The following is a 72,089-nucleotide window of genomic DNA, read 5'->3' as shown; positions in this document are numbered from 1 at the left end:
GATCTCTTCCAATGTGCCCAGACCACCTGGTAAGGCAATGAAGGCATCAACATGGTTAAACATGGTATTCAGTCGGTCAGACATTGTTGGGACCTGTAGTTCCTCTCCAATTGTTTTTCCAATGATGTCCCCATTTGCTAAAGCTTTGGGGACAACCCCCAAAACTTGACTGCCTCCTAAAAATGCAGCCATTGAAACACCTCCCATTAACCCAAGGCTGCCTCCCCCATACACTAAATGAATCTTTCTCTCAGCTAGTACTTAACCAAGATGATTTGCTGATTCTAAAAACTCTTTTTCTTTCCTAGGGCTGGATCCACTGAAAACACAAATATTTCTTATGTGATGACTTGAGGAACCTGCCATTTCTACACACTTCTATATTTGATGAATGTATGGGATGAGTGGAAATGAAGGGAAGGAAGAGAAGAATTTATATATGAAAAAGTGAAAATGCAATCATACCACCTATATGTAGGCTAGTTGTAGTCTCACACTCTCTCTCTTTATTTATTTATTTTGACAAAGCATGTATGTACAGGTAGTTGTGATTGTGGCTCACATCTTTCCTTGGTTTTACGTCCAAGAACGGCTTAAACGCCCTCTATGGGTCGGGGATAGGCTTCCCATCCAGTTTTCTTAAAAACTGGCAAACATGGTCTTTTTTAGTCAGATTCCCAAGACTAAGTCGATCATGTTCTTTATGGAATTGTGGCCATAAATCATGAATTACACGATGCACATCTCCACTAGGATGTGTCTCAAGGGTCAACAAAAGATTATCTAAAGACCCCTTACTCAGGCCATCCTTAATGAATTGTATTTTATCTTCACGGTTTACAGATATCATTCCTAAAGAATGACATGTCGCATTACAAGTCCATCTGGCATATCTGTGACAGACTTTTAGTCGTTTTGCACGACGTTTCTTTGCAAAAGTGATTTTACCTGTTCCAGGCATGTGTGAAATGAAAGAATTGGAGGACTCACCTGATAATCGGACCTTTGCTTCAATCAGCCAACGAATATCTTCAGGAATTCCATGGTTCATTAACAACCTCAATCTTTCACACCTAGCACGGTAAATTTTTGTAATCGCATTCTGAGGCAGAGCGGGAAAATACTTTTTCAATTTTTCAAGAGTGGTGTCCATTTTCAAATGAGAATTTGATGGGAGATTCAAAGAAAGAAGAAAGAGCAGAGAATTGCACAATTATATACACAAATATCAGTTATCATGAGAAACTGAAAGAACCGACTTAAGAGTCACGGAGTACCGTTATCCGCCATTTGACGGGGGTGAGAGAAACTAGCAAAACAAAAGATACACCAAAACAAACACAAAACAATGTGAGAAAAAGAATCAATCTTTATATACAGGATCACTCAATTCAGTAGAGTCATTTTCAACTGAAAAATTATCAAAATAAACTTTCAACCGATGCCCATTTACCTTGAAAATATTGTCATTCTTTGGATTCTCGATATCACAGGCCCCATATGGATACACATGTTTCACAATAAAAGGACCGCTCCATCTTGATCTTAGTTTTCCAGGAAATAAATGGAGTCGAGAATTATAAAGCAAGACTTTTTGACCAACATTGAATGTTTTTCTCAGTATTTTCTTGTCATGAAACTCTTTGATTCTTGCTTTATGAATTCTTGAATTGTCATATGCATCATTTCTAATTTCCTCAAGCTCATTTATTTGTAATTTTCGCAGCTGACTAACATCATCAATGTTTGAATTGAAAGCTTTAATAGCCCAATAAGCTTTATGTTCAATTTCCACAGGCAAGTGACAAGGTTTTCCATAGACTAGTCTATAAGGTGACATACCTAATGATGTTTTATATGCAGTTCGATAAGCCCAAAGTGCATCATTAAGTCTTAAAGACCAGTCTTTCCGATTAGGGTTCACTGTTTTCTCCAAGATTTGTTTGATCTCCCTATTAGCAAGCTCTACTTGTCCACTTGTCTGAGGGTGATAAGGGGTGGCAACTTTGTGTGTGATTCCATATTTCTTCATTAAAGAAGCAAATGGCTTGTTGCAGAAATGTGTTCCACCATCACTTATTATGGCTCGAGGGATTCCAAATCGACTCAAAATATTGTCTTTCAAAAACTTTATCACTGTTTTGTGATCATTGTTTCGACTTGGAATTGCCTCTATCCATTTTGAAACATAATCTACTGCGACTAATATGTACACGAAACCAAATGATGGAGGAAATGGACCCATGAAATCTATACCCCAACAGTCAAAGATCTCAATGACAAGAATAGGATTTAAAGGCATCATGTGACGTTTTGAAATAGATCCCAACTTTTGACAATTTTCACAAGTCTTGCAGAATGCATGTGAGTCTTTGAACATGGTGGGCCAATAAAATCCACTTTGTAAGATTTTTGCAGTTGTCTTTCTTGATGAGAAATGACCCCCACATGCCTCAGAATGACAAAATTTAATGACACTACTTACCTCATTGTCAGGAATGCATCTTCGAAATATTTGATCAGGATAATATTTGAATAAATAAAGGTCATCCCAATAAAAGTTCTTCACTTCGTTTAAGAACTTTCTTTTGTCTTGGGTACTCCAATGAGCTGGCAATTGTCCTGAAACAAGAAAATTAACAATATTAGCAAACCAAGGCATCGTAGAAATGGAAAATAAAGATTCATCGGGAAAGTAGTCATCAATTGGTGTGATGTCAGATTTCGAATCTGTTGTCAATCTTGACAAATGATCTGCAACAACATTTTCGGTGCCTTTCTTGTCTTTGATTGTGATATCAAATTCTTGAAGTAACAAAATCCACCGCACCAATCTAGCCTTAGAATCTTTCTTAGAAAGAAGATATTTCAATGCTGCATGATCACTAAAAACAACAACAGGTGAGCCAACAAGATAAGATCTGAATTTATCACAAGCAAATACTACTGCAAGTAATTCTTTTTCAGTGGTGGTGTAATTCATTTGAGCACTATTTAAAGTTTTACTTGCATAGTAAATCACATAAGGTTTCTTATCTTTTCTTTGTCCCAAGACAGCACCCACGACATAATCACTAGCGTCACACATTATTTCAAAAGGTAATGACCAATCAGGAGGTTGAATGATAGGAGCAGAAGTAAGCAAGTTTTTAAGTTTAACAAAGGCTTCTTCACAATGTTCAGTCCATTCAAAAATATTATCCTTTGTTAGAAGGTTACTCAAGGGCTTAGATATTACACTAAAATCTTTGATGAACCTTCTGTAAAAACCAGCATGTCCTAAAAATGATCTAACATCTTTAACATATTTTGGTGTTGGTAAGTTGGCAATTAACTCGATTTTAGATTTGTCAACCTCAATTCCTTTTGATGAAACAATGTGACCAAGTACAATGCCGTTTGTTACCATAAAGTGACATTTTTCCCAATTTAGTACAAGATTCTTTTCTTCACATCTGCTCAAAACCTTTTCTAAGTTAGTCAAACAATCATCAAATGAATCACCAAAAACAGAAAAATCATCCATAAAAATTTCAAGAAAACGTTCAACCATATCACTGAATATGCTAAGCATGCATCTTTGAAACGTGGCTGGTGCATTACATAATCCAAAAGGCATCCTTCAATATGCAAAAGTACCAAATGGACATGTGAAAGTAATCTTCTCTTGATCTTCCAATGCAATTTCAATTTGATTGTAACCTGAATAGCCATCTAGGAAACAGTAAAATTCATGACCTGCAACTCTTTCTAGGATTTGGTCCATGAAAGGTAAAGGGAAATGATCTTTTCTAGTCATTGAATTAAGTTTCCTATAGTCAATGCACATGCGTCAACCAGTAACAGTCCTAGTTGGAATTAACTCATTTTTCTCATTTGTTATCACAGTGACTCCAGACTTTTTGGGTACAACTTGTGTAGGACTTAACCATTTGCTGTGTAATCACCAAAGAAAAAAAAACGGTTTTAGATAAACCAAAACAAGGATAAAGATACATCTAAACCAACCCCCAAACAACCCATTTCTTTTGATGGGGAGTATAAATACAAGGAGAGGAGAGTGAATGATCCATCTTCTTCCCAAACCAGCAGCTGCATGTCATTCCTTCCTTCTCCTTTCACAACAGAAACGTGAATCAAACTAGTAGAGATAACTTTGTGAACTTGTGAGGGAGAGATGAGACCTTGATAGAGGAGTGGGCAGCTGCATAGAGGAGAGGAAAAAGAGAGCTGGAAAACATGAGAGGAGGAAGAATGAGCAGAACCAGCAGCTGAAGAGAAAAGAATAGTGTCAAACCTTCCTCAAAATTAGTTAAATTCAGAAGGTATGGGTCATGAAACTCTCTTCCTCTCCCCATTAAGATCAAAAAACGAAAATGAAGAAGAAAAACCCTAAGAAAAGAATTGATCTAAGACCTAAGCCAGCTGTGAAGGAAGCTAAAATTAAATAAGAGAACAAGCAAACAAAAGTGAAATAAAGCCAATTTCAGAACATCTAACAAATAAATAAAATGGAAATAACAAATCATGATAGAGGGCTGGCTCTAACTATGGGGTGGGCCAGCATGCATGTATGTGTGGTCTGCTGGAATTTATTGAAAGTTTTTATGCAGAAATTAATGTGTTCTGCTGTGATGTTGTTGTGCTGAAATTAATGTGTTCTGCTGTGATGTTGTTATGTTGAAATAAATGCGTTCTATTGTGATGTTGTTGTGCTGGAATTAATGTGTTCTGCTGTGATGTTGTGTGCTGAAAGTAAGGAATTCTAAACCTGTTTTTATGAGTCTTTGCAAGTTGATTTTGAATTGATGACTGGATGTTAAATCATAGATTTTAGTTCTTAGACTTAAATTGAGGAAAAAGTATGAGTTACTAAATTAAAGAACTTCTTGTGTTGTGTGTAAATAGAAAGGCTGATGAATCTGGACAGTTTCGTCTCTTGATTTTCAAGAGATTTCGAGTAGGAGGATGAAAGAATTAGGATAATATTCATTATAGAAATTGTAGTTTTGAATGTTGGCTAATTAATGAAATTGGTCTTGCTCAATTTAGAGTTATAGAACTCCCGTCATGGGTCACCAAATGAGACAGTGACAGTTTAAAAATGTCTAGATAGTAACAATTAAAAAATGAGACAGTGACAGTTCAAAAATGTCTAGATAGTAACAGTTTAAAAATGAGACAGTAACAGTTCAAGACAGTAACAGTTCAAAACAGTAACAGTTCAAAAATAAGACAGTAACAGTTCAAGACAGTAACAGTTCAAAAATGAGACAGTAACAGTTCAAAAACGAGACAGTAACAGTTCGGATTTTACGTAGAAATAGTTCAAATATATGTATATAGAAATGATGACTGAAAGAAAGACTTATTGATTGTTGATATGTTTATAATAAAACATATTCGTAAGTGAGAGGAACTTATGGGATAAACCTGTGAATTTCAAGAGGGACCACAGGCGTGGGGCAACAACAACAGCAACAGCAGGGGAATACAAATAGAGCTTCTATTTCAGGTAGGTGACTTGCACCTTCCCTTTTTATATGTTGAATATTGAAATATTTAACTTGAGTATTACCATATTGTTAGAACCGATATTAGATTGTCGAATGCTTAAATGTTGATTAAAGGTTGATTAGCTTCGGCTAATGGCATCCGTATGGATGACCGGGATAATGGACTGATTAGCTTCGGCTAATGGCATCCGAGTGGATGGCCGGGACAAATGAATGATTAGCTTCGGCTAATGGCATCCGAACGGATGGCCGGAACAAAGAATGATTAGCTTCGGCTAATGGCATTCGTATGGATGGCCGGGATGATGGACTGATTAGCTTCGGCTAATGGCATCCGAGTGGATGGCCGGGACAAATGAATGATTAGCTTCGGCTAATGGCATCCGAACGGATGGCCGGAACAAAGAATGATTAGCTTCGGCTAATGGCGTCCGAGCGGATGGTTGGGAGAAAAGAATGATTAGCTTCGGCTAGTTACAATTCGAAAACTTGTGCATCTAATTGTATTACTAGTTGTTATATCAACTACATGAATAAATTATAAATGTTAATACTTTATTTAATGGCCAAACCGTTAGTACCATTATTATTATTATTAAGTATTTTCATCCTCTTAAATGTTTTATACTACTGTAGGGACGTCACACCAACGAGATGTTTAGGAAACCCGATACACGGGAACCTACTTTTGCAAGGAATCATGTAGATGCATTCTATATCATAATGTATTTTGTATGGATCAATGTACTGAATGTATAACTTTTACTAGATCCTTTTTGTTTAAAAATGTGATGTCTATTAGTGGGATAGGAATGCAAACTTATGACTATGTATATATTCTTTTAATATGATCTTCAAATCATGCAACTTTGATATTATGTGTTTGTGTAAGATTCACTCTTAAATGAAATGTGGATTCTATGGATTGTAGTTTGATGATGTGAAGCTTCAAGTTCCCTAATTACCGACACCATGTGTTTTAAATAAATAAAAAATAAAAAAATTTACTGTTGATTTGGGCTTGGAAAGCCGGGTTGTTACAGTTGGTATCAGAGCAACTGGTATAGATCCTGAGGATCATTAATAAATGTGTTGTTACGACAAATTTCAGGATGGTACGCACCCGACAAGGGACACGAACTGAGCCGCCCTCCTTCGAAAGGAGGGGCATGAACCAAGGTACCCAAGGTTGGCAAGACGAAGATCCCTTGGATGATACGGCATCTCATGCTCCAATAATACTACCCGAAACCTTGCAGGGGGAAGATACGGTGGCAGGGGAAGGCTCGAGTCCTAATCAGACAGAGGAAACACCCCCAGTCGCAACGGAGCAGCGAGAAAGATCGGAAGCACAACCATCTACTGTTCCAACTGGTGTGCCCCCACAATATGTAGATGCGGGACTCCTTGTGCAAATAGTTAAAGCCGTGATGGAAGGCATGGCTAGTTCAGCGGCACAAGCAACTCCCACCACGCAGATTCCACCAGCAGCCCCTACGACTAGCATGACCATGGATAATGTGTTGCCACTAGTGCGATTAGTCAAAAGTATGAGGGAAATGGGTTGTGAACCGTATATGGGGGAACAAGATGCAGAGATAGCTGGAAGATGGATCAGGAAGGTGGAAAAGACAATGATTCAAATAAGCATACCCGAGGGTTTGAGGGTAAATTATGCATCCCAATTACTGTCTGATAGGGCCATGACATGGTGGGAAACAGTTCAGCTGAGGCGTGCGACCGAGACACTAACTTGGAGTGATTTCAAGACAGAGTTTGAGAATCAGTTTTATTCCAAGTATCATCGCAAGGTGAAAGAACAAGAGTTCTTGGCATTAAGACAGGGTGATACGTCAGTATTGGAATATGAAAGGAGATTCCATGACCTCTCATTGTTCGCCCCACACTATGTGCCGACAGAGGAACATATGATTGAAAAGTTGAGAGATGGTTTACGACAGGATTTGAGACAAGGATTGATCACCTTGCGATTTAAATCGGTGACGGAGTTGATTGAGGCTGCATAAGCTCTGGAGGCATGTATTGGAGAAAGCCAAGGGGGGTATCAGGATATAAGCAAAAAGAGAGATGTGGACTATTTCAGTGGCAGACCACCACACCCGAAGAAAGGAAAAAGTGGAGTGTTTGAGCAGTACGGAAAAAAAGGGAGTTTGATATTACCGCCTCACCAGCAGTCAAGTGGGAGAGTGATGGTTGGACAGTCGCACTCGAGGGCAAACTCTTCTACTGGGACCAGTGACCGCAAGGGTGTTGACTATCCTTTTTGTGTAAAGTGTGCACAAAAACACCTTGGGGATTGCTCAGTTTCCCCCGGGCGGTGTTTTGTGTGCAGAGGAGAGGGCCATAGGTGGAGGAACTGCCAGTATCTTAGTCAAGGGTGTCATTACTATGGTGGAAGAGGTCATTACAAGAGGGACTGCCCCAAAAGGAACACCGGACAAGTTCAGAGCTACAGACAACCCAGTCAGAGCCACCAGCAGTCAGTCACCGTTAATAGGCCAGTGAGATCTTCTTAATCAGGGGCAAACTCCAGTCGAGGGAAGCCGAGGGCATAAAATGATCGGACCCCGGGGAGGGTTTTCCACCTGACACAGGAGGAGGCCAGGGCTGCATCAGATGTAGTAGCAGGTACACTACTATTGAATGGTTTTAATGTGCATGTGTTGTTTGATCCGGGTGCCACCCACTCATTCATTGCTAAGAGAATTGTCACTAAATTGAGAAAGGAAGTAAAAATGGTAGAGAAGGGGTTTATAATTGGAACTCCAATGGGAAACATGGTTGAAACAAATATTGTATATGTGGATGTGGGGGTTAGTTTATCCGGGTATGAAACAGAAGTAGACTTGATTCCCTTAGAGCTGCATGATTTTGACATAATACTGGGCATGAATTGGTTGAGTAAATATAAGGCACTAATCGATTGTTATGCTAAAACTATTACTTTCCAAACACCTAAGGGCGAGAAAAAGACTTTTGATGGAGAGAGAGTTCTCAAACTAAATGCTTTAATATCGGTGGTAACAGCCCAAAAACTTTTAAGAAAGGGATGTATGGGATACCTCGCATACATCTTAAACTCTGATGATGAAGGTCCACGATTGAAGAATATTCCTGTGGTGAAGGATTTCCCAGATGTGTTTCCATAAGAACTACCAGGACTACCCCCGGAGCGAGAGGTAGAAGTGTCTATAGACACTTTTCCTGGAGTTCCACCCATAGCCCAACAACCGTACCGGATGGCTCCAGCAGAACTGAACGAGTTAAAGACTCAATTACAGGAATTATTAGACAAAGGGTTCATACGACCCAGTAATTCTCATTGGGGAGCACCGGTCCTATTTGTAAGAAAGAAAGATGGAACCCATAGACTTTGTATTGACTATCGACAGTTGAACAAAATAACAATGAAAAACAAGTATTCGTTACCTCGAATAGATGATTTGTTCGACCAACTAAAGGGAGCAAGGGCATTTTCGAAGATAGATTTGAGATCAGGGTACTACCAGATGAAGATTAAAAAAGCGGATGTAGCAAAGACCGCATTTAGAACTCGTTACGGACACTATGAATTTTTGGTGCTGCCATTTGGGTTGACGAACGCTCCAGCTCTCTTCATGGATTTGATGAATCGGGTTTTTCAACCATACCTGGATAAGTTTGTAGTGGTATTCATTGATGATATACTAGTATACTCGAATTCTTTCAAGGAGCACGAGGAACACTTGAGACGAACCTTACAAACCTTGAGAGATCACCAACTATATGCAAAACTGAGTAAGTGTGAATTTTGGCTTAAAAGAGTGACGTTTCTAGGACATGTCATTTCAGCTGAAGGTGTTTTTGTTGACCCCCAAAAAGTTGAAGCAGTCTTGAAATGGGAAAGACCGACTTCGGTCACTGAAATACGTAGCTTCTTGGGACTTGCAGGATACTATCGGAGATTTATCGAAGGTTTTTCCCTGATTGCAACCCCTTTGACCCAGCTAACTAGGAAAGGTAAGAAATGGGTGTGGTCGGAAGAATGTGAGGCAAGCTTTCAAGAATTGAAGAGGAGGCTCACCACTGCTCCAGTGTTAACCCTCCCCTCAGGGACCGAGGGTTTTGTGGTATATAGTGATGCTTCGGGGAAGGGATTGGGGTGTGTTTTGATGCAACATGGGAAGGTGATCGCTTATGCATCAAGGCAATTAAAGACTCATGAGGTGAACTACCCGGTGCACGACCTGGAGTTGGCAGCTGTAGTATTTTCCTTGAGGATATGGAGACACTATTTGTATGGGTCTCAAACCCAAATTTTTACTGATCATAAGAGTCTGAAGTATTTGATGTCGCAAAAGGAGTTGAACATGTGACAAAGAAGGTGGATAGAGCTCATTAAGGATTATGATTGCACCATAGAATATCACTCGGGGAAAGCAAACGTGGTGGCAGATGCCCTCAATCGAAAAAATAAAGCCTCCTTGGGAAGCATAACAGTGGGAAGGGAGCAGCAATTGGCAGAACTAAAAAAGTTGGGTGCAGTTTTGGGTATTAATGCAGGAGGTGGTTTGGTAGCCCAATTAGTAGTGCGACCAACATATCGAGAACATATACTACATGCCCAATTCCATGACAAGGTGGGGTTCGAGATTAGGAAGAAGGTGGAAGCCGGGGTAGAAATGAAATTCCGAGTAGCAGATGATGGGACAACGGTTGTACGTGCCTGATGACGAAACAGTCAAACGAATGGTTCTACAAGAAGCACATGAGTCCAAATTCTCCATACATCCTGGTAGCACTAAGATGTATCGAGACCTGAAACACCTCTATTGGTGGCCTAATATGAAAAGGGAAATAGCTGAATATGTGTCAAAGTGTGGGATATGTCAACAAGTCAAGGTTGAACACCAAAGGCCTGCGGGACCATTACAACCATTACAAATTCCAGAATGGAAGTGGGAGATGATCACCATGGATTTCGTGTCAGGATTTCCCAAAGGGAGGAAAGGAAATGATGCGATATGGGTTATTGTAGATCGGTTGACGAAATCCGCACTATTCTTGCCTATAAAGATGACCGACTTGATGGACAAGCTTGCCAAGATCTACATAAATGAGGTGGTACGACTTCATGGGATTCCGGTGTCCATTGTATCGGATCGAGATCCCAGGTTCACCTCTCGACTTTGGCCCAGCATACAACATGCCTTGGGGACAAGATTGGACATGAGCACTGCATTTCACCCTCAAACGGATGGCCAATCAGAAAGAGTCATCCAAGTCTTGGAAGACCTATTACGGGCTTGTGTGCTAGAATTTGGAGGAAACTGGGAGGAACACATGGCATTGGTGGAGTTCACGTATAACAATAGTCACCAAGCCACAATAGGGATGGCCCCATATGAAGCCTTGTATGGTAGGAGGTGCAGAACTCCTTTGTGTTGGGAAGAAATTGGGGACAGGAAGTTATATGGCGCAGAGTTAGTCCAAGTCACCACGGAGAAAGTGAGAACTATCAAGGATCGCATCAAAGCCACACAGGATAGACAGAAGAAGTATGTTGATGTGAGGAGAAGACCTCTCGAGTTCAGTATGGGGGACCAGGTGTTCTTGAAGGTAGCCCCATGGAAGAACATGTTACGGTTTGGATTAAAAGGGAAGTTAACTCCCCGCTTCATCGGACCCTTCAAAATCTTACGAGTAGGACCAGTAGCCTACAAGGTGGATTTGCCCCCACAGTTAGCCAAGGTCCATGATGTGTTCCATGTCTCCTTGTTAAGGAAGGCTGACGTGGACCCCGCCCGAGTTCTACCCCAGGTCCCAGTAGAAGTCAAGGAAGACTTAACACTCGAATTGAGGCCCATAAGGATACAAGATCAAGAAGTGAAGCAGCTACGGAGCAAAAAGATCCCCATCGTCAGAATCTTATGGCGAAATGCTCAAGTAGAAGAGGAAACTTGGGAGAGGGAGGCTGAGATGAGGAAAAAGTACCCCAATTTATTTGAACTACCAGGTATGGAGTGTGAAACTGCTTAAATTTCGAGGACGAAATTCATATTTAGGTGGGGAGAATGTAATCACCAAAGAAAAAAAAAAACGGTTTTAGATAAACCAAAACAAGGATAAGGATACATCTAAACCAACCCCCAAACAACCCATTTCTTTTGATGGGGAGTATAAATACAAGGAGAGGAGAGTGAATGATCCATGTTTTTCCCAAACCAGCAGCTGCATGTCATTCCTTCCTTCCCCTTTCACAACAGAAACGTGAATCAAACTAGTAGAGATGACTTTGTGAACTTGTGAGGGAGAGATGAGACCTTGAGAGAGGAGTGGGCAGCTGCATAGAGGAGAGGAAAAAGAGAGCTGGAAAACATGAGAGGAGGAAGAATGAGGAGAACCAGCAGCTGAAGAGAAAAGAATAGTGTCAAACCTTCCTCAAAATTAGTTAAATTCAGAAGGTATGGGTCATGAAACTCTCTTCCTCTCCCCATTAAGATCAAAAAACGAAAATGAAGAAGAAAAACCCTAAGAAAAGAATTGATCTAAGACCTGAGCCAGCTGTGAAGGAAGCTGAAATTAAATAAGAGAACAAGCAAACAAAAGTGAAATAAAGCCAATTTCAGAACATCTAACAAATAAATAAAATGGAAATAACAAATCATGATAGAGGGCTGGCTCTAACTATGGGGTGGGCCAGCATGCATGTATGTGTGTTCTGCTGGAATTTATTGAAAGATTTTATGCAGAAATTAATGTGTTCTGCTGTGATGTTGTTGTGTTGAAATAAATGCGTTCTGCTGTGATGTTGTTGTGCTGGAATTAATGTGTTCTGCTGTGATGTTGTGTGCTGAAAGTAAGGAATTCTAAACCTGTTTTTATGAGTCTTTGCAAGTTGATTTTGAATTGATGACTGGATGTTAAATCATAGATTTTAGTTCTTAGACTTAAATTGAGGAAAAAGTATGAGTTACTAAATTAAAGAACTTCTTGTGTTGTGTGTAAATAGAAAGGCTGATGAATCTGGACAGTTTCGTCTCTTGATTTTCAAGAGATTTCGAGTAGGAGGATGAAAGAATTAGGATAATATTCATTATAGAAATTGTAGTTTTGAATGTTGGCTAATTAATGAAATTGGTCTTGCTCAATTTAGAGTTATAGAACTCCCGTCATGGGTCACCAAATGAGACAGTGACAGTTTAAAAATGTCTAGATAGTAACAATTAAAAAATGAGACAGTGACAGTTCAAAAATGTCTAGATAGTAACAGTTTAAAAATGAGACAGTAACAGTTCAAGACAGTAACAGTTCGAGACAGTAATAGTTCAAAAAAATAAGACAGTAACAGTTCAAAAATAAGACAGTAACAGTTCAAGACAGTAACAGTTCAAAAATGAGACAGTAACAGTTCAAAAACGAGACAGTAACAGTTCGGATTTTACGTAGAAATAGTTCAAATATATGTATATAGAAATGATGACTGAAAGAAAGACTTATTGATTGTTGATATATTTACAATAAAACATATTCGTAAGTGAGAGGAACTTATGGGATAAACTTGTGAATTTCAGGAGGGACCACAGGCGTGGGGCAACAACAACAGCAGCAGCAGCAGCAGGGGAATACAAATAGAGCTTCTATTTCAGGTAGGTGACTTGCACCTTCCCTTTTCATATGTTGAATATTGAAATATTTAACTTGAGTATTACCATATTGTTAGAACCGATATTAGATTGTCGAATGCTTAAATGTTGATTAAAGGTTGATTAGCTTCGGCTAATGGCATCCGTATGGATGGCCGGGATAATGGACTGATTAGCTTCGGCTAATGGCATCTGAGTGGATGGCCGGGACAAATGAATGATTAGCTTCGGCTAATGGCATCCAACTGGATGGCCGGAACAAAGAATGATTAGCTTCGGCTAATGGCATCCGTATGGATGGCCGGGATGATGGACTGATTAGCTTCGGCTAATGGCATCCGAGTGGATGGCCGGGACAAATGAATGATTAGCTTCGGCTAATGGCATCCGAACGGATGGCCGGAACAAAGAATGATTAGCTTCGGCTAATGGCGTCCGAGTGGATGGTTGGGAGAAAAGAATGATTAGCTTCGGCTAGTTACAATTCGAAAACTTGTGCATCTAATTGTATTACTAGTTGTTATATCAACTACATGAATAAATTATAAATGTTAATACTTTATTTAATGGCCAAACCGTTAGTACCATTATTATTATTATTAAGTATTTTCATCCTCTTAAATGTTTTATACTACTGTAGGGACGTCACACCAACGAGATGTTTAGGAAACCCGATACACGGGAACCTACTTTTGCAAGGAATCATATAGATGCATTCTATATCATAATGTATTTTGTATGGATCAATGTACTGAATGTATAACTTTTACTAGATCCTTTTTGTTTAAAAATGTGATGTCTATTAGTGGGATAGGAATGCAAACTTATGACTATGTATATATTCTTTTAATATGATCTTCAAATCATGCAACTTTGATATTATGTGTTTGTGTAAGATTCACTCTTAAATGAAATGTGGATTCTATAGTGATGCGGACCAGCCCAGAAACACCAGCAAGGACCCATTACATGTTCCAAATGGACCAATGACTCGGTCCAAGACAAAGACATTGAAAGACGCATTGAATGCATTGGTTTTGAAGGTTTCCACAAAGTCAGAATTGGAAGGTCCATTGAAGTATCAAGAGGAGATCCTAGTACATCTTATCCATGTGGAAGAGGGGTCCAATACAACCTTATTTGGGCCATGAGATAAGGGCTTTATTTTATTTTGTTAGCTACAGCCCAAGGCTTGTTTGGGCTTAATTCATACTTTGTTTTAAGCTAGGATCCAAGGCTTGTTTGGATTAAGTTATGGGCTTTTCATTTTTGGGTTATGGGCTTTTCATTTTAGGGTTTTGGGCCAGTTTTGAGTGGACCTCATATAAGTCCACATAAAGGGTCCATTAGGGTTAACTTTTCAAGAACTATTTAAACTCATGTAGGCCAAAATTTCGGCAGCTTGGATGATTATTATTCTGAATTTTTCAGTTTTAACGTGTGAGAGTGATTCTTGCATTCTTCAGTTCTTGAACGAACTGAATCTGACTTATCGAAGACTAACTGGCTTCGTGGCGTCATTCTACTCATTCCAATAGTGTTGGTGCCTTGGGGCAGGTTTCCATTGTGTCGCACTCATATCAGGCCTATTTCGGCTTTCCGGGATCAGATCTCAATCTTGATTGTGGGTTGCGTGACCACTTGATCACGAGGTTCACATCAGTTGGTATCAGAGCTAGGCTCCGAAACAAGGTCATATCATTCTGTTATTTTCGTTTTTTTTTAGTGTCCCTTAAGTTTTTTAGTGTTTGCATCCATCTTCTTGTTCTTCGTATCTGTGTCATCTAAGCAAAAAAAAAAAAAAAGTTTATATTTCATCTTGTTACTGCCTCTAATCATATCAGTTTGTTAAAAAGAAAAAAAAAATCAGAAAGAAATAGAGAAAAGAGTGATTAGTTGAAATTTGAAGGATCATTCAATTTTTGCCGCAGAAACACAAATCTTGGTGAACCATAAGCAAACCACCTCGGAATCAATTTAAACTTCATATTCAGTCTATTGGTGGTGGGATCGCATGATATATCAAATTTGGGCTTATTCTGATATTATTTGCTTGAGGTTTTAATTCGAGTTTCAATTCTGCCGCAAAACACTACTCTTAGTGAACCCTAGGTAAAACACCTTGGAATCTATTGAAACTTCATATTCTGAGTATTGGGTATGCGATTGCATCACATATTAAATTTGGGATTATTTTGATATCGGTTTCTGGAGGTTTTAATTGGAGGTTCAATTCTGCCGCAAACTGATCATACAAGGGGTTTGGGTACCTAGACATTATAGAACGACCTATAAATTGATTTTTGGTGTTTTCATAGTATTGCAATACTAAATATTGAATTTGAGGTCATTTCGAGATCGTTTGGTCTGGGTTTCAATTCTGTTATGTAAAATTACGTAATAGGTTAGATTTGCCTCGAGTTTCAAAACATGATCTTTGTTGTTTAGTTTTGTCCAAATATTTTTGCTTCTGCTATATTTGGATTATCTAGGAGTCAAGTAATTATTTTCTTAACATTCGCTTCTGTTTTATTTCGTGTCTTCGTTTCGTCCACAATTCGTACGAATTTGCATTGCTACTCGCAAAATCGTAATCCTATTTTTGTTTTGCTTTGTTTTCAGTATATTTATTGATTCTTGAGTCTGAAAATTATATTTAGAGTGCGCTGCGAAGGCTATTGACTTTGATTTGTTGATTTCAGTTCCTAAAGAACCAAAAGAAAGCAAGTTGTGAGGTAAAAGGCGTAGAGAGCTTAATAGAGTGAAAAGCCTTCATTTTTGTTTGTGTGATACACGAGAGGTGTGAGGATATATTTGTGCTACTGACCAAATTTTGCAGATTCAAAGAATGTCTGAAAACAACGAATCAGCGACACAAAACGTTGACGTAGCTTTCCAATTGCGATCCATAGGCCAGCAACTTGAGCTGTTGTCTAGGACGTACAAGGATCTGAAAGATGAGGTGAATTCGATAAAGCAACAGAATAGTGGGGCTGATCTACGTGGAAATACGGTCCGTATGGCTGCACGGAATGTTAGATCTGATTTTGAAGAGTTTGTTGATGAAAACGCAGATGCGGGAGAAGATGACTATGATTTTGCATCAGCTGGCCAAGGAATCAGGTCTGGACCGAACAGGGCTAGGAGGAATGTGAATTTCCGTGGCATGAGCACTTATGAAGATATGGATGGGGACTTGGACACCATTAAACTGAAAATTCCTACCTTTCAAGGTAAAAACGATCCCGAGGCTTATTTGGAGTGGGAGAAAAAGGTAGATTAGATTTTTGATTGCCATAGCTATTCTGAACAGAAAAAGGTGAAATTGGTGATAATTGAGTTTACGGAGTATGCGTTGATTTGGTGGGATCAGATTGTGATCAGTAGGAGGAGGAATGGCGAGCGACCCGTTCAGACTTGGGGGGAGATGAAAGTCTTAATGAGGAGACGATTTGTGCCAAACCACTATTATAGAGACTTATATCTGAAGCTCCAAGGTCTGAATCAAGGTTATAAGACAGTAGATGAATATCACAAAGAGATGGAGATAGCAATGATTCGGGCTAATGTTGTTGAGGATAGAGAAGCCACCATGGCTAGATTTCTTAATGGGTTGAATCGGGACATTGCTAATGTAGTTGAGCTACAGCACTATGTGGAGCTAGAGGACATGGTTCACATGGCGACGAAGGTTGAGAGACAACTTAGGAGGGGGCATGCTCGACCAGCGTTTAATTCGGGTTCGTCATTATCTTGGAAGCCAAATCTAAAGAGAGAGGGCACTGTCCGCCCAAGATCCTTTGGTCCTTCTAGAACTGAATCACCAAAGGCTAAAGTTGATGTCCCTACTGATGCCAAAGGTAAATCTGAAACTCAACCTAAACGTACTCGTGATGTTAAATGTTTCAGGTGTCAGGGACATGGACATTATGCTTCAGAGTGTCCAAACAAGAGAATCATGATGATTAGAGATAATGGTGATGTGGAATCTGAAAGTGACAGTTCTGATTGTGAAGGCATGCCACCGTTGGAGGATAGTGATGGGGATGAGTTAGCATTACCGGTTGAATAGTCCTTGGTTATAAGGCGAACACTTCAGGTTCAGGTCAAAGAAGATGATACTAATGAACAAAGGGAGAACATCTTCCATACGCGTTGTTACGTACAAAGAAAGGTGTGTGGTTTAATTATAGATAGTGGAAGCTGTGTTAATGTTTGCAGTGCCACCCTTGTTAGTAAATTGAATTTGTGTTCTGCTAAGCATGCTAAACCATATAGATTGCAATGGCTGAATGATAGTGGTGAAGTGAAAGTGACTAAACAGGTTGTGGTTCCATTTTCGATTGGGAAATATGTTGATGAAGTTCTGTGCGACGTGGTACCAATGCAAGCAAGTCACATCTTGTTGGGGAGACCATGGCAATATGATAGGAAGGCAATTCATGATGGGGTTAAAAATAGGTATACCATTGTAAAAGATGGTAAAACCATCACTCTTGTACCTCTTACACCCAAACAGGTGTATGATGATCAAATAAAGCTAAAAAGTGGGCATGAGGCGATGGGGAGAGAAAATCAAGGTGAGGAAAAAGGGGAGAGAAGACCATCAGATTCGGCTAGAACCCAAACCACTACAACCCATTCGGCCACCCATCCAAACACAAGCAAATATTCGGCCAACACTCCAAACAAATCAAACCATTCGACCACAACTCAAAAACACCCAAATCTGGCCGAGAGTGGAGGTAAGACAAGAGGAGTGAAGAAAGTCAGCAAGTGTGATGAGAATTGTGTGGAAAAACTAAAGAAACAACCCAATTTTTATGCTAGAAAGGGTGAGGTCAGATCTGCATTTTTCACTAACAAGCCAATGATCTTACTTGTGTACAAAGAGGCTTACTTTAATACTAATGATCTTGATCATATTGTGCCTAGTGTTGCTATTTCTTTGTTGCAGGGATTTGATGATGTGTTCCCCATCGATACTCCTAGCGGATTACCACCATTGAGGGGGATAGAGCATCAGATTGATTTTGTACCCGGAGCTTCAATTCCTAACCGACCAGCTTATAGAAGCAATCCCGAGGAGACGAAGGAGCTTCAAAGGCAAGTTGATGAGCTGATGGAAAAGGGCTACATTCATGAGAGTATGAGCCCGTGTGCTGTACCCGTGCTACTTGTGCCAAAGAAGGATGGAACATGGAGGATGTGTGTTGATTGTCGAGCCATCAACAACATAACGGTAAAGTATAGACATCCCATCCCTAGGCTTGATGACATGTTAGATGAGTTACATGGATCCTGTATTTTCTCTAAAATTGACTTGAAAAGTGGGTACCATCAAATTAGGATGAAAGAAGGTGATGAATGGAAAACAACATTTAAGACTAAGCATGGTTTGTATGAATGGTTAGTAATGCCGTTTGGACTTACAAATGCACCTAGTACGTTTATGCTTTTAATGAATCATGTGTTGCGTGCATTCATAGGTAAGTTTGTGGTTGTGTATTTTGATGACATTTTGATATATAGCAAGAACTTAACTGAGCATCTTGATCATTTGCGTAATGTACTTAGTGTGTTGCATAGTGAGAAATTGTATGCTAATCTTAAAAAGTGTGCCTTTTGCATGGAGAAAATTGTGTTTCTTGGCTATGTTGTAACTGCACAGGGTATCGAGATGGATGAGGAGAAAGTTAAGGCCATTCGGGAATGGCCTACACCCAAATCGGTAAGTGAGGTAAGGAGTTTTCATGGGTTAGCTAGTTTTTACAGGCGTTTTGTGAAAGATTTCAGCACAATAGCTGCGCCCTTGAATGAAGTTGTTAAAAAGTCAGTTGGGTTTAGATGGGGGGGAGGAACAAGAGTTGGCTTTTGTTTTTTTGAAAGACAAATTATGTTCTGCACCTGTTTTGGCTTTACCTGACTTTACAAAAGCATTTGAAATAGAATATGATGCGTCTGAAATAGGAATAGGTGCTGTTTTGATGCAAGATCGGAGACCTATTGCGTATTTCAGTGAGAAGTTAAGTGGAGCGACCTTGAACTATCCCACTTACGACAAAGAACTCTATGCTTTGGTAAGAGCACTTGAGACATGGCAGCATTACTTGTGGCCAAAAGAGTTCGTAATCCATTCGGATCATGAGTCCTTGAAACATTTGAAAGGACAAGGTAAGTTGAATAGGAGGCATGCAAAATGGGTTGAATTCATTGAAACTTTTCCTTACGTAATCAAGTATAAGCAAGGGAAAGAGAACATCGTAGCTGATGCACTCTCGCGCAGGTATGTTCTTTTACACACCATGAATACTAGATTGTTAGGTTTTGAATATGTGAAGGAATTGTATGATAATGATTCTGACTTTGCTGAGATTTATAATGCATGTGGACATTCGGCTTTCAATAAGTTTTATTTGATGGATGGTTATTTGTTCAAAGAGAATAGATTGTGTGTTCCTGCTAGTTCTTTGCGTGAATTGCTTGTTCGTGAAGCACATGGGGGTGGTTTAATGGGTCACTTTGGGGTTGCGAAAACCTTGGATGTATTGCATGAGCATTTCTATTGGCCAAAGGTGAAAAGAGATGTGCAACGAATTTGTGAACAGTGCATTGCTTGTAGAAAGGCAAAATCTAGAGTACAACCGCATGAACTATATACACCACTACCTGTGCCTATTGAACCTTGGGTAGATATCTCTATGGACTTTGTTTTAGGTTTACCTAGGTCAAAGAAAGGTAGAGACTCTATCTTTGTTGTGGTAGATAGGTTTTCTAAAATGGCGCATTTCATTGCATGCCATAAAACAGATGATGCATCTCATATCGCAGACTTGTTCTTTAGAGAGATTGTACGTTTGCATGGCATTCCTAAGAGTATAGTGTCAGATCGTGATGTTAAGTTCCTTAGTTACTTTTGGAAGACCTTATGGGGAAAGTTGGGAACTAAACTCTTATTTTCAACAACATGCCATCCTCAAACAGATGGACAAACTGAGGTAGTGAATAGAACATTATCCCAACTTTTACGTGCTGTAATTCAAAAGAATTTGAAAAGTTGGGAAGAATGTTTGCCTTTTGTTGAGTTTGCTTATAATAGAACTGTGCATTCAACTACTACTTTTTCTCCTTTTGAAATTGTTTATGGTTTTAATCCACTAACTCCTATGGACTTAATTCCTTTACCTTTTGAAGAAAGGGTAAGTTTAGATGGTGAAAAGAAGGCAAAGATGGTGAGAGAACTCCATGAGGGAGTTTGACTACAAATAGAGAAAAAGAACAGACTTTACGCTTCTAAAGCAAATAAGGGACGTAAACTGGTTGTTTTCCAACCCGGTGATTGGGTATGGGTGCACATGCGTAAGGAACGATTTCCTAACCAAAGGAAATCAAAATTACAGCCTCGTGGTGATGGTCCTTTTCAGGTTTTAGAGAGAATCAATGACAACGCATACAAAATCGACCTTCCAGGTGAGTATAGTGTTAGTGTTACCTTTAATGTTGCTGATCTTACTTTGTTTGACACAGATTTTGATTCGAGGTCGAATCCTTTCGAGGAGAGAGGGGATGATGCGGACCAGCCCAGAAACACCAGCAAGGACCCATTACATGTTCCAAATGGACCAATGACTCGGTCCAAGACAAAGACATTGAAAGACGCATTGAATGCATTAGTTTTGAAGGTTTCCACAAAGTCAGAATTGGAAGGTCCATTGGAGTATCAAGAGGAGATCCTAGTACATCTTATCCATGTGGAAGAGGGGTCCAATACAACCTTATTTGGGCCATGAGATAAGGGCTTTATTTTATTTTGTTAGCTACAGCCCAAGGCTTGTTTGGGCTTAATTCATACTTTGTTTTAAGCTAGGATCCAAGGCTTGTTTGGATTAAGTTATGGGCTTTTCATTTTTGGGTTATGGGCTTTTCATTTTAGGGTTTTGGGCCAGTTTTGAGTGGACCTCATATAAGTCCACATAAAGGGTCCATTAGGGTTAACTTTTCAAGAACTATTTAAACTCATGTAGGCCAAAATTTCGGCAGCTTGGATGATTATTATTCTGAATTTTTCAGTTTTAACGTGTGAGAGTGATTCTTGCATTCTTCAGTTCTTGAACGAACTGAATCTGACTTATCGAAGATTAACTGGCTTCGTGGCGTCATTCTACTCATTCCAATAGTGTTGGTGCCTTGGGGCAGGTTTCCATTGTGTCGCACTCATATCAGACCTATTTCGGCTTTCCGGGATCAGATCTCAATCTTGATTGTGGGTTGCGTGACCACTTGATCACGAGGTTCGCATCATATGGATTGTAGTTTGATGATGTGAAGCTTCAAGTTCCCTAATTACCGACACCATGTGTTTTAAATAAATAAATAAAAAAATTTACTGTTGATTTGGGCTTGGAAAGCCGGGTTGTTACATGCTGTCAGAAATAGGATAAATGATTCCATTATCTAGAAGCTTAATGACTTCATTTTTCACTACTTTCATATTAGGATTAAGCCTTCGTTGCATTTCTCTAGATGGTTTAGCATTTTCCTCCAAATAAATCCTGTGTGTGCAAATCAAAGGGCTAATTCCTTTTATGTCAGCTATGGTCCATCCTAATGCATTTTTGCGCATTTTCAGAGTCTGTAATAACTTACCTTCTTGATGTGCATTAAGTTTGGAAGAGATTATTACCGGAAAAGTTTCATTTTCTCCAAAAAATGAGTATTTGAGATTAAATGGTAACGACTTCAATTCAGGTTTTGGTGGTTGAACACTTGAAGGTATGGGCTCAATTGATCGTGGTGGCAATTCTTCAATTTGTGGTCTCCAATTGCATGCCTTTGATTCCTGAAAGTAGACCATTTGCAAATCATCAGATTCATCAATCTCAGTTTCACTAAAAGTGGTTTGAAATTGATCATGAACTAATTTTTCAATAAAGTCCACTTCCTGTAAATCATTATCATCTCCAGGTTGCTTGTAAATGTTGAAAATATTTATCTCCAATGTCATGTTTCCAAATGATAGCTTCATCAGTCTATTCCTACAATTAATCAATGCATTAGAAGTGGCAAGAAATGGACGTCCTAAAATGACAGGAATTGAATTACATGCTTCAACAGGTTGTGTATCCAAGACAACAAAATCCACAGGATAAATGAATTTATCAACTTGTACTAACACATCTTCAACTATTCCTCTAGGCACTTTTACAGATCTATCAGTAAGTAAAAGAGTTACAGAGGTTGGTTTTAACTCACCTAGATTGAGACTTTGAAAGACTGAATATGGAAGTAAATTCACACTAGCTCCAAGATCAAGTAAGGCTCTTTCAATTTTATGTTCTCCAATAAAGCAAGAAATTGTAGGACAACCAGGGTCTTTATATTTCAAAGCATTATTGTTTTGAAGAATGACACTTACTTATTCGGCTAAAAAGGCTTTCTTTTTCACATTCAGTTTTCTCTTCACGGTGCATAGATCTTTCAAAAATTTAGCATAGGAAGGAACCTGTTTAATAGCATCCAACAAAGGTATATTGATCCTTACCTGTTTGAAAGTTTCAAAGATTTCAGAGTTGTGATTGACTTTCTTTTGTTTGGTCATGACATGAGGAAATGGAAGTGCTGGCGGGGAATCAGCCTTCTCTTTGCAATGTTCAGGTTCAACCCATTCCTTACCCTCAGAGATAGACTTATCATCTTTCTCATAAGGTTCAAGAATGGGTTTTTCAATAACCTTACCACTACGAAGAGTGATGACTGATTTGACTTGATCCATGTGTTGGCTTCCAGAACTACTCGCATTTGCATTGTATTGCCCTTTTGGATTTTGCTGTGGTTGAGATGGAAACTTACCTTTCTCTTGGAAACTGAGAGCAGATGTTAATTTTGCAAGAGCATCTTTAAAATCTATCATGCTTTGAGCAAGTTGAGTGTTGATTGTCTCCTGCTTTTCAATGAATGCATGCAATGTTTCCTCAAAATTTCTTCTAGGAGGTGGAGCATAAGGAGGTGCATATCCATGAGAATTTTGAAAATTATGGTGTGCTTGAAACGGTGGCTGTGAAGTTTGTGCATTGTTGCTATCACTCTTCCAACTGAAATTTGGGTGATTTCTCCAACCAGGGTTATACGTTTGGGAGTATGGGTTATGGTTGGGTCTTTGGAAACTGTTTAAAGCATGGGCTTGTTCATGGAGGCATTCCTTAAAAGAAGGCAAAGTTGGACAATCATTTGTTGAGTGTTCCTTGGTTTCACATATTTGACACACAATGTCTTGAATAGATTTTAATTGACCACTCTTTTTCAATTCAAGTGTTTCGACTTTTCTAGCTAAAGATGCAAACTTGGCTTGGAGGTCATGATCTTCCCTAAGGTTGTGCATACCTCCACTAGATGTATGAGGTTGAGTTTTACTTGGTGCCTCATAAGTACCTGTGGTATCCCAATTTTGAGCATTTTCAGCTAGCAAGTCTAGGTACTCCATTGCTTCATTAGGGTCTTTATCTTCGAAAGTTCCATTGCACATCAATTCAACCATTTGCCTATCTCTAGGTGTTAAACCTTCATAAAAATGTGAAACCAATCTCCATGTTTCAAAACCATGATGAGGGCAAGTATTAAGCAAATCTCGATACCTATCCCAACATTGGTAAAATGTTTCTCCTGGTTTTTGAGTGAAAGTGATGATTTGTCTTTTGAAAGAGTTTGTTCTGTGAGACGGAAAAAACTTCTTTAAAAATTGTTGTTGCATTTCATCCCAAGCACGAATGGATCCTGGTCTCAAATTTTGTAGCCATGTTTTAGCTTTATCTTTTAATGAAAAAGGAAAAAGCTTTAATCGAATGGTGTTCATGCTACAATTTGAGTCATTATAGGTATTACAGACCTCTTCAAATTCTCTTAAATGCAAGTATGGATTTTCTAAGTCTAAGCCATGAAAAGATGGTAAAAGTTGAATAATGCTTGGCTTAAAATTAAAATGAGATGCATCAGGAGGGAAAACTATGCATGAGGGTGCACTTGTTCTTGTGGGATTCATGTGGTCTCTAAGTGTTCTCATACGGTTATTCTCATTATTCTCATTATGAAGCGATTGATTATCTTCTTCGGCCATATTTTCTGAAAATGATGAGGATACCCTACAAAGTCGACCACTTAATGTACGTGACAAAACTCGCATGCATGTGTAAAAAGAGAATAAAAGGAAGAAAAGCAAATAGAAGAAAAAAGAAACAAAACAAAACAAAGAAAACAAAAGTTAGATAAAATGAAAAGTGAAAAGAGAAAATAAATTAAATATTATAATTTATACAAGAATTTACCTCCCCGGCAACGGTGCCAAAAACTTGACACGACCAAAAGCTTGATGTCTTCTCCCAAGTGCAGGAGTGTCGAAGTAATAAATAACTCGGCAAGACCGGGGTCGAACCACAAAGAGGTTAATTGTATAAATTATAAATAACACGACAACAACAATAATAACAATAATAATAATTATAATACTCAGTACGTGATGTTGTTATACCTGAGAATGATCTAAAAGATCGGGTCACAGGTTTCCAGCCTATATACTGAGTTTATGAAAAGATCAAAGATATATATATTATTTAATATAAACAGAATGTAAATAATAATAATAATAATAATAATAATAATAATAATAATAATAAAAGCAGAAGATGAAGAAATTAATGAGAACTTTGAGATGAAAGATTAACGTAAGGATTAAACAACAATAAAAACAAATGTCAAGGTTAGAGGATCCACTAATGGTACTTCAAACAAGTATAATATAAACTCTTATTACTCAATTGGAAACCACACATAAAGGAGGTTCCAATCAGATTATAAATTGTTAACATGATTACATTAGTTATCTTATTCGAATAAAACTAATACTTGTAAATGTTGGCAGACATTCATGATTATAACTTATGTTAACAACAAATCAAGTTCCTTTCATAGCTCAGGTGTCGGTTATACCATACAGTATGGGCTATGAAAGTGCCAAGTATTTGTTGTACCAAGTGTTATACAACATAAATCTAGATTAACCATTTAACAAGCAAAGTATTAAAAGTGAACAAGATAACAAATATAAAACATGTTAGTATCCAACGTTAAGGTCCATGTTAAGTTTATATTATACTTATTCTTACACCATTAGTGTACCCTTTTCACCTTGACATAATTAACTTAGCTAAACATAATGAAAGAAAGAAACATAAATGAACAAGATAAGAACATAAATGAGAAAAAAGTTAACTAAGTAAAGGAAAGGAAATGAAGTGCATAAACTTAATATTATTGAAAGCAAAACATAAGCAATACAAAGAGAGAAAGCAAGAGCATGATCTTGATCTGGAAACCAAGATGCCTCAATACATGGTAAGTGCCTCCTTTTATAGGCCAAAATTTGGAACTATTGATTTGTTAATTAATTGATGAGTGGGTGGCCACATCTTGACTTGGTGACAATCCTTATCTTCTTGTCTGAACAAGACGTCATTGCTAAAATCATAATTTACCTATAATCCTCAGGAATGTTCTAGGAAATTGTCTCAGCTTTCCAACAAAAAAAAGATGAGGTCATTTGGACTTCTAGAATTCAAGATATGGGCTGAACACTAAATAGTGTCTGGGCTGCAGGACAGCTTCGGACTTCTTCGTTGTTCCTTCAGTTTGGACTTCAAAACGGCCTTTGTAAATCTTGAGCTCCTCATGAAAGTTGTAAGCCTTTGTCTTACATTTCCATCCATATAAAATGGACCTAAATCCGAGATCTAGAGCTCCAGATATGATCCAATTACCGAGCAATGTTCCGGTTTGGACTGCACCGACATCTCTTTTCTAAGTTTGGCCATCTCTTTGTCCTTTCACTTTCAATACTTAAACTCATCAATCAATCCTTTTATTTATGTGATAGGACAAATGACCAGGCTTATCACTTAAATCAAAGGATTGATTGATGACTTCAAGTATGGAAATTGAAAGGACAGAGAGGGCCAAACTTAGAAATGAGATGTTGGTGCAGTCCAAACTGGAACACTGTTCGGTAATTGGGTCATATCTCGAGTTCTAAATGTCCAAATGACCTCAAATTTTTACATAGATTTATTAAGACATAGGCCTACAACTTTCATGTTTTCATCAAGATCTAATAAGGCCATTTTCAAGTCCAAATTATAGCAACAACGAAGAAGTCCGAATCTGTCCTGCAGCCTGAACACTGTTCAGTGTTTGGCCCATATATGGAGTTCTAGAAGTCCAAATGACCTCAAAGTTTTACACAGAGTTGTTAAGACAATTTCCTGCAACTTTCATGTTTTCAAGTGGACCCAGTTCTGATGCTAGCATTTGCGTTTTATTCAGACAAGAAGATAAGGATTTTCACAAAGTCAAGAGTTGGCCAACGACTCAACAATTAATCATCAAATCAATAATTCTGAATTTTGGCCTATAAACAAAGGCATTTGCCATGTATTTGGGAGCTTGGTTGTTCAGATCAAGTTCATGCTCTTTATTTCTCTCTTTATATTTTTTTTGTAATTTTTAAGTTTTGCTTTCATTAATATCTTGTTTATGTTTTTCATTTCCTTTCCTTTCCTTAGTTAACTTGTATCTTATTTATGTTCTTGTTTTGTTTATTTATGTTTCTCTTCTTCATTAGGTTTAGCTAAGTTTATTATGTCAAGGTGAAAAGGTTACACTAATGGTGTAAGAATAAGTATACTGTAAACTCAACATGGACCTTAATGTTTAATATTAACTTGTCTTATCTTTTTATCTTACTAATTCTTAATACCTTGCTTGTTAAATGATTAATCTAGATTTGTGTTGTATAACACTTGGTACAACAAATGCTTGGCATTCTCATAGCCCAACCGTATGGTATTACCTACACCTAGGCTATGAAAGGAACTTGATTTGTTGTTAACATCAGTTAACATCATGAATTCCTGACAATATTTAAAAGTTTGGTGTTATATAAATAAGATAATTAATATGATCATGTTAATAATTTATAATGAGCTATTAATGAGAAATAATTCGATTGGAACCTCCTTTGTGTGTGGTTTCCAATTGAATAATAAGAGTTTATACTATACTTGTTTGAAATACCATTAGTGGATCCTCTAACCTTGACATTTGTTTTTATCATTGTTTAATCCTTACATTAATCTTTCATCTCAAAGTTCTCATTAATTTCTTCATCTTCTTCTTTTCTTATTCTTATTATTTTATTATTATTATTATTATTATTATTATTATTTACATTCTGTTTATATTATATAATATATCTCTTTGATCTTTTCATAAACTCAATATATAGGCTGGAAACCTGTGACCCGATCTTTTAGATCATTCTCAGGTATAACAACGCCACGTACTGAGTATTAGTACTACTACTACTACTACTACTATTATTGTTATTGTTGTTGTTGTCTTGTTATTTATAATTTATACAATTAACCTCTCTGTGGTTCGACCCCGGTCTTGCCGGGTTATTTATTACTTCGACACTCCTGCACTTGGGAGAAGACATCAATCTTTTGGCCGTGTCAAGTTTTTGGCGCCGTTGCCGGGGAGGTAAATTCTTGTACAAATTATAGTATTTATTTTGTTTTCTCTTTTCACTTTTCTTGTATCTAAATTTGTTTCTTTTTTTTCCTTTTTTTTCTACACGTGCATGATTGTTTGGTCACGTACATTAAGTGGTAGACTTTGTACGGTATCCTCATCATTTTAAGAAAATATGGCCGAAGAAGATAACCAATCACTTTATAATGAGAATAACCATGTTAGGACACTTAGAGATCACATGAATCCTACAAGAACAAGTGCACCCTCATGCATAGTTTTTCCTCTTGATGCATCCCATTTTAATTTTAAGCCAGACATTATTCAACTTTTACCTTCTTTTCATGGCTTAGATCTAGATAATCCATACTTGCATCTGAGAGAATTTGAAGTTTGTAACACCTATAATGACTTAAATTGTAGCATGAATACTATTAGATTAAAGCTTTTTCCTTTTTCATTAAAAGATAAAGCTAAAACATGGCTACAAAATCTTAGGTCAGGATCCATTCGTGCTTGGGATGAAATGCAACAACAATTTTTAAAGAAGTTTTTTCCATCTCATAGAACCAACTCTTTCAAAAGACAAATCACCACTTTCACTCAAAAACCAGGTGAAACATTTTACCAATGTTGGGATAGGTATCGAGACTTGATTAATAATTGCCCTCATCATGGTTTTGAAACATGGAGATTGGTTTCACATTTTTATAAAGGATTAACACCTAAAGATAGGCAAATGGTGGAATTGATGTGCAATGAAACTTTTGAAGATAAATACCCTAATAAAGCAATGGAGTACCTAGACTTGCTAGCTGAAAATGCGCAAAATTGGGACACTACAGGCACTTATAAGGCACCAATTAAAACCTAACCTTATACATCTAGTGGAGGTATGTATAACCTTAGGGAAGATCATGACCTCCAAGCCAAGTTTGCATCTTTAGATAGAAAAGTCGAGGCACTAGAATTGAAAAAGAGTGGTCAATTAAAATCTGTTCAAGACATTGTATGTCAAATTTGTGAAACAAATGAACATGTAACCAATGAGTGTCCAACTTTGCCTTCTTTCAAGGAATGCTTCCATGAACAAGCTCATGCTTTAAACAGTTTCCAAAGGCCCAATCATAACCCATACTCGCAAACATACAACCCTGGTTGGAGAAATCACCCGAATTTTAGTTGGAAGAGTGATAACAACAATCCACAAACTTCACAGCCACCATTTCAAGCACACCATAATTTCCAAAATTCTCATGGATATGCACCTCCTTATGCTCCACCTCCTAGAAGAAATCTTGAGGAAACATTGCATGCATTCATTGAAAAGCAAGAGACAATCAACACTCAACTTGCTTAAGGCATGATAGATTTTAAAGATTCTCTTGCAAAGTTAACATATGCTCTCAGTTTTCAAGAGAAAGGTAAGTTTGCATCTCAATCACAACAAAATCCAAAGGGGCAATACAATCAAATGCAAGTAGTTCCGGAATCCAACATATGGATCAAGTCAAATTAGTCATCACTCTTCGCAGTGGTAAGGTTATTGAAAAACCCACTCTTGAACCTTGTGAGAAAGATGATGAGTCAATCTCTGAGGGTAAGGAAGGGGTTGAATCTGAACATTGCAAAGAAAAGACTGATTCCCCACCAGTACTTCCATTTCCTCATGCCATGACCAAACATGAAGCAATCGATGATGAAAAAGGCACCGAAAATGTTGTCGCGGATCATTTGTCAAAGTTGACAATAGATTCGACATCTGACATCACACCAATCAATTATTACTTTCTTGATGAATCTTTACTTTCTCTTAGTTCAATGCCTTGGTTTGCTAAAAATAACAATTTTCTTGCTTCAGGATTTTTGCCAGCTCATTTGGATAACCAAGATAAAAGAAAGTTTTTGAGCGACATGCAAAACCTTTATTGGGATGACCCTTACTTATTCAAATATTGTCCTGATCAAATATTTCAAAGATGCATTCATGACAATGAGGTAAGTAGTGTCATTAAATTTTGTCACTCTAAAGCATGTGGGGATCATTTCTCGTAAAAAAAAAATGACTGCAAAAATCTTACAAAGTGGATTTTACTGGCCCACCATGTTCAAAGACTCATATGCATTCTGCAAAACTTATGAAAATTATCAAAAGGTAGGATTTATTTCAAAACATAGAGAGTCTTTAGATAATCTTCTATTGACTCTTAAGTCTCATCATAGTGGAGATGTGCATCGGGCAATTCATGATTTATGACCCCATTTTCATAAAGAACAAGCTCATCATAGTCTTGGGAATCTGACTATATAAAAAAAAAGACCTTGTTTGCCAGTTTTTAAGAAAACTGGATGGGAAGCCTATCCCCGACCCATAGAGGGCGTTTAAGCCGTTCTTGGACGTAAAACCAAGGAAAGATGTGAGCCAAAATCACAACTACTTGTACATACACATGCTTTTTCAAAATAAATAAATAAAGAGAGAGAGAGAGAGAGAGAGAGAGTGAGACTACAGCTGGCCTACATATAAGTGGTATGATTGCATTTTCAATTTCTCATCTATAAATTCTTCTCTTCCTTCCCTTCATTTCTACTCAACCCATACATTCATCAAATACAGACGTGTGTAGAAATGGCAGGTTCCTCAAGTAATCACATAAACAATATTTGTGTTTTCGGTGGATCCAGTCCTGGGAAAGAAAAAGAGTTTTTAGAATCAGCAAATCATCTTGGTCAGTTAATAGCTGAGCGAAAGATTCATTTAGTGCATGGAGGAGGCAACCTTAGGTTAATGGGGGGAGTGTCAAAAGCTGCATTTTTAGGAGGTAGTCAAGTTTTGGGGGTTGTCCCCAAAGCTTTAGCACAAGGGGACATCATTGGAAAAACAATTGGAGAGGAATTACAGGTCCCCACAATGTCTGATCGACTGAATACAATGTTTAACCATGTTGATTCCTTCATTGCCTTACCAGGTGGTCTGGGCACATTGGAAGAGATATTTCATATTTCCTCTTGGGCCCAACTGCACATTCACCATAAACCCATAGGTTTGTTAAATGTTAATGGTTTTTATGATAAGTTGTTGTCTTTTCTTGATCATGTTGTGGAACAAGAATTTCTAACATCTTCAGCACGACAAATCATAATCTCTGCTGCTACTGCTGAACAATTGATTGACCAATTACAATCTTTCATCCCTGTAATTAATCCCTCCATGAGTCGCATAAATTGGTCAACTAAGGAAAGCTGTAAAAAGCTTAGATTGGATTTAAGCCTTCATTTGTAAAAACTTTGTGTCTTTTGGTTTTATTATTGTGTTTTGTTGTTTCTTATATTTGTTTAAGTGTGTTTCAGGTTTGTCAGTGTTCGTTATTTCAGGTGATATCTTCTATACTCTATCTTTCTACCTTAAGACATTGAGGACAATGTCTCATTTTGGTTGGAGGGAAAGGGTAGTAGTTGATATTTAAAAAAAAAAACTTGTGTTTTCTAGTTCATAAATTATTTGCAAAACTGTTGTTACTAGGATGGCAGAGTAAAAGGAGTTCTTTTGTTAAAGTGACTCTTGAGACGCATCTTAGTAAACATTCTTAACAAGGTCTATCAGAATACTTCTTGAAATATTCAGGTTTACAAACTCGTATTATTAGCACTTGATTCTGCTCATATGCTCATTTAACAAGTATTCTTAAATCTTCATTTTCACACACACACTTTAACATATGATTGTGGGATGCACATTGGATTATTACATTATTTATATTCTTTTGTTAAAGGTAACAACTAAGGGAAATGGATAGTACATAATTTGTAAAAAAACAAAAACAAAAAAAACAAATAAAAATAATGATAATAAAAAGGTAGATAAGTTTGGTTTCGTAGCCTTCCTAACCTAAACAATTAAGCCCTAAGGGGTGTTTTAACACTTAATACCCTAAAGTCAACTGACTTGGGAGCTATTGGCCCAACGCTTGTTACATGGGTTGAGGAGAAAAGCTTAAGGGAATCAAACATTGCACTATCTACATATCAGTATCTACAACTCGAGTTGCTAAGCTCATAGGGGTGTCTCAACACCTAATGCCCTAAGACCAACTGGTCTGGGAGTCATTAGCCTAAAACTCGTTACATGGGTTAAAGATACATTGTGTTTCAAGTTGTATGTGTATATAAATAAATAAATAAATAAATAAATAAATAAAGAGAAAAAATAATAATCCTAACCCAAGGAAGTTAACCTTAAACATTAGAGCAAAATTTTGTTTTTCTTCCAAGTAAAGCCCCATAACTATATGTTGATATTGAGCACAAAATAAAGGTTTAATAATATCTTGTTTAAGAGGTATTGAGCAGATATATGAATTTAATGAGAGTTTGTTTATTTGGATAGATTAAAGTAAGTTGAATGATGAATGCCTTGCTTTGTGGAACTTGCAAATTGTTTTTCTATTTTAACGCTTTGATTACTAGGGACTAGTAATAAGCTGGTTGGGGGGGTGTGATTAGTACTTAAAAGTGCATGATTATCAAGGGTTTATATCATCATTTTGCACTTAAAGTATCAATAACTCCTTAACTAAAGCATGCTTTATAATAACAAGTCTAATATTATAAAATACCTTAATATATGGTAAATGTTCATCTTAAATATAGGCTTATCACATAAATCAAAGGATTGATTGATGAGTTCAAGTATGGAAATTGAAAGGACAAAGAGAGGGCCAAACTTAGAAAAGAGATGTTGGTGCAGTCCAAACTGGAACACTATTCGGTAATTGGGTTATATCTCGAGTTCTAAATGTCCAAATGACCTCAAATTTTTATATAGATTCAGTAAGACATAGGCCTACAACTTTCATGTTTTCATCAAGATCTAATAAGGCCATTTTCAAGTCCAAATTATAGCAACAACAGAGAAGTCCGAATCTGTCCTGCAGCTTGAACACTGTTCAGTGTTTGGCCCATATCTGGAGTTCTAGAAGTCCAAATGACCTCAAATTTTTACACAAGTCGTGTCGGTGGTACGGCCCACCAAACATCGTTGGCGTGCAGTACCGATTCGACGCTACTCCCTGTAAAACAGCCTACAAAAACTCCTGAAAAACATTTTATTGCGATCCAACGGTCGGATCTATATTTATGGACCTTTTGAGCCAATAGTCTAGTCGTGTCGTTGGTAAGGCCCTACCGAAGATCGTCGGTGTGCAATACTAATTCCATGCTACTCTATGTAAAACAGCTCTAGAAACTCCTGAAAAAAAATTTTAGAGCGATCCAATGGTCGGATCTATAGTTATGGACCTTTTGTGCCGGCACTCTGGTTGTGTCGGTGGTATGGCCCGAACGGACGTCATCGGCGTGGCATACCGATTCCACGCTGCTCCATGTAAAACAGCCTCCGGAAACTCATGAAAAAAAAATTAGAGCGATCCAATAGTCGGATCTATAGTTATGAACCTTCTAAGCCGGTAGTCTAGTCGTGTCGGTGGTAAGGCCCTATCGGAGATCGTCGGCGTGCAGTACTAATTCCACGCTACTCCATGTAAAATAGCTCTGGAAACTCTTGAAAAAAGTTTTAGAGCGATCCAACGGTCGGAACTATAATTATGGACCTTTTAAGCCAGTACTCTAGTCGGGTCGGTGGTAGGGCTCGACTGGACGTCATTGGTGTGCAGTACCGATTCCTCGCTACCCCATTTAAAACAGCCTCCTGAAACTCGTGAAAAAAAAATTAGAGGGATCCAACGGTCGGATCTATTGTTGTGGACCCTTTGAGCCGGTACTCTGTTCGATTCGGTGGTAGGGCACGACCGGACATCGTCGGTGTGACATACCAATTCCACGCTGCTCCATGTAAAACAACCTAAGGAAACTTGTGAAAAAAATTTTAGGGCTATCCAACGGTCGGATTTGTAGTTATGGACCTTTTTAGCTGGTAATCTGGTCGTGTCGGAGGTAGGGCCCGACCGGACATTGTCGGTGTGCAATACCGATTCCTCGCTACCCCATGTAAAACAGCGTAAGGAAACTTGTGAAAAAAATTTTAGAGTGATCCAACGGTCGGATCTATATTTATGGACCTTTTCAGCTAGTAATCTGCTTGTGTCGATGGTAGGGCCCGACCGGACGTCGTCGGCGTGCAGTACCGATTCTTCGCTATCCCATGTAACACACCCTTCGCAAACTCGTGAAAAACATTTTAGAGCGATCCAACAGTCGGATCTATAGCTGTGGACCTTATGAGCCGGTAATCTGGTCGTGTCGGTGGTAGGGCCCGCTGGATGTCGTCGTCGTGGAGTACCGATTCCACACTTCTCCAATTAAAACAGCCTCTGGTAACTCGCAAAAAAAAATTTAGAGCAATCCAACGGTCGGATCTATGGTTATGGACCTTTTGAGCCGGTACTCTGGTTGTGTCGGTGGTAAGGCCCGACCGGATGTCATCGGCCTCGCGTACCTATTCCACATGCTACATGTAAAACATCCTCCGGAAACTCATGAAATACATTTTAGGGCAATCCAGCAGTCGGATCTATAGTTGTAGACCTTTTGAGCCGCCACTGTGGTCGTGTCAGTGGGGACGCCCGATCGGACGTCGTCGGTGGGGTGTACTGATTCCACGCTACCCAATGTAAAAAAGCCTCCGAAAACTCGTGAAAAACATTTTAGAGCGATCAAACGGTCGGATCTATAGTTATGGACCTTCTGAGCCGGTACTCTGGTCGTGTCGGTGGTACGACCTACCGGACATCGTTGGCGTGCAGTACCGATTCGACGCTACTCCATGTAAAACAGGCTACGGAAACTCTTGAAAAACATTTTATTGCGATCCAACGGTCGGATCTATAGTTATGAACCTTCTGAGCTGGTAGTCTAGTCGTGTCGATGGTAAGGCCCTACCGGTGATCGTCGTCGTGCAGTACTAATTCCACGCTACTCCATGTAAAATAGCTCTGGAAACTCCTGAAAAAAAATTTAGAGCAATCCAACGGTCGGAACTATAGTTATGAACCTTTTAAGCCAGTACTCTGGTCGGGTCGGTGGTAGGGCCCGACTGGACGTCGTTGGCGTGCAGTACCGATTCCTCGCTACCCCATTTAAAACAGCCTCCTGAAACTCGTGAAAAAAAAAATTAGAGGGATCCAACGGTCGGATCTATTGTTGTGGACCCTTTGAGCCGGTACTCTGTTCGTGTCGGTGGTAGGGCGCGACTGGACGTCGTCGGCGTGGCATACCGATTCGTAACAAGTAATAAAGTGATAAGTAGAGTATCGTCCCACGAGGATTTGTAAAAATTACTACTAATTACCAAAGTCTTTTAAATTATGATCTATTTGAGGAATCGAATAAGATAGTTTATGAAACAAAAATTAATGATTAAAAACAAACAACCAATTGATTAAATATTAAGGAATCCAATTGTACTGGTTCTAGGATTTCTGACTTACCGTAACTATGCCTACATGAACTTTCTCGATTAAATTAATTACTCCTAATGTTGATAATCAGGTTTTCCTTATGTAAATATTAATCTCTCTCGAGCATTAATAAATTATTTTGACAAACAAATTCCATATACTCTACAAAATTTCTGAACTTGTTGAAATTTATTAAGTACTGTAAAACCTGTAACGATTACAAAAGTTCTTAGGATATCTCTATCCTATATATTTCTTACGGTATTTCAAACAATAGCTAAAACAATTATCACTTCTCAGTTTCAAATTGAATTCTAAATCATGCAGATGTTGGCCAAACACACGCAAGCATTACACATAGAATGAAATACTCAACATCTTAATGTAATAATTCAATCGAAGAAATTGTTCACATAATCATAGTAAGGTTACATCAAAAATCCCAGAATAAAAGTCTACTCCATAGTTAAATTAAAGAGAAACAAACTTGATACAATGAACATCACTCAAAAGCAGAGAATTTTCGTCGAAAAGATAGGTGTCCTCCCGGTTTTCAATAGTTTTGCCTCTGCCCCTCTTTTGTTCCCTTTGGTGCCGCCTCCTCTCTTTTTCTTTTCTATGTTGTAGGGTTTCTCTCTGTCCTCTCTCCTCTTTTTTCTTCTTTTATATTGTGGTTTTTCTACCCCTGCAGTAATGAGGAAAGTTTCCTTTTATGCATTAAATTTCTTCCTACTCAGACATTGCGGGCCCGATTTGAGGTAGAAGACGTGCGAATTCAAAGATCTCTATTTCTGGAGCAATTGTAGAGAATCAAATTTTATTTCCAAAGAAACTGATCTTACAATTTTTGGACATTTGAGCGTTGAGATAAGGGCCATAAAACGAAACAGTTTTTGCAGTGCAGGAATTTCGGGCTGGTTCAATCCTTGTTTTTCAACTCGCTTTTTGGGCTTCGAAACAACAAAATTGAGTTATATGCCCTTCATATGTTTTGTAGACCTTCATCTCAGCTATTTGAAAATGGTTACAACATCCGAAACTAAATTGTATAGTTTCTTTGCAGCACATGATGAATCACTATTCAGTTTCACTGCCCGGCTCTGCCTATTCAGTAACCTAAGATTTGAAAACACATTAATTTTCCACGAGGTCAATAGTTCAAAAAGAGATTCAAAATTCTAATTTTCTTGTGCAACATATCCAAAATATTTAAAAATCAAGCATGAATAGCAGAAAATATACATGCTAAAAATTCCCTTATCAAATACCCCCAAACTTGAATGTTTGCTTGTCCTCAAGCAAAAAGGAAACCATGAAAGCAAAGTGCTAAAAGCTCATGATAAGTTCAACTTTCACATTTAAAAGGCTCTATCGTGCAGCATTCACTTCTTGACTTAGCTCATAGACAATATTAGATAATGAAAAACTAAGCATTCCTACTCTCTGTGCAGGTCGTTGTACAAAATTTGTTGCGATGTCGCGGTCGCACAAATTAATTACCCTAGCTTCAAACACAACACACAAGATAGTATAGAGCAAGCAAGGGGTCGATCCCACGAGGAAGATTTAGTTCAGATTTTTATGCTATACGTTATGCAACTTGGGGGGGTTGGATGTTATATAGGCTAAAGAAAAATAAAACAGAAAACTATCAAACAAAATTTAATAAAATCAGAAAATTATCAAGAGAACAAACCTTGGTCGCAATCACACATCCACCTATAGAAATCAGAACTGATCCTTGAAACGAAATTCCAGTTTATATTCTGAATTTTTATCTTTTCTTAACGTTGGTTAATTAACGGATCCGCCGTATAACTAACCCTAACCAATAAATAATCACAGTGTCCGCACTAATGATTTAATCCAATGGCAGCCTTAAGATCTAGATAAATTCATTATCTTAACAACTAAGTTGTCTGCTTATGTTGCTTTGATCGAATGTTCTCCCTAAGATTAATAACGTAGATCCGCTACAATTATTAAACTCAGTTGCTTCACAAGTTCATATACCACAACTCCGGTCTTGATATCAAACTTAGCAATAAATTGTCTATAATAATAACTTAGAGTCCGCTCTAGCAATTAAAATAAACAATCATAGGAAAAATAAGCATAGGAGAACAAACATATTCATAATATAAACTGAAAAGAAAAGGTAAAATAGATCTCACAGTTCTTGAAATCCGAAGGTTTCCGTGTCCTTGCAACCAAGAAAATGAGTTTAGCCTTGCATGTTTGTTGAACAACTAATCAAAAAGATGGAAGAATGCATGATTTAGGGTTTCTTAAAGGAGGGGGGCATTTTTCTCCTCTTGGGTGGTTACCCCCCTTCTCTTCTCTTATTCTTTTTATATGCTAGGAAACCCTAATCTCTATTTTACAAAATAGTCCTCCCTTAAGTAGACAATTTACATTTAAGTAGTTCAATAACTATTTTCCTAAAAAAGGAGAAATAGCTTTGCATGAAATCTTCAAGCTTTGACTTAGAGGAGCTACATTGCTGAAATAAAAACTTGGATGTCGGTTTAGATGCTTCGGAACGTAATCTAGACTCGTTTCTTCACGAAACCTGTTCGCTGGCAGAATTCAGTTGTCATCTTTGAAAAATCATATCTCCCTCATATAACATCTTTTTTGGCTGAAATTGGGAGCGTTTATAGGCCTTTGAGTCAGGAATCCAAAACAATTGAGTTGGCATCAATTGGACTTTTGTAGCTTTAGATATTCAAGTCGGAATGACCAAAGGTCAACATTGGCAGATTGCGAGATTTTACTTTGAAAGCTGCGATTTCCATGCTCTTCCTTATTTTATTGTCTTGCCTTAGATGTACAGAAAGGTATGGATGTTAGCTTTTTAATTCCACTGGAATCACTTCATTTCGACCTTTAGATCTCACGTTCTGCACAAAACATCGACTGAACGTCAAATCTGCCAATTACCTTCAATTTACTCCTTTTTGCATCTTTCATCCAAAAGTGCCTTCAAAACATAAAACAAAGAATATCAAGGCATTTTATATATAAAACATAGGCAAAACACTAGTTAAATGTGGGTGAAACTATCGAATAATATGGTTGCATCAAATACCCCCACACTTAGCTCTTGCTCGTCCTCGAGAAAGGATAGGTAAAATCAAATTGAAGTTAAATTAAATCAAATCAGTATGACTAATCTCCTAATCTCCCATCAATATCCAAGAATATATGCATTATAAACAAGAATAAAATCAAGAATGATAAATAGTATAAATTTTCATGAGTTTATTTACATGGAAACTTCAAAACTTAATTAATTATTGAGATTTAAATGAAATCTATGCCATGCCAAAGTGATAGGTCCTCTCATTGATGTACACTCCAACACTCACGTGTTTAGGGCTTATGTGTTTAAATCTCTCAAATTCAATCAATGAATATGTTCTACCATAAGCTTGCTCTTCAATCTGATCTCCATTACTAACATATTACAAGCAATGCATGAATCAAAAGGTCTTATTTCCGGTTGTAATGGGGCTAAGGTTAAGGTGAGGTAAAAGAGAGTAAAAGAGAAGGTTCAAACCAAAGAAAGTAGAGCATTCTAAAAAATGATATTTCAAACAAGATATTCCATCAAAGCACATAAATTTTCTATCTTTAATCACCAATGCTTAACTTCTTTTGATTTCAAGCTCTTTCAACATAAAATCTTAAGAACATAAAGGAACACTTCTTTCTTTCTTTCTTTCTTTCTTTTTTTGTTTTGTTTTGTTTTTTTTTTTTCACCTTTGGCAACTTGCCCATATTTTCATCAAGCATCACTTCTTCTTTCTTTTCACATAATTTCCAACCATAATTCCATAAGATATCACAACTATATGCTCTACTAATCCTTGGCCAGAGGAAAAGAAAAACATATAAAAAGTTAAGGCTTATACATGGATAAAGCAAAGAAAAGATAAACAAGCTCAAAAGGGGCTCACTAAGGATAATATGCTTTAGGTTGGCTTTTTGGCTCAAATGGTTAAAATTCCTAATGCCTTTATCATCTTCATGTATATATGTAATGCGAATGTAATCTCAACAAGATATGAAGCAAGTTCTAAAGATGCATATCATTGAAAGAATGCACACTCAAAGAATATAATGTTGAAGGCTCAAAAGCTTACATTGGTATAACACTATAAAGTCAACATGACATATTCTCAAAGTCAATCCCTAAACCAATTAAACCTTAAAATTTTCATGCATACTCCTTCATTTGATTTATATCTTCATTTATCTCAATTAATTCTCATATATAATACTGATATTCTCAAAACCCAATGGAAGTTAAAAAGATCAAACACAATATTTTTTTAATTTTTTTTAAGAATAACAAAGAAAATTAAAATAAGAAAACCAAAATTCTCCCAATACCCCCACACTTAAAACACAACATTGTCCTCAATGTTGAAATAAAAGCAAAGGAACATAAGAGAATGACAAAATAAATTAAAATGCGAAAAAAAAAATAAAAGATAAGGAAAAAGAAAGCAAATCTGATTTTATTTTTTTTTGTGCTGGGTTGCCTCCTAGTAAGCGCTTTTGTTTTATGTCATTGGCTTGACATGTGGCATGCTCACTCTTCATAGATTGGTTCAGCTAACTCTTCAAAAGCGGTGAGTTCTGCCGTCCAACCTTCATAGAAAGGTTTCAAACGATGCTCATTGACCTTGAGTACTTTGTTGGTTTCTAAACTTGTAATTTCAACTGCACCATAAGGAAAAATATTAGAAACAACAAAGGGTCCAATCCAACGGGAGCGCAACTTTTCAGGAAAAACTTTCAAACGTGAATGATAAAGAAGGACTTTTTCTCCAACATTAAACTCTTTTCTTGTAATCATTCGATCATGGAGACTTTTAGTCTTTTCTTTGTAAATCCTTGCATTCTCATAAGCATCATTTCGAATCTCTTTCAATGTAATTCCAATATTTTTGGGCACCAAAAGGATAGGCGCCACCCATTCACTATCCGTGATGGGGTAAATGACTCTTGCATCATTGGGAACAATTTGCAAAGCTAGCAAATCCAATGCTGATTCATGTATGTTTTGGGGTACACATATATGCCTCTCCATCTCTTCTATCTTGGTAAAATCATAGTCAAAGCTCAAAGCTACTCTTAATCCATCCTCACTATTAAAATCACAAACTAGCTGCACACATTTATCAACTTGGTCATAACATGTGATAGAATAAACATTGCTATAAGGATATGCCATTGCATCATGAAAATTAAATTCAATTTTTTTATCTACTGCCTCCATAGACAAAGTATCCTTACCACAATCAATCTTTGTATTGGCAGTTTTCAAGAATGGTCTCCCAAATAATATAGGAGTGTTGTTTGATGAATCACAAGAATTATGTTCCATATCAAGAATATAAAAGTCGCATGGAATGACCAAACTATCAATCTTGACTAGGACATCTTCTATCACACCAAGTGGGTAAACAAAACTACGATCCGCAAGTTGTATTACAATGCTAGTTTTATTCAAAGGCTCAAGACTAAGAGAATCATAAACATGTTTAGGCATAACACTAATGGATGCACCTAAATCACACAAGGCTCTTTTGAAACTAGCATTACCAATAACACATGGGATAGTAAACGCACCTGGGTCTTTTTGCTTCAAAGGCATATTCTTTTGAACAACAGCAAATACAACTTCACCCATACTTACCATTTCATGACCTTTCAGTTTGAAAGCTCTCTTGGTAGTACACAACTCCTTCAAGAATTTGGCATACTTGGGAATTTGCTTGATAGCATCAAGTAAAGGAATGTTGAGTTCCACTTTCTTGAAAACCTCTAAAATCTCTTTTTCTTTGTCCTCTTTCTTTGACCTAGAAGAACTCACAGGAAAGGGTGGAATTGTTTTAAAACTGGAATTCATTGAGTGAGGAGTTACCTTTGGAGTGTTGGTCGATGTTTCAGTGTTTAGAGGAGGAGGATGTTCCTTCTTTGTACTCAATTCAGTTTCTATCTCTTTTTCTTCTTCCATCTCAATTTGTTTCAACCTTTTCTCTTCAAGTTCTTTCCCACTTCGCAACATGATCGCACTAACATTCTCTATTGGATTTCATGCTTGGGATGGCAATTTTCCATTCATTTATGCTTCCAATTTCCCCATACTTGAAGCTACTTGCCCCATTTGCTTCTCCAAGTTGTGAATACTTGACCTTGTTTCCTGTTGAAAAGACATGACATTTTGTTGCAAAGTCACAGTGTTAGAAGCCAAAGTTTTCATCATCTCACGAAGATCATCATTGGATGAAGACCCCATAACATCGGAGTTTGTGAATGGAGGGGGCTGTCTCGCTTGATAATTCTGTTGGGGCTGAAATCCATTGGGATGGAATTGCCGGCCTTGATTGCCTTGTTGAGGTTGGTTCCCATACCATAAGTTAGGATGATCTCTCCATCCAGGATTGTACGTGTGGGAAAAAGGATCATACTTACGCTGAGGTTGTCCATTAAATGCTCCATCAACTGCATTAGCTTGTTCAATGTAATCTTCTTGCATTGTTGGGCACATATCTGAAGTATGTCCTTGTAAGGAGCATATGCTACAAGCTTTCACCTGTTGTACATTGCCACAAACCAAAGAACGCACAAGAGAAGTAAGATCATTAACTTTATTCTCAAGGTTAGAAATACTTACCTCATTTACTCGTTTGTTTGCGAAGTCTCCTCGCGTGCCAAATTGTTTCGAGCTGGCTGCCATATTTGAGATTAATTGGCGTGCAGCCTCGGGTGTCTTATCTACCAATGCCCCTCCACTTGCAGCATCAATGATACTACGGTCAGTAGGTATCAATCCTTCATAGAAATATTGAATGAGCAGCTGATCGGGTATTTGATGATCAGGGCATTGAATACACAGTTGCTCAAATCTTTCCCAATACTCGGAAAGTGTCTCTCCATGAGATTGTCGAATCCCACATATTTCTTTTCTTATGTTGGCAACTCGAGATGCTGGGAAATACTTCTCAAGGAAGATCTTTTTCATGCCATTCCAAGTTCCAATTGAACCTTGGAGAATGGAGAAAAGCCATGCTTTTGCTGCCCCTTTTAAAGAGAAAGGGAAAGCTTTCAACTTAACCTATTCTTCGTCAACTCCATTCGGTTTCATGCCAACACAAACCATATGGAACTCCTTGAGATGAGTATGAGGATCTTCTCCTGCAAGACCATTAAATGTTGGTAGCAAATGTATAAAACCAGATTTGAGCTCAAAGTTTACACTATTATCAATGTTTATGCACAATGGCTGATTTTCCAAGTTAGGAGCAGCAAGTTCCTTGAGTGTTTGTTGTCGTGCATTAGCCATGGTGTTGAGGCGAGCTTCTTTTTGTAACTTGCGTAAAGTTTTTTCTATTTCGAGATCTAACTGCACTTGACTTTGATTAGTAGAATGGGTTACTGGCATAAAGCATCAAGAAAACTCAAAAGAAACCAACCACGCAAGAGATCGAAAACAATGCAAATTGTACGAAAATCTTACGTTAGAAAACTAAAATGGCCTCAAAACCCTAGAAAACAGCGGACTTTGGCCTTGATGGAGTGGGGATAGTGGTATACCACTAGTCCTGTTTAGAACGTCGTTTACCTTCAAGAAACAAATGGCCGAAACCTAATTCCACCAAAAAATCTGTTTTGAACAGTACCGTTGCCACAAGCAAAAATTCTATTTCTCTTTTTTTTTTTCAGAAATATAAATAACAATCACAGCAACTAAAAATAACAGTAAAAGCACAAGAATCAACTAAAATTACTTCCCCGGCAACGGCGCCAAAATTTGTTGTGATGTCGCGGTCGCACAAATTAATTACCCTAGCTTCAAACACAACACACAAGATAGTATAGAGCAAGCAAGGGGTCGATCCCACGAGGAAGATTTAGTTCAGATTTTTATGCTATACGTTATGCAACTTGGGGGGGTTGGATGTTATATAGGCTAAAGAAAAATAAAACAGAAAACTATCAAACAAAATTTAATAAAATCAGAAAATTATCAAGAGAACAAACAAACCTTGGTCGCAATCACACATCCACCTATAGAAATCAGAACTGATCCTTGAAACGAAATTCCAGTTTATATTCTGAATTTTTATCTTTTCTTAACGTTGGTTAATTAACAGATCCGCCGTATAACTAACCCTAACCAACAAATAATCACAGTGTCCGCATTAATGATTTAATCCAATTGCAGCCTTAAGATCTAGATAAATTCATTATCTTAACAACTAAGTTGTCTGCTTATGTTGTTTTGATCGAATGTTCTCCTAAGATTAATAACGTAGATCCGCTACAATTATTAAACTCAGTTGCTTCACAAGTTCATATACCACAACTCCGGTCTTGATATCAAACTTGGCAATAAATTGTCTATAATAATAACTTAGAGTCTGCTCTAGCAATTAAAATAAACAATCATAGGAAAAATAAGCATAGGAGAACAAACATATTCATCATATAAAATGAAAAGAAAAGGTAAAATAGATCTCACAGTTCTTGAAATCCGAAGGTTTCCGTGTCCTTGCAACCAAGAAAATGAGTTTAGCCTTGCATGTTTGTTGAACAACTAATCAAAAAGATGGAAGAATGCATGATTTAGGGTTTCTTAGAGGAGGGGGCATTTTTGTCCTCTTGGGTGGCTGCCCCCCTTCTCTTCTCTTATTCTTTTTATATGCTAGGAAACCCTAATCTCTATTTTACAAAATAGTCCTCCCTTAAGTAGACAATTTACATTTAAGTAGTTCAATAACTATTTTCCTGAAAAAGGAGAAATAGCTTTGCATGAAATCTTCAAAATTTGACTTAGAGGAGCTACATTGCTGAAATAAAACTTGGATGTCGGTTTAGATGCTTCGGAACATAATCTGGACTCGTTTCTTCACGAAACCTGTTCGCTGGCAGAATTCAGTTGTCATCTTTGAAAAATCATATCTCCCTCATATAACATCTTTTTTGGCTGAAATTTGGAGCGTTTATAGGCCTTTGAGTCAGGAATCCAAAACAATTGAGTTTGCATCAATTGGAATTTTGTAGCTTTAGATATTCAAGTCGGAATGACCAAAGGTCAGAATTGGCAGATTGCGAGATTTGACTTTGAAAGCTGCGATTTCCATGCTCTTCCTTATTTTATTTTCTTGCCTTAGATGTACAGAAAAGTATGGATGTTAGCTTTTTAATGCCACTGGAATCACTTCATTTCGACCTTTAGATCTCACGTTCTGCACAAAACATCGATTGAACGTCAAATCTGCCAATTACCTTCAATTTACTCCTTTTTGCATCTTTCATCCAAAAGTGCCTTCAAAACATAAAACAAAGAATATCAAGGCATTTTATATATAAAACATAGGCAAAACACTAGTTAAATGTGGGTGAAACTGTCGAATAATATGGTTGCATCACTGCTCCATGTAAAACAGCCTCCGGAAACTCATGAAAAAAAATTTAGAGCTATCCAACGATCGAATCTATAGTTATGGACCTTTTGTGCCGGTACTCTGGTCGTGTCGGTGGTAGGGCCTGAACGGACGTTGTCGGCGTGGCATATCGATTCCACGCTGCTCCATGTAAAACAGGCTCCGAAAACTCGTGAAAAAAGATTTAGAGCGATCCAACAGTCGGATCTATAGTTATGGACCTTTTGAGCCGGTACTCTGGTCGTGTCGGTGGTAGGGACCGACCGGACGTCGTCGGCGTGGCATACCGATTCCACGCTGCTCCATGTAAAACAGCCTCCAGAAACTCGTGAAAAAAAAATTTAGAGCGATCCAACGGTCGGATCTATGGTTATGGACCTTTTGAGCCGGTACTCTGGTTGTGTCGGTGGTAAGGCCCGACCGGATGTCATCGGCCTCGCGTATCGATTCCACATGCTACATGTAAAACATCCTCCAGAAACTCATGAAATACATTTTAGGGCAATCCAGCAGTCGGATCTATAGTTGTAGACCTTTTGAGCCGCCACTGTGGTCGTGTCAGTGGGGACGCCCGATTGGACGTCGTTGGCGTGCAGTATCGATTCCTCACTACCCCATTTAAAACAGCCTCCTGAAACTCGTGAAAAAAAATAAATTAGAGGGATCCAACGGTCGGATCTATTGTTGTGGACCCTTTGAGCCAGTACTCTGTTTGTGTCGGTGGTAGGGCGCGACCGGACGTCGTCGGCGTGGCATACTGACTCCACGCTTCTCCATGTAAAACAACATCCGGAAACTCATGAAAAAAAATTTAGAGCTATCCAACGATCGAATCTATAGTTATGGACCTTTTGTGCCGGTACTCTAGTCGTGTCGGTGGTAGGGCCTGAATGGACGTCGTCGGCGTGGCATATCGATTCCACGCTGCTCCATGTAAAACAGCCTCCGAAAACTCGTGAAAAAAGATTTTGAGCGATCCAACGGTGGGATCTATAGTTATGGACCTTTTGAGCCGGTGCTCTAGTCGTATCAGTGGTAGGGCCCGACCGGACATCGTCGGCATGGCATACCGATTCCACGCTGCTCCATGTAAAACAGACTCCGGAAACTCGTGAAAAAAAAATTAGAGCGATCCAATAGTCGGATCTATAGTTATGGACCTTTTAAGCCGATACTCTAGTCGTGTCGGTGGTAGGGCCCGACCGGATGTCGTCGGCTTGGCATACCGATTCCGCGCTACTCTATGTAAAACAGCCTCCGGAAACTCTTGAAAAAAAATTTAGAGCGATCCAATGGTCGGATCTATAGTTATGCACCTTTTGAGCCGGTACTCTAATCGTGTTGGTGGTAGGGCCCAACTGGATGTCATCGGCATGGCGAACCGATTCAACGCTACTGCAATTAAAACAGCCTCCGGAAACTCGTGAAAAATAGGGCTATCCAACGGTTGGATCTGTAGTTATGGACCTTTTTAGCTGGTATTCTGGTCGTGTCGGAGGGAGGGCCCGACCGGACATTGTCGGTGTGCAGTACCGATTCCTCGCTACCCCATGTAAAACAGCCTAAGAAAACTCGTGAAAAATATTTTAGAGTGATCCAACGGTCGAATCTATAGTTATGGACCTTTTCAGCCAGTAATCTACTTGTGTCGATGGTAGGGCCCGACCGGACATCGTCGGCGTGCAGTACCGATTCGTCGCTATCCCATGTAACACACCCTTCGCAAACTCGTGAAAAACATTTTAGAGCGATCCAACAGTCGGATCTATAGTTGTGGACCTTTTGAGCCGGTAATCTGGTCGTGTCGGTGGTAGAGCCCGCTGGACGTTGTCGTCGTGGCGTACCGATTCGACACTTCTCCAATTAAAACAACCTCCGGTAACTCGCAAAAAAAAATTTAGAGCAATCCAACAGTCGGATCTATGGTTATAGACCTTTTGAGCCAGTACTCTGGTTGTGTCGGTGGAAGGCCCGACCGAATGTCATCGGCCTTGCGTACCGATTCCACATGCTACATGTAAAACATCCTCCAGAAACTCATGAAATACATTTTAGGGCAGTCCAGCAGTCGGATCTATAGTTGTAGACCTTTTGAGCCGCCACTGTGGACGTGTCAGTGGGGACGCTCGATCGGACGTCGTCGGTGGGGTGTACCGATTCCACGCTACCCAATGTAAAAAAGCCTCTGAAAACTCATGAAAAACATTTTAGAGCGATCAAACGGTCGAATCTATAGTTATGGACCTTGTAAGCCGGTACTCTGGTCGTGTCGGTGGTACAACCTACTGGACATCGTTGGCGTGCAGTACCGATTCGACGCTACTCTATGTAAAACAGGCTACGGAAACTCTTGAAAAACATTTTATTGCGATCCAACGGTCGGATCTATAGTTATGAACCTTCTGAGCCGGTAGTCTAGTCGTGTCGGTGGTAAGGCCCTACCGAAGATCGTCGGCGTGCAGTACTAATTCCACGCTACTCCATGTAAAACAGCTCTGGAAACTCCTGAAAAAAATTTTAGAGCGTTCCAACGGCTAGAACTATAGTTATGGACCTTTTAAGCCATTACTCTGGTCAGGTCGGTGGTAGGACCCGACTGGATGTCGTTGGCGTGCAGTATCGATTCCTCACTACCCCATTTAAAACAGCCTCCTGAAACTTGTGAAAAAAAAATTAGAGGGATCCAACGGTCGGATCTATTGTTATTGACCTTTTGAGCCAGTACTATGTTCGTGTCAGTGGTAGGGCGCGATCGGACGTCGTCGGCCTGGCATACCGATTCCACGCTGCTCCATGTAAAACAGCCTCCGGAAACTCATGAAAAAAAATTTAGAGCTATCCAATGGTTTGGAACTCTGGTCATGTCGGTGGTACGGCTCGACCGGACGTCTTCGGCGTGGCGTACCGATTCCACGCTTCTCCATGTAAAGCAGCTTATGCAAAGTCGTGAAATAAAATTTAGAGCGATCAACGGTCGGATCTACAATTATGGACCTTTTCAGCTGGTAATATGGTCGTGTCAGTGGTAGGGCCCTACCGGACGTCGTCGGTGTGGCTTACCAATTCCGCGCTACTCCGTGTAACACAGCCTCCGAAAACTCGTGAAAAAATGTTTAGAGTGATCCAACGGTCGGATCTATAATTATTGACCTTTTGAGCCGATACTCTGGTCGTGTCGGTGGTACGACCCGATCGGACGTCCTCGGCGTGGCGTACCGCTTCCACGTAGTCCATGTAAAACAGCCTCCGGAAACTCGTGAAAAAAAGTTTAAAGCCATCCAAAGGTCGGATCTATAGTTATGGATCTTTTGAGCCGGTACTCTGGTCGTGGCGGTGGTACAGCCCTACCGGACAGCACCGGCATTGCGTACTGATTCCAAACTACTCCATGTAAAACAACCTCCGGAAACTTATGGAAAAAATTTTACAGCGATCCAACGGTCAGATCTATAGTTATGGACCTTTTGAGCCGGTAATCTGGTCGTGTCGGTGGTACGATCCGACCGGACATCGTCGGAGGGGCATACCGTTTCCACACTCCTCCATGTAAAACGGCCTCCAAAAACTCATGAAAAAGGTTTTAGAGCAATCCAACATTCGGATCTATAGTTATGGACCTTTTCAGCCGGTACACTAGTCGTGTCGGTGGTACGGCCCTACCAGACGTCACCGGCCTAGGGTACCTATTCCACATTACTCCATGTAAAACAGCCTCTGAAATCTCATGAAAATGTTTTTAGAGAGATCCAACGGTCGGATCTATAGTTAAGGACCTTTTCATCCGGTAATCTGGTCATGTCGGTGGTAGGGCCCTCGAGGAACGTCGTCAGCGTGGCGTACCGATTCCACGCTTCTCCATGTAAAACAGCCTCTGAAAACTCGTGAAAAACATTTTAGAGCGATCCAACGGTCGGATCTATAGTTACGGACCTTTTGAGCCGGTAATCTGGTCGTGTCGGTGGTAGGGCCCACCCGGACATTGTCAGCGTGGCGTACCAATTTCATGCTTCTGCATGTAAAACAGCCTCCTGAAACTTGTGAAAATTTTTTTAGAGCGATCCAACGGTCGAATCTATAGTTATATACATTTTGAGCCGGTACTCTAGTCGTGTCGGTGGTAGGGCCCTCCCGGACGTCGTCGGCGTGGCGTACCTATTTCACGCTTGTCTATGTAAAACAGCCTCCGGAAACACGGGAAAAAAATTTTAGAGCGATACAACAGTCAAATCTATAGTTATGGAACTTTTCAGTCGGTAATCTGGTCGTGTCGATGGTAGGACCCTCCCGGACGTCGTCGGTGTGGCATACCTATTCCACACTACATGTAAAACAGCCTCCAAAAACTCGTGAAAAAAATTTTAGAGCGATGCAACGGTCGGATCTATAGTTATTAACCTTTTGAGCTGATACTCTGGTCGTGTAGGTGGTAGGGCCTTTGCGAACGTCGTCGGCGTGGCGTACCGATTCCACGCTACGTCATGTAAAACAGCCTCCGAAAACTCGTGAAAAAATTTTTAGAGCGATCCAATGGTCGGATCTATAGTTATGACCTTTTTAGCCGGTAATCTGGTCGTGTCGGTCGTAGGGCCCACCTGGATGTCGTCAGCGTGGCGTACCAATTTCATGCTTCTCCATGTAAAACAGCCTCCGGAAACTCGTGAAAAAAATTTTAGAGCGATCCAATGGTCTGATTAATAGTTATAGACCTTTTGAGCCGGTACTTTAGTCGTGTCGGTGGTAGGGCCCTCCCAGATGTCGTCGTCGTGGCGTACCTATTTCACGCTTATCCATGTAAAACAGCCTCCAGAAACACGGGAAAAAAATTTTAGAGCGATCCAACGGTCAAATCTATAGTTATGGAACTTTTCAGCCGGTAATCTGGTCATGTCGGTGGTAGGACCCTCCCAGACGTCGTCGGCGTGGCGTACCTATTCAACGCTACTCCATGTAAAACAGCCTCCAAAAACTCGTGAAAAAAATTTTAGAGCAATCCAATGGTCAAATCTATAGTTATCGACCTTTTCAACTGGTAATCTGGTTGTGTCGGTAGTAGGGCCCTCCCGAACATCGTCGGCGTGGCGTACCGATTCGACGCTACTCCATGTAAAACAGCCTCCAAAAACTTGTGAAAAAAATTTTAAAGCGATCCAACGGTCGGATCTATAGTTAGGGACCTTTTCAGTCGGTACTCTAGTCATGTCGGTGGTAGGGCCCTACCGGACGTCGTTGGCGTGGCGTACTGATTCCACACTACTCCATGTAAAACAGACTCTGAAAACTCATGAAAAAAATTTTGGAGCGAGCAAACAGTCGGATCTTTAGTCATCGACCTTTTGAGCTGGTACTTTGGTCGTGTCGGTGGTAGGGCCCTCCGGATGTCGTCGGCGTGGCATACCAATTTCACGCTTCTCCATGCAAAACAGCCTTCGGAAACTCATGAAAAATTTTTTAGAGCGATCCAACGGTCAGATATATATTTATGGACCTTTTCAGAAGGTACTCTGGTCGTGTCGGTGGTAGGGCCCTCCCCGATGTTGTCAGCGTGGTGTACTGATTCCACACTACTCCATGTAAAACAGCCTCCGGAAACTCGTGAAAAAAGTTTTGGAGCGAGCAAACGGTCAAATCTATAGTTATCGACCTTTTGACCCGGTTCTCTGGTCGTGTGGTGGTAGGGCCCTCCCGGACGTCGTCGGCGTGGCGTACCAATTTCATGCTTCTCCATGTAAAACAGCCTCCGGAAACTCGTGAAAAAAAATTTAGAGCAATTCAACGGTCAGATCTATAGTTATGGACCTTTTCAGCAGGTAATCTGGTCGTGTCAGTAGTAGGGCCCTTGCCGACGTCGTCAATGTGGCGTACCAATTTCATGCTTCTCCATGTAAAACAGCCTCCGGAAAGTCATGAAAAAAATTTGAGAGCGACCCAATGGTCGGATCTATAGTTATCGACCTTTTGAGCCGGTACTCCATCGTGTCGGTGGTAGGGCCCTCCCGGACATCGTCGGCGTGGCGTACCAATTTCACGCTTCTCCATCTAAAACAGCCTTCGGAAACTCGTGAATAAAATTTTAGAGCGATCCAACGGTCAGAGCTATAGTTATGGACCTTTTCAGCAGGTAATCTGGTCATATCGGTGGTACGGCCCTCCAGGACGTCGTCAGTGTGGCATACGAATTTCATGCTACTCCATGTAAAACAGCCTTCGCAAACTCGTGAAAAAAATTTTAGAGCGATCCAACGGTCGGATCTATAGTTATGGTCTTTTTCAGCCGGTAATCTGGTCATATCGGTGGTACGGCCCTCTCGTACGTCGTCGGCGTGGCGTACTGATTCCACGCTACTCCATGTAAAACAGCCTCCGCAAACTCGTGAAAATTTTTTTAGAGCGATCCAATGGTTAGATCTATAGTTATGGTCCTTTTCAGCCGGTAATCTGGTCGTGTCGGTGGTACGGCCCTCTCGGACGTCGTCGGCGTGGCGTACCGATTCCACGCTACTCCATGTAAAATGATTAGTACTTAAAAGTGCATATTTATCAAGGTTTTATATCATCATTTTGCATTTAAAGTATTAATAACTACTTAACTAAAGCATGTTTTATAATAACAAGTCTAATACTATAAAATGCCTTAATATATGGTAAATTTTCATCTTAAATGCAGGCTTATCACATAAATCAAAAGATTGATTGACGAGTTCAAGTATGGAAATTGAAAGGACAAAGAGAGGGCCAAACTTAGAAAAGAGATGTTGGTGCAGTCCAAACTGGAATACTATTCGGTAATTGGGTCATATCTCGAGTTCTAGATGTCCAAATGATCTCAAATTTTTACATAGATTGGGTAAGATATAGGCCTACAACTTTCATGTTTTCATCAAGATCTGAGAAGGCCATTTGCAAGTCCAAATTATAGCAACAATGGAGAAGTCCGAATTTGTCCTGCAGCCCGGATACTGTGCAGTGTTTGGCCCATATTTGGCGTTCTAGAAGTCCAAATCACCTCCATTTTTTTTTCCTGGAAAGCTGAGTCAATTTCCTACAACTTTCATGTTTTCAAGTGGACCCAGTTCTGATGCTAGCATTTTCGTTTTATTCAGACAAGAAGATAAGGATTTTCACAAAGTAAAAAGTTGGCCACCCACTCAACAATTAGTCATCAAATCAATAATTCCAATTTTTAGCCTATAAAAGGAGGCATTTTCCATGTATTTAGGGGCTTGGTTGTTCAGATCAAGTTCATGCTCTTTATTTCTCTCTTTATATTTTTTTGTAATTCTTAAGTTTTGCTTTCATTAATTTCTAGTTTATGTTTTTCATTTCCTTTCCTTTCCTTAGTTAACTTGTATCTTATTTATGTTCTTGTTTTGTTTATTTATGTTTCTCTTCTTCATTATGTTTAGCTAAGTTTATTATGTAAAGGTGAAAAGGTTACACTAATGGTGTAAAAACAAGTATAGTGTAAACTCAACATGAACCTTAATGTTTAATATTAACATGTCTTATCTTTTTATCTTACTAATTCTTAATACCTTACTTGTTAAATGGTTAATCTAGATTTATGTTGTATAATACTTGGTACAACAAATGCTTGGCACTCTCATAGCCCAACCGTATGGTATTACCTACACCTGGGCTATGAAAGGAACTTGATTTGTTGTTAACATCAGTTAATATCATGAATTCCTGACAATATTTAAAAGTTTGGTGTTATGTAAATAAGATAATTAATATGATCATGTTAATAATTTATAATGAGCTATTAATGACAAATCATCCGATTGGAACCTCCTTCGTGTGTGATTTCCAAATTGAGTAATAAGAATTTATACTATACTTGTTTGAAATACCATTGGTCGATCCTCTAACCTTGACATTTGTTTTTATCATTGTTTAATCCTTACATTAATATTTCATCTCAAAGTTCTTATTAATTTCTTCATCCTCTTCTTTTTATTGTTATTAATATTATTACTACTACTACTACTACTATTATTATTATTATTGTTATATTTTATGTATGTTAAGTATGCTCTGTGTTTGATCAAGGATCCTGATATTGTTGATCTTGCCTTGTTCATTTGCATCAGAAATCTGTTTATAGTATATAATATATCTCTTTGATCTTTTCATAAACTCAGTATATAGGCTGGAAACCTGTGACCCGATCTTTTAGATCATTCTCAAGTATAACAACACCACATACTGAGTATTATTATTATTATTATTATTATTATTATTATTATTATTATTATTATTATTATTATTATTATTATTACTATTACTATTATTGTTATTGTTATTATTGTTGTTGTTATTTTTGTTATTATTGTTGTTGTTGTTGTCATGTTATTTATAATTTATACAATTAACCTCTCTATGGTTCGACCCCGATCTTACCGGGTTATTTATTACTTCGACACTCATGCACTTGGGAGAAGACATCAATCTTTTGGTCGTGTCAAGTTTTTGGAGCCGTTGCCGGGGAGGTAAATTCTTGTACAAATCATAGTATTTATTTTGTTTTCTCTTTTCACTTTTCTTGTATCTAACTTTGTTTCTTTTGTTTTGTTTCTTTTTCTTTTGTTTTCTTCTTCCATTTATTCTCTTTCTACACGTACATGAGTGTTTGGTCACGTACATTAAGTGGTAGACTTTGTAGGGTATCCTCATCATTTTCAGAAAATATGGCCGAAGAAGATAACCAGTCACTTCATAATGAGAGTAACCGTGTTAGGACACTTAGAGACCACATGAATCCTACAAGAACAAGTGCACCCTCATGCATAGTTTTCCCTCCTGATGCATCCCATTTTAATTTTAAGCCAGACATTATTCAACTTTTACCTTCTTTTCATGACTTAGATCTAGAAAATCCATACTTGTATTTGAGAGAATTTGAAGAAGTTTGTAACACCTATAATGACTTAAATTGTAGCATGAACACCATTCAATTAAAGCTTTTTCCTTTTTCATTAAAAGATAAAGCTAAAACATGGCTACAAAATCTTAGGTCATGATCCATTCGTACTTGGGATAAAATGCAACAACAGTTTTTAAAGAAGTTTTTTCCATCTCACAGAACCAACTCTTTCAAAAGACAAATCACTACTTTCACTCAGAAGCCAGGTGAAACATTTTACCAATGTTGGGATAGGTATCGAGACTTTCTTAATACTTGCCCTCATCATGGTTTTGAAACATGGAGATTGGTTTCACAATTTTATGAAGGTTTAACACCTAAAGATAGGCAAATGGTTGAATTGATGTGCAATGGAACTTTTGAAGATAAAGACCCTAATGAAGCAATGGAGTACCTAGACTTGCTAGCTGAAAATGCGCAAAATTGGGACACTAAGGGCTCTTATGAGGCACCAAGTAAAACCCAACCTCATATATCTAGTCGAGGTATGTATAACCTTAGGGAAGATCATGACCTCCAATCCAAGTTTACATCTTTAGCTAGAAAAGTCGAGGCACTAGAATTGAAAAAGAATGGTCAATTAAAATCTGTTCAAATCTGTGAAACAAATGAACATGCAACCAATGACTGTCCAACTTTGCCTTCTTTCAAGGAATGTCTCCATGAACAAGCCCATGCTTTAAACAGTTTCCAAAGGCCCAATCATAACCCATACTCGCAAACATACAATCCTGGTTGGAGAAATCACCTAAATTTCAGTTGGAAGAGTGATAACAATAATGCACAAACTTTATAGCCATCGTTTCAAGCACACCATAATTTTCAAAATTCTTATGGATATGCACCTCCTTATGCTCCACCTCCTAGAAGAAATCTTGAGGACACATTGCATGCATTCATTGAAAAGCAAGAGATAATCAACACTCAACTTGCTCAAAGCATGACAAATTTTAAAGATGCTCTTGCAAAATTCACATCTACTTTTAGTTTTCAAGAGAAAGGTAAGTTTCCATCTCAACCACAACAAAATCTAAAGGGGCAATACAATGCAAATGCAAGTAGTTCCGGAAGTCAACATATGGATCAAGTCAAATCAGTCATCACTCTTCGTAGTGGTAAGGTTATTGAAAAACCCACTCTTGAACCTTGTGAGAAAGATGATGAGTCAATCTCTGAGGGTAAGGAAGGGGTTGAATCTGAAGATTGTAAGGAAAAGACTGATTCTCCGCCAACACTTCCATTTCCTCATGCCATGACCAAATAAAGGAAAGTCAATCACAATTCTAAAATCCTTGAAACTTTCAAACAGGTAAGGATCAATATACCTTTGTTGGATGCTATTAAACAGGTACCTTCCTATTCTAAATTTTTGAAAGATCTATGCATTGTGAAGAGAAAATTGAATGTGAAAAAGAAAGCATTTTTAGCCGAACAAGTAAGTGCTATTCTTCAGAACAATAATGCTTTGAAATATAAAGACCCTGGTTGTCCTACAATTTCTTGCTTTATTGGAGAACATAAAATTAAAAGAGCTTTACTTGATCTTGGAGCTAGTGTGAATTTACTTCCATATTCGGTTTTTCAAAGTCTCAATCTAGGTGAGTTAAAACCAACTTCTGTAACTTTTTTACTTGTTGATAGATTTGTAAAAGTGCCTAGAGGAATAGTTGAGGATGTGTTAGTACAAGTTGATAAATTCATTTACCTTGTAGATTTTATTGTCTTGGATACACAACCTGTTGAAGCATGTAATTCAATTCCTGTTATTTTAAGACGTCCATTTCTTGCAACTTCTAATGCATTGATTAATTGTAGGAATGGACTGATGAAACTATCATTTGGAAACATGACATTGAAGATGAATATTTTCAACATTTGCAAGCAACCTCGAGATGATAATGATTTACAGGAAGTGGACTTTATTAAAAAATTAGTTCATGATCAATTTCAAACCACTTCTAGTGAAACTGAGATTAATGAACCTGACGAGTTGCAAATGGTTTATTTTCAAGAAGAAGCAAAGGCATGTAATTGGAGACCACAAATTGAAGAATTACCATCACAATCAATTGAGTCCATACCTTCAAGTGTTCAACCACCAAAACCTGATTTGAAGTCGTTACCAGTCAATCTCAAATACTCATTTTTGGGAGAAAATAAAACTTTTTCAGTAATAATCTCTTCCAAACTTAATGCACATCAAGAAGGTAAGTTATTATAGACTCTAAAAATGCACAAAAATGCATTAGGATGGACCATAGCTGACATAAAATGAATTAGTCCTTTAATTTGCACACACAAGATTTATTTGGAGGAAAATGCTAAACCATCTAGAGAAATGCAATGAGGACTTAATCCTAATATGAAAGAAGTAGTGAAAAATGAAGTCATTAAGCTTCTAGATAATGGAATCATTTATCCTATTTTTGATAGCAAATGGGTAAGTCCTACCCAAGTTGTACCTAAAAAGTCTGGAGTCATTGTGATAACAAATGAGAAAAATGAGTTAATTCCAACTCGGACTATTACTAGTTGGCGTATGTGCATTGACTATAGGAAACTTACTTCAATGACTAGAAAAGATCATTTTCCTTTACCTTTCATGGATCAAATCCTAGAAAGAGTTGTAGGTCATGAATTTTATTGTTTCTTAGATGGTTATTCAGGTTACAATCAAATTGAAATTGCATTGGAAGATCAAGAGAAGACTACTTTCACATGTCCATTTGGTACTTTTGCATATCGAAGAATGCCTTTTGGGTTATGTAATGCACTAGCCACGTTTCAAAGATGCATGCTTATCATATTCAGTGATATGGTTGAACATTTTCTTGAGATTTTTATGGATGATTTTTCTGTTTTTGGTGATTCATTTGATGATTGTTTAACTAACTTGGAAAAGGTTTTGAACAGGTGTGAAGAGAAGAATCTTGTACTGAATTGGGAAAAATGTTACTTTATGGTAACAAATGGCATTGTACTTGGTCACATTGTTTCATCGAAAGGAATTGAGGTTGACAAATCTAAAATCGAGTTAATTGACAACTTACCAACACCAAAATATGTTAAAGATGTTAGATCATTCTTAGGACATGCTGGTTTTTACAAAAGGTTCATTAAAGATTTTAGTGTAATATCTAAACCATTGTGTAACCTTCTAACAAAGGAAAATGTTTTTGAATGGACTGAACAATGTGAAAAAACTTTTGTTAAACTTAAAAGCTTGCTTACTTCTTCTCCTGTCATTCAACCTCCTGATTGGTCACTACCTTTCGAAATAATGTGTGATGCTAGTGATTATGTCGTGGGTGCTGTCTTGGGACAAAGAAAAGAAAAGAAACCTTATGTGATTTACTATGCAAGTAAAACTTTAAATAGTGCTCAAATGAATTACACTACCACTGAAAAAGAATTACTTGCAGTAGTATTTGCATGTGACAAGTTCAAATCTTATCTTGTTGGCTCACCTATTGTTGTTTTTAGTGATCATGCAGCATTGAAATATCTTCTCTCTAAGAAAGATTCTAAGGCTAGATTGGTGTGGTGGATTTTGTTACTTCAAGAATTTGATATCACAATCAAAGACAAGAAAGGCACCGAAAATGTTGTCGCAGATCGTTTGTCAAGATTAACAACCGATTCGAGATCTGACATCACACCAATCGATGACTACTTTCCTAATGAATCTTTATTTTCTGTCTCTACAATGCCTTGGTTTGCTAATATTGTTAATTTTCTTGTTTCAGGACAATTGCCAGCTCATTGGAGTACCCAAGACAAAAGAAAGTTCTTGAACGAAGTGAAGAACTTTTATTGGGATGACCCCTATTTATTCAAATATTTTCCTGATCAAATATTTTGAAGATGCATTCCTGACAATGAGGTAAGTAGTATCATTAAATTTTGTCATTCTGAGGCATGTGGGGGTCATTTCTCATCAAGAAAGACAACTGTAAAAATCTTACAAAGTGGATTTTATTGGCCCACCATGTTTAAATACTCAAATGCATTCTGCAAGACTTGTGAAAATTGTCAAAAGTTGGGATCTATTTCAAAATGTCACATGATGCCTTTAAATCCTATCCTTGTCATTGAGATCTTTGACTATTGGGGTATATATTTTATAGGTCCATTTCCTCTATCATTTGGTTTCTTTTTTTTTTATTTACGTGGGTATCCGGGCCAGCTTGCGCACACCACGACTAATCCCACGGCTCACTGAACATCCTGCAAACCCAGTGAACATGTAAGGCACCACAGGGGTGACAGGCGTGCACAATGAGGTTTGAACCCAGGATGCAGAGGAAGGGAACAAGTCCCTTCAACCGCTGGGCCAAGACCTTAAGTGCTATATTGGTTTCTTGTATATATTGGTCGTAGTAGATTATGTTTCAAAATGGATAGAGGCAATTCCAAGTCAAACCAATGATCACAAAACAATGATAAAGTTTTTGAAAGAAAACATTTTAAGTCGATTTGGAATCCCTCGAGCTATGATAAGTGATGGTGGAACACATTTCTGCAATAAGTCATTTGAGTCTTTAATGAAGAAATATGGAATCACACACAAAGTTTCCACCCCTTATCACCCTCAGACGAGTGGACAGGTAGAACTTGCTAATAGGGAGTCAAATATATCTTAGAGAAAACGGTAAACCCTAATCGGAAAGACTGGTCTTTAAGACTTAATGATGCACTTTGGGCTTATCGAACTGTGTATAAAACATCATTAGGTATGTCACCTTATAGACTAGTATATGGAAAACGTTGTCACTTGCCTGTGGAAATTGAACATAAAGCTTATTGGGCTATTAAAGCTTTCAATTCAAACATTGATGATGCTAGTCAGCTGCGAAAATTACAAATAAATGAGCTTGTGGAAATAAGAAATGATGCATATGACAATTCAAGAATTCATAAAGCAAGAATCAAAGAGTTTCATGATAAGAAAATACTGAGAAAAACATTCAATGTTGATCAAAAAGTCTTGCTTTATAATCTCGACTCCATTTATTTCCTGAAAAACTAAGATCAAGATGGAGCGGTCCTTTTATTGTGAAACATGTGTATCCATTTGGGGCCTGTGATATCGAAAATCCAAAGAATGGTAATGTTTTCAAGGTAAATGGCCATCGTTTGAAAGTTTATTTTGACAATTTTTCAGTTGAAAATGACTTTATTGAATTGGTTGATCCTGTATATAAAGATTGATTCTTTTTCTCACATTGTTTTTGTGTGACTTTTGTTTTGCTAGTCTCTCACCCCGGTCAAATGGCAGATAACGGTACTCCGTGACTCTTAAGTCGGTTCTTTCAGTTTCCCATGATAACTGATATCTATGTATATATTTGTGCAATTCTTTGCTCTTTCTCCTTTCTTTGAATCTCTCCCCCAATTCTCAGTTGAAAATGGACACCACTCTTGAAAAATTGAAAAAGTATTTTCCCTTTTTGCCTCAGAATGTGATTACAAAAATTTACCATGCTAGATGTGCAAGATTGAGGTTGTTAATGAACCATGGAATTCCTGAAGATATTCGCTGGCTGATTGAAGCAAAGGTTCGATTATCAGGTGAGTCAAATTCTTTCATTTCATACATGCCTGGAATAGGTAAAAGCACTTTTGTGAAGAAACGTCCTGCAAAACGACTGAAAGTCTGTCACAGATGTGCTAGATGGACTTGTAATGCGACATGTCGTTCTTTAGGAATGGTATCTGTAAACCGTGAAGATAAAATACAATTCATTAAGGATGGCCTGAGTAAGAGGTCTTTAGATAATCTTCTATTGACTCTTGAGATGCACCCTAGTGGAGATGTTCATCGTGTAATTTATGATTTATTGCCCCAATTCCATAAAGAACATGCTCGACTTAGTCTTGGGAATCTAACTAAAAAAGACCCTGTTTACCAGTTTTTAAGAAAAATGGATGGGAAGCCTATCCCCGACCCATAGAGGGCGTTTAAGTCGTTCTTGGACGTAAAACCAAGGAAAGATGTGAGCCACAATCACAACTACTTGTACATACACATGCTTTTTCAAAATAAATAAATAAATAAAGAGAGAGAGAGAGAGTGAGACTACAGCTAGCCTACATATAGATGGTATGATTGCATTTTCAATTTCTCATCTATAAATTCTTCTCTTCCTTCCCTTCATTTCTACTCAACCCATACATTCATCAAATACAGACGTGTGTAGAAACTTAAACAATATTTGTGTTTTCGGTGGATCCAGTCCTGAGAAAGAAAAAGAGTTTTTAGAATCAACAAATCATCTTGGTCAGGTACTAGCTGAGCGAAAGATTCATTTAGTGTATGGAGGAGGCAGCCTTGGGTTAATGGAGGGAGTGTCAATAGCTGCATCTTTAGGAGGTAGTCAAGTTTTGGGGGTTGTCCCCAAAGCTTTAGCACAAGGGGACATCATTTGAAAAACAATTGGAGAGGAATTACAGGTCCCCACAATGTCTGATTGACTGAATGCAATGTTTAACCATGTTGATGTCTTCATTGCCTTACCAGGTGGTCTGGGCACATTGGAAGAGATCTTTCATATTTCCTCTTGGTCCCAACTGCACATTCACCATAAACCCATAGGTTTGTTAAATGTTAATGGTTTTTATGATAAGTTGTTGTCTTTTCTTGATCATGCTGTGGAACAGGAATTTCTAACATTTTCAGCACGACAAATTTTAATCTCTACTGCTACTACTGAACAATTGATTGACCAACTACAATCTTTCATCCCTTTAATTAATCCTTCCATGATTCGCATAAATTGGTCAACTAAGGAAAGCCATAAAAAGATTAGATTGGATTTGAGCCTGCGTTTGTAAATATTTGCATCTTTTGGTTTTATTATTGTATTTTGTTGTTTTTTTTATTTGTTTAAGTATGTTTCAGGTTTGTCAGTGTTCGCTATTTTAGGTGATGTCTTCTATACTCTATCTTTCTACCTTAAGACATTGAGGACAATGTCTCATTTTGGCTGGGGAAAAGGGTAGTAGTTGATATATTAAAAAAAAAATGTGTTTTCTATTTCATAAACTATTTGCAAAACTGTTGTTACTAGGATGACAGAGTAAAAGGAGTTCTTTTATTAAAGTGACTCTTGAGACACATCTTAGTAAACATTCTTAACAAGGTCTATCAGAATACTTCTTGAAATATTCAGGTTTACAAACTCTCATATTATTAGCACTTGATTCTGCTCATATGCTCATTTAACAAGTATTCTTAAATCTTTATTGTCACACACACACTTTAACATATGATTGTGGGTTGCACATTGGATTATTACATTATTTATGTTCTTTTGTTAAAGGTAACAACTAAGGGAAATGGATAGTATATAATTTGCAAAAAAAAAAAACAAAAACAAAAACAAAAAAATAATGATAATAAAAAGGTAGATAAGTTTGGTTTCGTAGCCTCCCTAACCTAAGCAATTAAGCCCGAAGGGGTGTTTTAACACTTCATACCCTAAAGTCAACTGACTTGGGAGCTATTGGCCCAACGCTTGTTACATGGGTTGAGGAGAAAAGCTTAAGGGAATCAAACATTGCACTATCTACGTATCAGTATCTGCAACCCGAGTTATTAAGCTCGTAGGGGTGTCTCAACACCTAATGCCCTAAGACCAACTGGTCTGGGAGTCATTAGCCAAAAGCTCGTTACATGAGTTAAAGATACATTGTGTTTCAAGTTGTATGTGTATATAAATAAATAAATAAATAAAAGAAAAAAAATAATCCCAACCTAAGGAAGTTAACCTTAAACATTAGAGCAAAAATTTGTTCTTCTTCCATGTAAAGCCCCATAACTATATGTTGATATTTTGAGCATAAAAGAAAGGTTTAGTAATATCTTGTTTAAGAGGTATTGAGCAGATATATGAATTTAATGAGAGTTTGTTTACCTGGATAGATTAATGGAAGTTGAATGATGAATGCCTTGCTTTATGGAATTTGCAAATTGTTTTTCTATTTTAATGCTGTGATTACTAGGGACTAGTAATAAGCTGGTCAAGGGGTGTGATTAGTACTTAAAAGTGCATATTTATCAAGGTTTTATATCATCATTTTGCACTTAAAGTATCAATAACTCCTTAACTAAAGCATGTTTTATAATAACAAGTCTAATACTATAAAATGTCTTAATATATGGTAAATTTTCATCTTAAATGCATGCCTATCACATAAATCAAAGGATTGATTGACGAGTTCAAGTATGGAAATTGAAAGGACAAAGAGAGGGCCAAACTTAGAAAAGAGATGTTGGTGCAGTCCAAACTGGAACACTGTTCGGTAATTGGGTCATATCTCGAGTTCTAGATGTCCAAATGATCTCAAATTTTTACACAGATTTGGTAAGACATAGGTCTACAACTTTCATGTTTTCATCAAGATCTGAGAAGGCCGTTTGCAAGTCCAAATTATAGCAACAATGGAGAAGTTTGAATTTGTCCTGCAGCCCAAACATTGTTCAGTGTTTGGCCCATATCTGGTGTTCTAGAAGTCCAAATCACCTCCATTTTTTTTCCTGGAAAGCTGAGTCAATTTCCTACAACTTTAATGTTTTCAAGTGGACCCAGTTCTGATGCTAATATTTTCGTTTTATTCAGACAAGAAGATAAGGATTTTCACAAAGTCAAAAGTTGGCCACCCACTCAACAATTAGTCATTAAATCAATAATTCTGAATTTTAGCCTATAAAAGGAGGCATTTGCCATGTATTTAGGGGCTTGATTGTTCAAATCAAGTTTATGCTCTTTATTTCTCTCTTTATATTTTTTTGTAGTTCTTAAGTTTTGCTTTCATTAATTTCTTGTTTATGCTTTTCATTTCCTTTCCTTTCCTTAGTTAACTTGTATCTTATTTATGTTCTTGTTTTGTTTATTTATGTTTCTCTTCTTCATTATGTTTAGCTAAGTTTATTATGTAAAGGTGAAAAAGTTACACTAATGGTGTAAAAACAAGTATAGTGTAAACTCAACATGGACCTTAATGTTTAATATTAACATGTCTTATCTTTTTATCTTACTAATTCTTAATACCTTGCTTGTTAAATGGTTAATCTAGATTTATGTTGTATAATACTTGGTACAACAAATGCTTGGCACTCTCATAGCCCACTTGTATGGTATTACCTACACCTGGGCTATGAAAGGAACTTGATTTGCTGTTAACATCAGTTAATATCATGAATTCCTGACAATATTTAAAAGTTTGGTGTTATGTAAATAAGATAATTAATATGATCATGTTAATAATTTATAATGAGCTATTAATGACAAATCATCCGATTGGAACCTCCTTCGTGTGTGATTTCCAAATTGAGTAATAAGAGTTTATACTATACTTGTTTGAAATACCATTGGTGGATCCTCTAACCTTGACATTTGTTTTTATCATTGTTTAATCCTTACATTAATCTTCCATCTCAAAGTTCACATTAATTTCTTCCCCCTCTTCTTTTTATTGTTATTATTATTATTTACTACTAATATTATTACTATTATTATTACTATTATTATTATTATTATTATTATTATTTATATTCTTGTTATATTTTATGTACGTTAAGTATGCTCTGTGTTTGATCAAGGATCCTGATATTGTTGGTCTTGCCTTGTTCATTCGCATCAGAAATCTGTTTATAGTATATAATATATCTCTTTGATCTTTTCATAAACTCAGTATATAGGCTGGAAACCTGTGACCCGATCTTTTAGATCATTCTCAGGTATAACAACGCCACGTACTGAGTATTATTATTATTATTATTATTATTGTTGTTGTTGTTGTTGTTGTTGTTGTTGTTGTTGTTGTTGTTATTTTTGTTATTGTTGTTGTTGTTGTTGTTGTTGTCGTCTTGTTATTTATAATTTATACAATTAACCTCTCTACGGTTCGACCCCGATCTTACCGGGTTATTTATTACTTCGACACTCCTGCACTTGGGAGAAGACATCAATATTTTGGTCATGTCATAAAACAGTCTCCGAAAACTCGTGAAAAATTTTTTTTAGCGAGCAAACGGTCAAATCTATAGTTATGGACCTTTTCAACCGGTAATCTGGTCGTGTCGGTGGCAGGGCCCTCCCGGACATCGTCAGCGTGGCGTACGGATTCCACGCTACTCCATGCAAAACAGCCTCTGGATACTCGTGAAAATTTTTTTAGAGCGATCCAACGGTCAAACCTATAGTTATGGACCTTTTCAGCAGGTAATCTATTCGTGTCGGTAGTAGGGCCCTCCCGGACGTCGTCGATGTGGCGTACGGATTCCACGCTACTCCATGTAAAACAGCCTCTGAAAACTCGTGAAAAAAATTTTGGAGCGATCCAACGGTTGAATCTATAGTTATGGACCTTTTCATGAAGTACTCTGGGCGTGTCGGTGGTAGGACCCTCCCGGACGTCGTAGGCGTGGCGTACTGATTCCACGCTACTCCATGTAAAATAGCCTCCGAATACTCGTGAAAAAAATTTTAGAGCGAGCAAACAATCGGATTTATAGTTATCGACCTTTTGAGCCGGTACTCTAGTTGTGTCGGTGGTTGGGCCCTCTTGGACATCGTCGGCATGGAGTACCAATTTCATGCTTCTCCATGTAAAATAGCATCCGGAAACTCGTGAATAAAATTTTAGAGCGATCCAATGGTCGGATCTATAGTTATGGACCTTTTCAGCTGGTAATCTGGTGGTGTCGGTGGTAAGGCCCGACTGGACGTTGTCGGCGTGGCATACTGATTCCACGCTACTCCATGTAAAATAGCCTCCACAAACTCGTGAAAAACATTTTAGAGCGATCCAACGGTTAGATCTATAGTTATGGACCTTTTCAGCCGGTAATCTAGTGGTGTCGGTGATAGGGCCCTCCCGGACGTTGTCGGCGTGACTTACCGATTCAACGCTACTCTACGTAAAACAGCCTCTAGAAACTCATGAAAACTTTTAGAGCGATCCAACGGTCAAATCTATAGTTACGGACCTTTTGAGCCGGTACTCTAGTCGTGTTGGTGGTACGGCCCGACTGGACGTTGACGACATGGTGTACCGATTCCACGCTTCTTCATGTGAAACAGCTTCCACAAACCCGTGAAATACTTTTAAGAGCGATGCAAAGGTCGGATATATAGTTATGGACCTCTTGAGCCAGTAATCTGGTAGTGTCGGTGGTAAGGCCCTACCGGACGTCATCGCCCTAGCGTATCAATTCCACACTACTCCATGTAAAACAACATCCAAAAACTCATGAAAAAAAATTTAGAGTGATCCAACGGTCGGATCTATAGTTATGGACCTTTTAAGTCGGTACTCTAGTCGTGTCGGTGGTAGGGCCCACCCGGACGTCGTCGGAGTGGCGTACTGATTCCATGCTAGTCCATGTAAAACAGCCTCCGAAAACTCGCGAAAATTTTTTTAGAGAGAGCAAATGGTCGGATAGATAGTTATCGACCTTTTGAGCTGGTACTCTGGTCGTGTTGGTGGTAGGGCCCGACCGGACGTCGTCAGCGTGCCTTACCGATTCAACGCTACACCATGTAAAACAGCCTCCGGAAACTCATGAAAATGTTTTTAGAGCTATCCAACGGACCTTTTGAGCCGGTACTCTGGTCGTGTCGGTGGTAAGGCCCGACCGGACGTCGTCGACATGACATACTGATTCCACGCTACTCCATGTAAAACAACCTCCACAAACTCGTGAAAAACATTTTAGAGTGATCCAACGGTTAGATCTATAGTTATGGACCTTTTCAGCCGGTAATCTAGTCGTGTCGGTGGTAGGGCCCTCCCGGACGTTGTCGGCGTGACTTACCGATTCAATGCTACTCTATGTAAAACAACCTCTGGAAACTCATGAAAAATTTTAGAGTGATCCAACGGTCAAATCTATAGTTACGGACCTTTTGAGCCGGTACTCTGGTCGTGTTGGTGGTACGGCCCGACCGGACGTTGACGACATGGCGTACCGATTCCACGCTTCTCCATGTGAAACAGCTTCCACAAACCCGTGAAAAACTTTTAAGAGCGATGCAAAGGTCGGATCTATAGTTATGGACCTTTTGAGCCAGTAATCTGGTCGTGTCGGTGGTAAGGCCCTACCGGACGTCATCGCCCTAGCGTATCGATTCCACACTACTCCATGTAAAACAACTTCCAAAAACTCATGAAAAAAAAATTTAGAGTGATCCAACGGTCGGATCTATAGTTATGGACCTTTTCAGTCGGTACTCTAGTCATGTCGGTGGTAGGGCCCCCCCGGACGTCGTCAGCGTGGCGTACTGATTCCATGCTAGTCCATGTAAAACAGCCTCCGAAAACTCGTGAAAAATTTTTAGAGAGAGCAAATGGTCGGATAGATAGTTATCGACCTTTTGAGCCGGTACTCTGGTCGTGTCGGTGGTAGGGCCCGACCGGACGTCGTCAGCGTGCCTTACCGATTCAACGCTACACCATGTAAAACAGCCTTCGGAAACTCATGAAAAATTTTTTAGAGCTATCCAACGGTCGGACCTATAGTTACGGACCTTTTGAGCCGGTACTCTGGTCATGTCGGTGGTACGGCCCGACTGGACGTCGTCGGCATGGCGTACCGATTCCACGCAACTCATTGTAAAACTGCCTTCGGAAACTCGTGAGAAAAATTTTAGAGCGATCCATTGGTCGGATCTATAGTTATGGACCTTTTCAGCCAGTAGTCTGGTCGTGTCGATGCTAACGCCCGACCGAACGTCGTTGACGTGGCATACCGATTCCACGCTTCTCCATGTAAAATAGCCTCCAAAAACTCATGAAAAAAATTTTAGAACGATCAAATGTTTGGATCTATAGTTATGGACCTTTTCAGTCGGTAATTTGGTCGTGTCGGTGGTAGGGTCCTCCCAGACATCGTCGTCGTGGCGTACCGAATCCACGCTACACCATGTAAAACAGCCTCTGAAAACACGTGAAAAAAATTTTAGAGCGATCCAACGGTCGGATCCATAGTTATGGACCTTTTGAGCCGGTACTCTAGTCATGTCAGTGGTAAGGCCCTACCGAACGTCATCAGCCTAGCGTACCGATTTCACACTACTCCATGTAAAATAGCCTCCGGAAACTCATGAAAAATATTTTATAGTGATGCAACGGTCGGATCTATAGTTATGGACGTCATCGGCCTAGCGTACCGATTCCACACTACTCCATGTAAAACAGCCTCCAGAAACTCATGAAGAATATTTTAGAGTGATGCAATGGTCAGATCTATACTTATGGACCTTCTAAGCCGGTACTCTAGTTGTGTCGGTGGTAAGGCCCTACCGGAGGTCACCGGCCTAGCATACCGATTCCACGCTACTCCATGTAAAACAGCCTTCGGAAACTCGTGAAAAAATTTTTAGAGCGATCCAACAGTCGGATCTATAGTTATGGACCTCTTCAGCCGATAATCTAGTCGTGTCGGTGGTAAGGCCCTCCCGAACATCGTCGGCGTGGTGTACCGATTCCACACCACTCCATGTAAAACAGCCTCCAGAAACTCATGAAAAATATTTTATAGTGATGCAACGGTCGGATCTATAGTTATGGATGTCATCGGCCTTGCGTACCGATTCCACACTACTCCATGTAAAACAGCCTCCGAAAACTCATAAAGAATATTTTAGAGCGATGCAACGGTTAGATCTATACTTATGGATTTTCTAAGCCGGTACTCTAGTCATGTTGGTGGTAAGACCCTACCAGAGTTCACCAGCCTAGCAGACCAATTCCACCCTACTCCATTTAAAACAGCCTCCGGAAACTCGTGAAAAAAATTTTAGAGCGATCCAACGGTCAGATCTATAGTTATGGACCTTTTCAGCCGGTAATCTGGTCGTGTCGGTGGTAGGGCCCTCCCGGACGTCGTCGGCATGGCGTACCGATTCAACGTTACTCCATGTAAAACAGCCTCCGGAAACTCGTGAAAAATATTTTAGAGCGATCCAATGGTCGGATATATAGTTATGGACCTTTTGAGCTCGAACTCTGGTCGTGTCGGTGGTACAGCCCGACCGGACATCTTCGGCGTGGCGTATCGATACAATGCTACTCCATGTAAAACAACCTCCGAAAACTCTATAGTTATGGACCTTTTCAGCTGGTACTCTGGTCGTGTCGGCGGTAACGCCCGACCGGACGTCGTCGATGTGGCGTCCCGATTCCACGTTTCTCCATGTAAAACAGCCTCCGAAAACTCATGAAAAAAATTTTAGAGCGATCCAACGGTCGGATCTATAGTTATGGACCTTTTCAGCCAGTAATCTGGTCGAGTCAGTGGTAGGGCCCTCCCGGACGTCGTCAGTGTGGCGTACGGATTCCACGCTACTCCATGTAAAACAGCCTCCGGCAACTAGTGAAAAAAATTTCAGAGCGATCCAACTGTCAGATCTATAGTTACGGACCTTTTGAGCCGGTACTCTGGTCGTGTCGGTGGTAGGGCCCGACCAGACGTCGACGGCGTGGGGTACCGATTCCATGCTTCTCCATGTAAAACAGCTTCCACAAACCCGTGAAAAAATTTTAAGAGCGATCCAACGGTCGGATCTATAGTTATGGACCTTTTGAGCCGATACTCTGGTCGTGTCAGTGGTAAGGCCCTACCGGACATCATCGGCCTAGCGTACGGATTCCACACTACTCCATGTAAAACAACCTCCAGAAACTCATGAAGAATATTATAGAGCGATGGAACGGTACTCCATGTAAAACAGCATCCGAAAACTTGTAAAAAAAATTTTAGAGCCATCCAACGGTAGGATCTATAATTATGCACCTTTTCAGCCCATATGGTCGGATATATAGTTATGGACCTTTTGAGCTCGAACTCTGGTCGTGTCGGTGGTACAGCCCGACCAGACATCTTCTGCGTGGCGTACCGATACAATGCTACTCCATGTAAAACAACCTCCGAAAACTCTATAATTATGGACCTTTTCAGCTGGTACTCTGGTCGTGTCGGCGGTAACGCCCGACCGTCGTCGATGTGGCGTACCGATTCCACGCTTCTCCATGTAAAACAGCCTCCGAAAACTCATGAAAAAATTTTTAGAGCGATCCAACGGTCGGATCTATAGTTATGGACCTTTTCAGCCGGTAATCTGGTCGAGTCAGTGGTAGGGCCCTCCCGGACGTCGTCAGTGTGGCGTACGGATTCCACGCTACTCCATGTAAAAACAGCCTCCGGCAACTAGTGAAAAAAATTTCAGAGCGATCCAACTGTCGGATCTATAGTTACGGACCTTTTGAGCCGGTACTCTGGTCGTGTCGGTGGTAGGGCCCGACCAGACGTCAACGGCGTGGGGTACCGATTCCATGCTTCTCCATGTAAAACAGCTTCCACAAACCCGTTAAAAAATTTTAAGAGCGATCCAACGGTCGGATCTATAGTTATGGACCTTTTGAGCCGATACTCTGGTCGTGTCAGTGGTAAGGCCCTTCCGGACGTCATCGGCCTAGCGTACCGATTCCACACTACTCCATGTAAAACGGCCTTCGGAAACTCATGAAGAATATTTTAGAGCGATGCAACGGTACTCCATGTAAAACAACATACAAAAACTTGCAAAAAAAATTTTTAGCGATCCAATGGTAGGATCTATAGTCATGTCGGTGGTAGGGCCCGACCCGACGTCGACGACGTGGCTTATCGATTCAACGCTACTCCATGTAAAACAACCTCTGAAAACTCCTGAAAAATTTTTTAGAGCAATCCAACAGTCGGATCTATAGTTATGGACCTTTTCACCCGGTAGTCTCGTCGTTTCAGTGCTAAGGCCCGACCGGACATCGTCGGCGTGGCGTACTGCTTCCATGCTTCTGCATGTAAAACAAATTCCACAAACTCATGAAAAACATTTAAGAGTGATCCAATGGTCGAATCTATAGTTATGGTCCTTTTGAACCGGTACTATGGTCGTGTCAGTGGTAGGGCCCGCCCGGACGTCGTCGAGTGGCGTACCGATTCCATGCTAATCCATGTAAAACAACATCCACAAACTCATGAAAAACTTTTGAGTGATCCAACGGTCGGATCTATAGTTATGAACCTTCTGAACCGGTACAATGGTCGAGTCGGTGGTAGGGCCCGCCCGGACGTCGTCGGAGTGGCGTACCGCTTCCACGATAGTCCATGTAAAACAGCCTTCGGAAACTCATGAAAAACCTTTAAGACTGATCTAACGGTCGGATCTATAGTTATGGATCTTTTGAGCCGGTACTCTGGTCGTGTCCGTGGTAGGGCTCGACCGTACGTCGTCAGCGAGGCGTACCGTTTCCACACTTCTCCATGTAAAACATACTTCGTAAACTCGTGAAAAAATTTAAGAGCGATCCCACTATTGGATCTATAGTTATGGACCTTTTGAGTGGGCACTCTGGTCATGTCGGTGGTAGGGCCCGACCGGACGTTATTGGCGTGGCTTACCGATTCAATGCTACTCCATGTAAAACAGCCTCCGAAAACTCGAGAAAAACATTTAAGAGCGATCCAAGGGTCGGATCTATAGTTATGGACCTTTTGAACCGGTACTATGGTCGTGTCGGTGGTAGGGCCCGCCCGGACGTCGATGGAGTGGCGTACTGATTCCATGCTGGTCCATGTAAAACAGCCTCCGGAAACTCGTGAAAAACTTTTTAGTGCGATCCAACGGCCGGATCTACAGGTATGGACCTTTTGAGCCGGTACTATGGTCATGTCGGTGGTAGGGCCCACCCGGACATCGTCGGAGTGGCGTACCGATTCCACGCTAGTCCATGTAAAACAGCCTCCGAAAACTCGTGAAAAACTTTTTAGTGCGATCCAATGGCCGGATCTACAGGTATGGACCTTTTGAGCCGGTACTGTGGTCATGTCGGTGGTTGGGCCCGACCGGACCTCATCGGCGAGGCTTACCTATTCAATGCTATTCCATGTAAAACAGCCTCCGGAAACTCGTGAAAAAATTTTTAAAGCGATGCAACTGTTGGATCTATAGTTATGGACCTTTTGAGCCGGTACTCTTGTCGTGTCGGTGGTAGGGCCCGACTAGACGTTCTCGGCATGGCTTACCAATTCAACGCTTCTCCATGCAAAACAGCCTCCGGAAGCTCGTGTAAAAAAATTTTGAGCGATCCAACGGTCAAATTTATAGTGATGGACCTTTTAAACCGGTACTCTGGTCGTGTCAGTGGAAGGACCGATCGTACATCGATGGTATGGCATACCGATTCCACACTAGTCCATGTAAAACAACCTCTGGAAACTCCTGAAAAATATTTTAGAGCGATCCAATGGTTGGATCTATAGTTATGGTCCTTTTCACCCTATACTCTAGTCGTGTCCGTGCTAAGGCCAAACTGGACATCGTCGGCGTGACGTACCGATTCCACGCTTCTCCACGTAAAACAGCCTCCGCAAACTCGTGAAAAAAATTTAAGAGCGATCCCACGGTCGAATCTATAGTTATGGACCTTTTCAGGCGGTGCTCTGGTCGTGTCGATGGTGGGCCCAACCGGACGTTATCGACGTGGCGTACAAATTCAACGCTACTCCATGTAAAACAGCCTCCAGAAACTCGTGAAAAAATTTTTAGAGCGATCCAACGATTGGATTTATAGTTATGGACCTTTTCACCCGGTACTCTAGTCGTGTCAGTGCTAAGGCCCGACCGGACATCGTAGGCGTTGCGTACCGATTCCACGCTTCTCCATGTAAAACAGCCTCCGCAAACTCGTGAAAAAAATTTAAGAGCGATCCCACGGTCGGATCTATAGTTATGGACCTTTTCAGCTGGTACTCTGGTCGTGTCGGTGGTTAGGCCCGACCGGACGTTGTCGGCGTGGCGTACCGATTCCACGCTTCTCCACGTAAAACAGCCTCCACAAACTTGAGAAAAAAATTTCAGAGCGATCCCACGGTCGGATCTATAGTTATGGACCTTTTCAGGCGGTACTCTGGTCGTGTCGGTCGTGGGCCGGACCGGACGTTATCGGCGTGGCGTACCAATTCAACGCTACTCTATGTAAAACAGCCTCCAGAAACTCGTGAAAAAAATTTTCGAGCGATTTAACTGTCGGATCTATAGTTATGGACCTTTTCAGCCGGTAATCTGGTGTTATCGGTGCTAGGGCCCTCGTGGAAGTCATCAGCATGGTGTACCAATTCCACGCTACTCCATGTAAAATAGCTCCAAAAAACTCATGAAAAAAATTTTAGAGCGATCCACCGGTAGGATATATAGTTATGGACCTTTTCAAAAGGTACTCTGGTCGTGTTGGTGGTACGGCCTGACCGGATGTTGACGGCGTGGCATACGATTCCATGCTTCTCCATGTAAAACAGCTTCCACAACCCGTGAAAAACTTTTATGAGCGATCCAACGGTCGGATCTATAGTTATGGACCTTTTGAGCAGGTACTCTGGTCGTGTCGGTTGTAAGGCCCTTCCGGACGTAAGCGGCTTAGCGTATCGATTCCACACTACTCCATGTAAAACAGCCTCCGGATACTCATGAAGAATATTTTAGAGCGATGCAACGGTACTC

General features: G+C 39.1%; 1 protein-coding gene, 2 non-coding genes and 1 pseudogene across 3 annotated transcripts; 1 reads left to right on the top strand and 3 right to left on the bottom strand.

Annotated features, from left to right (window-relative positions):
- Window positions 1–604: 604 nt before the first annotated feature.
- On the bottom strand, window positions 605–23,072 carry LOC140955935 (uncharacterized). Its single transcript, XM_073411300.1, is given in 4 exon segments — window positions 605–1,102; window positions 1,454–3,363; window positions 3,838–3,935; window positions 21,583–23,072. Coding segments are annotated over 4 exon segments (3,996 nt in total).
- Window positions 23,073–28,311: 5,239 nt separating this feature from the next.
- On the bottom strand, window positions 28,312–28,420 carry LOC118034629 (small nucleolar RNA R71). The gene has a single exon (XR_004685054.1). It is a non-coding gene; the product is annotated as a small nucleolar RNA R71 (small nucleolar RNA).
- Window positions 28,421–53,705: 25,285 nt separating this feature from the next.
- On the bottom strand, window positions 53,706–53,814 carry LOC118034628 (small nucleolar RNA R71). The gene has a single exon (XR_004685053.1). It is a non-coding gene; the product is annotated as a small nucleolar RNA R71 (small nucleolar RNA).
- Window positions 53,815–53,872: 58 nt separating this feature from the next.
- Window positions 53,873–59,495, top strand: LOC140955943 (uncharacterized; annotated as a pseudogene).
- Window positions 59,496–72,089: the final 12,594 nt, after the last annotated feature.

This window comes from Populus alba, chromosome 9 (genome assembly GCF_005239225.2).
Source record: "Populus alba chromosome 9, ASM523922v2, whole genome shotgun sequence".
In the NCBI taxonomy this organism is placed as follows: Eukaryota; Viridiplantae; Streptophyta; class Magnoliopsida; order Malpighiales; family Salicaceae; genus Populus; species Populus alba.
The sequence above is the reverse complement of the archived record's forward strand: the minus strand, read 5'-3'. Positions and strand labels throughout refer to the sequence as shown.